Source organism: Protobothrops mucrosquamatus, unplaced genomic scaffold, assembly GCF_001527695.2.
Source record: "Protobothrops mucrosquamatus isolate PMUCROS unplaced genomic scaffold, P.Mucros_1.0 scaffold134, whole genome shotgun sequence".
NCBI classification, from domain to species: Eukaryota; Metazoa; Chordata; class Lepidosauria; order Squamata; family Viperidae; genus Protobothrops; species Protobothrops mucrosquamatus.
This window is the reverse complement of record NW_015386501.1, coordinates 262,591-334,679: the sequence shown is the minus strand read 5'-3', so window position 1 is coordinate 334,679 and position 72,089 is coordinate 262,591. Positions and strand designations below refer to the sequence as shown.

General features: G+C 36.1%; 1 protein-coding gene across 1 annotated transcript; it reads left to right on the top strand.

Annotated features, from left to right (window-relative positions):
- Positions 1-16,639: 16,639 nt before the first annotated feature.
- Positions 16,640-49,236, top strand: LOC107284951 (calmodulin-lysine N-methyltransferase). Its single transcript, XM_015813082.1, has 5 exons — positions 16,640-16,719; positions 27,426-27,500; positions 33,292-33,355; positions 37,802-37,933; positions 49,120-49,236. The coding sequence occupies exons 2-5, from the start codon at positions 27,487-27,489 to the stop codon at positions 49,195-49,197; spliced, it is 288 nt and encodes a 95-aa protein (XP_015668568.1). The 5' UTR covers positions 16,640-16,719; positions 27,426-27,486; the 3' UTR covers positions 49,198-49,236.
- Positions 49,237-72,089: the final 22,853 nt, after the last annotated feature.

The following is a 72,089-nucleotide window of genomic DNA, read 5'->3' as shown; positions in this document are numbered from 1 at the left end:
CCATTCATAGTTTATTGTTCAGATGTCCCACCTGTTCCCTGTCCCTCTACAATGTCCTTCTATGAATACTGCATTGTATTCTGTGGTGACCTAATTCCAACAGTGCACATGCTTTCTTATGCAGCCTATGCTATACATGCAGTAAATCCAGCTTTAAAAAGCTCTTCTTAGGCTTTTCCTTCACCCTTTTTCTTGGTTCACTATCCTCTGCCTCTTTGCATGGTATTTTTATTAAGGAAAATAAATCCATATACTGTCAATTGGAAGGCATCTTTAACTTCAATAACTTTGTTCCATTTGGGAAAGGTAATAAAAAACAAGAGACGAACTGTTAAAATGGTCAACTCAACTTTCCTTCAGCTGAATTTAGCAGGTCTCTCTATCCAGATATGTAGCTGGCTTCAAAAACAAAGTGCACCAGAAGAATAAAACATCATACTTCTAGGAAAGCAATGCAGGATTCAAAAATAGGGACTGCCAGATGATATAATTCCTCAAAAGGGATTTTTCAAATAGTAATAAAAATTTACGAGTGGGGTCTGTCTACCTTTACATTTGCCAGAGTAGGCTTTTAATCTGCATAATTACAGAAAATCTGAAGAATATCCAATATACAACAAAGGTGCAGATTCAAAAGGAATTTATCTCTAGAACTCTGGGCAGTTTAGGAGAAGCCCAGAAAGGGCCTGAAAGTATAATATATCGTTTTAAATAAACAATAAATAAATAAGATAGCAATTTTTCACTTATTGTCCTAGTAACTACCATTGTCACCAGCCTTTACTTGGCTGATATTCTAGCTCTGATTTCATTTGCTTCAGCCAGTTCTTCTGTCACCAATCCCCTCCATGGCTTCCATGATGACCACTATTTTCTGTCTCCATCCCTCAATGGCAATAACTTCTAAGAGAGCCGTACTCACCAGTCACTACTACTTCTGTCATTGTCCAGGGACCATGCAAGTATATCCTTCATCCAACATCCAACTTCTATTTGGGGTCTTGCTTTCCCATCCTTCACTGACCAGTCTTTCCATTCCATGACACACTTTTTCCAATTCACTTCCCCAGTCCTATTCATTATTCCTTCCACACAATCTGTATTCCTTCATCATATCTGCGTCACTGCCCCCCCCCCATAAAATAAAACAGAATAAACAAACCCTCCACTGGGGTCAACAATTCTTTAGAACATGCATACACACATTACAGAAACATTTATTTGTTTATTCAGTTTAAATAATTTGCATGGCTGCCTAACTCACAAAAGTACAACTATCATATAGCAATAAAACACCATTTGTTACTGTGCTCAATAGCAAAACCAGCTAGGAATTAACAACAATAAAACATATACAGTATGTTACACCAACATACAGTATTCTACACCTCCCAGGACAAGCTCATCTAACATCCTGCCCCAATCTCAGAGAACAGCTAGCTCTTTAAAGTCTTCCTGAAGACTAACAGGATTGGAAACAGTAAAATCTAGTGGGGAGATCATTCCAGACAGTAGTTGCCATAAAAAAGAACATTAAATCAGTAAGTGTAAATTTAATTTAATTTAATATTTTTATAAAAACAGACTTCAAACATTTTTGTTAAAATAATAATAATAATTTTCTCTTTAATTGGACATAATGTACAGAATCCTTTGAAAATTCTAAGTAGCAGATGTTCTTTCCTAATCTGTTTAAGTGGCTTATGTAGTGTTTTTATGTTTTTTTCAATACCTGAAAGGAGTAAGATTCTCATTAGTAGGCACACACAGATGATGAGAGAAAGCCTAATTTTTTCAAAAATAAAACTGAATCAGAAGAACTCAATAAATCATTATTGTAAATGTTATTTCATGGGGGGAGCCATATATAGGCATTTGTAGCATTTGATTTTTTTATACTTCATAATAGCTAGAAATAATCTATTTCTGATTCTAAGAAATAAGTATATATCATTTGCATTTAGAGTTAACAAGAAATGAACAACTAGCATTATGTGAATAAGTAAGCATGATTAAACCTTGGACTCATATTGTTCTATCACACAACTTCTTCTGCCTCTTCTGTGGGACCATACAGAAATCTGCAGCTTTCATTTGCATTGTCAAGTATTCAGTGAGTAGTATTGCACAGATTACAATTCAATTAATCTTAATTATGAATTATTGGCTATGGATCTACAATCTAGATATCTATTTTGCCTCCAAACTTTTGCACCATCACAGCTCTTTTACATGTTTCATATATGGCATAGGGCTTGATGTCAGGCTCCAAACCCAAGAAAAACATGTAGTGATTCTTCCAAACAGTTTTATTGTTCCACACCTATTGACAAATATTGCCAAATTGAAGCAGACTACTACCTTCATGAAGCATAAACTCTCAGAACTATCAAGGAGGGACTTTCTTCATCCTCTGAGTCTCACACAAAATATCTGAACTGAGTTGTCTCTTATTTCTCTGGAATGCATCCCCTCCCTCCTGGGAATCTGACCCACTACATTCCATCACATCTGGTTGCTTGAGGGACTGCCTGTCTCCCATAATATCCGCCCAACCAATTTGATCTGGCAGGATTGGTGTATTCCTGGTCCCTTCAGTTAATTAATTTGATTAATTGATCTTGGGAAATGGTTAGTATGAGAAGGGCTTTTTTCTTTAAAAAACTGAGGAAGCTTAATGGGAAATGGCAGTAATTATACAGAACTCTGATTATTGTGGGGGGTTTCTTTGTGTTTTTTGTTTTGCCAGAATAAGAAACAACTGAGTTTTTAAAATATTATTCCAAATTACTAATTGTGGGGGAAATGGTGTCATGTCAATCTGGAACAAGGATACAGTTTATAAAGAATTCTGCAATGGCAAATGACACCTTGCCAAACTCAGCCCCTACAAAAAAATTGTGCTCTCAGTAAAGTCCCTTATTCTCTTTACTCCATCCAGTTTTTGAAGTTTCCATTGCATTTCTGAATATATTGGTACCAAACACTCTCATGTACCTTCCTAACCTTTTGAATTCTATGAATATATTATCTTCTGCAGATGTCAGAGCTAACAGGCATGAGAATCGCTTTTTCTGTTCATAATGAAGAGTCCTACATAATACACAATTAGGATATCAGTCCATACAAAGACTGTATCCATGTACTATAAACATGATAGAGAGGGATACTGAGAAATTCTGTGGCAATTGCAGATGTTAGCAGTGGGCCTTTTCCCTTTTTTCCTTTTCTATTGAATAGTCAAAAAAGAAACTGTTTTCTTTTAGCTTCCTTTGTGAGCTTAAATTTCCTTGTATGTTAGTCTTCCTCACTTTCTTTTAGCAGATATCATTTACTAGCTAATATATCTTGTTAGTGATTAAATCCATCTTCCATTTTCCATACAAATCCATATTAACTCTTTGCTCAGTCAAGAACTCCCTATACATTCCCAACAATATGACCCCATGTTTTTCTCATCAAAATGGTGGGTTATTTCACTTCCAGTACTTTGTTTTTTAGAAGTCCTCATTCTTTCTGTGTTTCATTTAATCTGAGAATTTCCTTCCATGGAATCTGCCTAATACTTGTTGAAATTAGCACTTCTAAAATCAGTGTTTGTACAATCATGTTCTGGTTTCTTTTTTCTGAAGTAACTTGAATCCCAAAGTTAAATGACCACTTCTTCCAAAGTCCCCACTGCTTCTACCTCTTCAATAAGTCCCCCATTGCTTCTACCTCTTCCCCACTGCTTCTACCTCTTCCTACTAGTTAGAATCAAATATAGTTTTCAGTTCTCATTGTTATGGGAAATGTAACAGTCAGCAAGATCACAAAGAAATTTGGGGACCTTGCAGGCTTGCATGAGTTAGTTTTTCAGCGGATGACCAGATGGTTGAAGGTTCTATTACTGTTATCTCTCTTTTTTCTGAAAATTCTGTAACATGATCTAGCAGGGCATTATCCAAATTATATGCCTGATTAATAGTCTATAGAACATTCCTACAACAGTACCTTTTTGTTCCCTTTCATAGCAATCAATGTAAAAATCAAAGTGATAACATCATAGAATGTAAAAGATGAAGTAGTACAATAGAAATAGACAGGATATGACTGGAGAAGAAAAGGGCATAAACCTATGTAGCAAGGCAATGACAACTTGGGAAAGATCATGATACAAGGTCAAAATATTTTTATGACGTAAAGGTCAGAATAGTGAAAGCATTGTTCTTTGCAGGGGTAATACCCATGAAAAGTAAATACCAAGAAAGAGTAAAACAAATAGTCAGATTCCTTTGAATTATGTATTTGTTGATTGTTACCATTGTTACTAAGAGTACCATGCATTGTTAATAAGTCCTGGAGCAAATAAAAGCAGAGTACTCTTTGAGTCATTATGCAAAAACTCACATACTTGGAACATGTGATGCATAGACTAAAAAAGATTATTAGATTTGAGTAAAATAGGAGAAGGATATTCAGGTGTATGGAGATATCCTTTGGGAAGGAATGTGAAAACTATTAAATTAATGTCAATTTAGCCTTGGGAAAGAAGAGGGAGTGAGAAAGAAACTCAAGATAATTCCACCATAATACTGTTTGGTATAAGAAGGGGCAGAAGAAAACTCTTTCATGCTTTCTGTTATTGTATTCTCCAACAGTAAAGCAGAACTCAAAAGTTTTTGTGAATTCTGTTTTCTGACCTCATCTGTCTTGAAGGGCTGACAAAGGGGAAGACAATGGATGTAGATGTACGGGATCACAAAGATTATGGCTATATCCTTGGAAAAACACCAAGTAACTACTAGGGACAGATTAAAAATTGAAACTGCTGGCATCAGGACTTTAACCAATTCAGCATGTGACAGTTCCTTTCCAGTTTTCTTTTCCATATGTACTGTTTTTCCTGTGACTCAACATTTGAGCTATTATTTTATTTTTTCACATTGCAACCTTCCAATCTATTCCCAGTTTACTGACTTGACCCTATTGAGATCTGATGCTGCTAACTCATATCAGTTTTTTATAATCTATATTATTTTTAAAGTGTCAAGAACACAAATTGACCATTTCCTATGTTTTATTTTTTTCTATTGCTCTTATACACATATAATGTTATTGTGTGATTATATGAAACTGGTTTACTGAAGATGTTAAGAAACTGATATAAAATCTCAGGACCAATAGATGGAAGTTGTCCCTTACAATGAAGGGAGATACCTATTTAACTTCCCCAAGCCATTTATTAAGTGATGGAATTTCCCCAAATTCATAGGTAAGTGAACCCACTCTCAAAATTCTTACTGAAAGCTAGTACAGTCAACATTTCACTTTGCCTAATACAAAAATACAAGAAACATTTTTTTCTTGATGCCATTTATGCCTGTTCCAAAGGAAATGGAGAGTGCAGATTTCATCTCCAACTACTGTAGATTCACACAGGAAACAGTCCATCAGAGGATTTCACAGATTGTACCCTTAAGTTCTAACATCACCAGAACAAATTCAGAGCCATTACTAAGTCCAATACCCCAATCAAACACTGAATGTTCCATTGGGCTATAGACTGAGTATCATTCCTTTGTAATTGTCATATGTAAAGAGGACCTTATGCACTCATACATCACTCATAGACATAGCTCCATAAGTCCAGTTAAGTTCAGTTGTAGAAAATAACTATTTACTGTTTTTGACAAAGTCCTTCATTTTTATATCAGTTTTTAAACCGTTCATCAAAATACTGACACTAGCAATAATTGAACCACGGCAGAAACCTGCAGATGAATGTTTGCACAATATCCTTATCTGAGAGCTTGTTGGATATCCAGACCACATAAAAGTTTCCTTTCTGCTGTCCTGGGACACATTTGAACTGAAGAACCTTAGTGTGAAAACTGATTTGGGTGGCATAGATGTCAAAAGCAGGATATCCATCAATTCAAACTTCAATGTGCATTTTTAATGATGATGAGATGTTACTAAGATGCATTGTTCATATCAAGGCCAGTCTGGCTTTTCTAAGCTCACACAAAGGTGGATGCTGCCATCTTTCTACTGTAAGTCTACCTACTAGAAGAAAAAAGGGGAAAAAAAGAATTGGCATAGATTGAACATATGACAGGTCCTCAACTTCCGCTGAGTACATCAGCATTGTTTTGAATGATTAAAGAGTCCTAGGTGTGAAGGGTGAAAAGAGGAATAGCAGCATTAGCATTTCTTTGTAGAAAATTTTCCCAGGAACAGATTAGATCTATGGGCTTTTGCACATGCAATTTATCAGACACTACAATTTTGAGGAAAAAACTTTTCTGCAGATGCTACATTTACAAGAAAGATATGATGAGAACTTGAAAACGCTGTTTCATCCAAACATGCATGTCACTCTGATACATCTCAAACTCCAAAGAAAGCCAGGAGAAGAAACAGATGCTTTGTGTTACTTTCAAAATACATTCCACTAAGGTCATTTAATTTTTTCTGGCTGAATGCTTGACAAAGTTCTGACTGTTAATATGTATGTGTAGAGCTGTGTCCTGTTTCCCCCCCTGCTTTTCCAGTATTGATCACAAAAACATAGGAAGCTTCCTTATACTGAACTAAATTATTAATCCATCTAACCCATATTATCTCTAGAGACTGGCAGCGGCTGTTCAGGTTTTTAGGCAGGATTTTTTTTTCAGTCTTACCTGGAGATGATAGGGATTAATAGAGGGGCTTTCTAAACACAAATTTGTGTTCTACCACTGAGCTATGAACCCTCTGGGTATGTTTGTATATGGACAGTCTACTTCTTGGAAACCCTTTCGGCTTTGTCTAATCCAAAGAGAAGATGTACAATAAAAAACTAGAAGGCAGTTAAGACTTGGAAAACAGAAAAATCATTGTAAGAATACCCTATTTTATGATATATCACTAGAAATATATTTAATTATCATGACTACTAGCACCAGACTGCATAGAAATGGTATTTTACCATAATTATGGATAGTAAATTGTTTTATATTAAGAGGTTAAAAAAATAAAAAAAACACTTTCGAATCGGTATTCCGTGTGTCCATATTCAAGTCCATCATGAGCAAATGACTGATATTGCACTATGTTTTCAGCTGTGCCACAGACATGCTTACTTTTGAAAAATCTTACGTTTGAGCAACATGATTTTTGCCAAGCGATTTTACTGGCAAAGTGGTTGTTCTAACAGACTTCTTAAAACAATCTTTTGTAATCTATTTCCAATTAAAAAGGCATGAGCTACCTTTTCACCTGTTTGCTGTTGTTATTTTTTAACTTAAGGTATACAGTTCATTCTAAATGTCTGTTACAATCGCTAACTATTTCATTCTACCGTTCTCCAGAGGCAGAGAGGGAGGTAGAAAAGAAGAGGGGGGGGGAGAAAGAGAGAGAAAGAGAAAGAGAAATAATATTAATTCCTCCATTTACTTGTCTAACTGTTTTTGAAGGAATGAATGTGAATTAACAATGTTATCCTTTCCTAACAATTATCTTTCGCTACTCTAGCTAGTTTAGTTCTAAAAGACAGAGCCATTGACAAGGGAGAAAAAAAGAACCCTCTCGGATTTTTTCAGCTCAGCGGTGGTAATGTTGCACTGAACACTAATGAGGGAACCCCCACTGGTTTGCCTGCTTTGTGACTTTTCTATTTCATAATTATTTTTAAAACGCAAAACGACATGAGGTAGCCCAGTCATGCCTCTGCTACTTCCTGCTACCTCGGTGTTCACTACAGATGGCAATTTGTTCTTGTAACATATATGTCTCTCTGACCATTTTCATCTAATTTGTATGGGTTCTACCATTTCCTTTCTCTCTTTCAGGGGCCTTGCTGTGTGTGAGCTGGGGGGTGGCATGACATGCTTGGCTGGGCTTATGGTAGGTCTTTTCTCAATCCCATTTCTATTCAGAGGGGGGAACAAAAGAGAAAAATGTTCCAGTGCCTCCAACGACTGGGTCAGAGAACTGTCAACAGAATCAGCTGCAGTCAAGCTGCAGAATCTTCAGAGACCTTCTAGACTGACTGGCTTTCGTATTATATCGATTTTATGGTTGCCTCGATGAGGAGAAACATTTTACCTCAGTGTAGTCAATATCTCTTGTTGTGACATTCCAGGCCACATACACACCGTCTTTCAGAGCCATAGCTAGCGCTCCACCACCCCCCCTTTCAGATTATACTTCACCATTTGCTAAGATACAGGAATAGCCTGGCGAATCACAGTTGGAGCACCATGATATAGCTGCTAATGTTTTGCCTGCATTATTACACCAACAAACATGATCCAGAGCTCTCGGTAATTAGATTCTTTTGAATTAGATTGGCCATTCAGAAGCGTCATTCACCATTCTCTAGGTTCTGAGTCATGTATTCAGGAGATATTATGTAGCAGTGCAGTGCATTAGACAAGTTTTTATGTCTCTACAAATAAAAGCATATTGTTACACTGATTGGCATTTGACAAACCTGTCGTTCTTACACAATGTGTCGAGGTTACAGCCCAATGTGCGAGCATGTCAAAGCTCACAAAAAAATTACCCTTACAAAGCCATCTGCCTGCAATGCAAAGTTATATGAAGGGCATCAGGCAGTCAGACAGAAGCAAGCTGAAAGGCAGAGTGACAGCCTCGGATGATGGCTCTACTAGATAAACAGAAGCCCGCAAATGAAAGCCTCTCAGAATACCATCATCCGCTGTCACAATGCAATTACGGAACTGAATGATAGCAAGATAGAGGCTCCCGCAAATGGAATGATAAAAGTATTGACTGATTTGATTGAATGATTAAAATAATGCAGACATAAAATGAAAAAAGATTGAAGACTGTTACAGGGAAATAGGTGAGGAAGCATGATACTGAAGGCTTGTCACTCCTGTCTTCACTTCCACACAGACAAGCATATTTGCTCATTGTTTGCTGTGCTCTTTCTCTCTCTCCCTCTCCCCTCCCCCCTCCCCTTTCCAGGTTGCTATTTCTGCAGATGTCAAAGAAGTTCTGTTAACTGATGGAAATGAAAAGGCTATCAAAAGTATCCTTATTCAGTTAGAAAACTGGTGTGTTAGATTCGTTCCATTTTCTTGGGTTCATGCTCAGTATAAAAATAGAACAAGGAGTTATATAACAATATGCATTATTTATATTGTGTGTGTGCATTTGTGTGTATGTGTGGATATACATTGTATAAATTCATATTATATAAAATACACACCCACATCCTGAATAATTATTTATTTGAAATAATTATATGTGATTTTTGAGTGGTGGAGAAGTTAATTATATAATTATATAGTGTTTCTAAACAATATGTTCACTTATTCCATTTTATTTTGATTTCAATTTAGAGCGAAATGACAAATGTTAATAAATATTAAGATCAGTATTTATCAATTTTCAGTGATTTCATTCCAACAACATTGAAAATAGAATATTAATTACAGCGGATATTGCAGTTTTTAAAATTCAACCTGCTATAAAAAAAATCTATTTCTTTTATTTGGCTATTTCACTCTGAGTTTGCTTTCAGATATTATAGTATGTAAATATGTCTCTTTTGCATATTTATCTTATTTCTACAGTTGGGTTGTATTTAATCATGTATACATAGTATCACTCCTTGCAACCTGTCCCTAACTTCATGCAAGATGGATCTGCATTCAGTTAATGACCATTGTCCAATATTTCTCTTGGACCAAGATTTTCAAATATTCCTATCCATTCCATACATTTATATTATTTTCAAATATAAATTCATTTTATATTTAATCCTATTAGTATATATGCAGGTAAACAATTTACACTTTAATGTGACTGCAAATTATTCCCCCTGAGTTAACTAAGTGTCTACAATAGCGCAAGAGCTGAATCCCATAGTGAATATTAATGGCTGTCAGAAATTGAGAAGGAACTGCAGAAGGTATCTGTTTGCTTTGGTTCTTGATGATAATGACATTTGCATGTTAAGGGCCTTCCTTTGGCAGGTGATATTCTAATGTCAAAGTTACAGAGAAATCTTTGTTAGTGCTATCAAATATCTTCTTTCTCAAGTCTATTCAAGCTTTAGAGGGGCATTTTTAAGAAGGAAAAATGTTGTTGAAATGCTCATTTAATGCTAATACAGGACATCGGCTAGCAGAGTAAAAGGACACATTTGTTCTTTTTGTGGACTCTCAAGGTAGCTATAACTGTTTCAATTAGTTGGAGAATTCAGAGATACAAGCAGACCTAACTAGAAACACAGCCCATCTTTTTTTAAAAATATGCTATACAAGAGCTTTAAAATAAAGGGAATGCAGAGTCTTGTAATATTTACCCGGAATATTCTTGTTTAAAAATTGTTTACTTTTGTTCTTTAAACTTTTTTGTAACTCCAAATTATGTGTCAGTCTTTCTTTTTATGACCCTGTAATCTCTGACACTATCATATAAAAAAATACCATTCTAAAAGTTAAAATGGTGTAATCCTTGAAGAGGGAGAATCACAGTAAGAAGCCAGAAAATCACTGAGCAAGCCTGCTAATTATTCTTAATAGGCAAGATGAACACATTCAGCAACAAATGACTGCATCAGAGAAATGTCATTGAAAATTGACTTGGAATAGTGCTTTGGGTCTGAGCATCCATTTTTATATTATTGTCATTATCCTACTTATTATTTTTGCTCTTATTAGTGTTATTCACAGGGGATGCCAAAGGCTTCTATTTTTGTGAAATTTTACATGTGGGAGAGGGAGGATTTGATATTTGTTTTCCTTCCAAGTCACAAAGTTGCATATTCACATCCCATCAGTCATTGATGGTTTTGCTGTCAATTCATTTGTGTGAGCAGTAATTTCATTTGCTATTGGGTTGTCAAACCATGTGCTCTCTAAATACAAAATCAATATCGATTGATATATGAACAAAAAAACCCCACCATTTGGCATTTGTATTAACTATTTCAGGTTTTAAGCCCTTTTGGTTCATATCATATTTTACTCCAAATATTCCTGCTGTCTGACATACTGTAAATATATTTCACTTATTCTACCTCTGTTCATAGATGATACCTAAGTCATCTGAATCTTTTAAACTATAATGAAAACAAATGAAACTGCACTTCAGAAAAACATTATTTGCAATCTTTAATAAGAAAAATAAGGAATTTGTATGGATATATTTTAGAGAGCTTTATTGTTTGAGATAAAATATTCGAAGAAAGAAACTATGTCAAAATGAAACTTAGGAATCAACCTAAACATAAGATTTATATATTTTAAATGTGAATAAATGTTCTGATTGCGAAGATTCTATGCTACACAGTGCGCTTAAAAAAAAAGTTGGGCGAACTTTCACATTCATAGAACATATGAATATTTGTTTTAAAAATATTTAACACATTCCTTAAGGTCATCTGCTGTCTATGTTATTTACTCTCCTGTGCTTATATACATTTTTGCCCATGAAATTGAGAAAGAAAGGATAAGTTTAGGGTGCAATTAAATTATTCCATAATACAAATGTAGCTATTAAATATAGCTATGGGATTTTGTATGGAATTTTGACTAATCTAAAAAAAAGTCTAGGTTGAAACTGTGTGTGCTGAGAATATGGTTTTTTGCAGTAATGTAAGTTAATTATAGTTCAGTAACAGTGAGGTTTGTGTTCGGTAACAGTGGGTTGTTTATATGTGTGTAACCTGGTACAGGGCTGAATTCCTAAGCAACTTATACCTAAATCAATATTATTGAAATTAAAATTATTGAAAGGTGTTACGAGAACTAAATTTGAGAGCTTTATTAGCCTGTATTCAATTAACAGATGTGCGTGTGTGTGTGCGTGTGTTCAGTTACAATATTTAACTGATGCTTTAAAGATTTATACATACATACATACATACATACATACATACATACATACATACATACATACATACATACATACAAAGGTGCTATCAAGGCAAGGAGAGAGAACTGAGTGCTGGTCTTATATTTTGTGATACAACACCCATAATCTCTCACCATGGAGCACCTAGGAACAGTAATCCAAAATATCTCAGGGCACCAGGTTAGCCACTGTCACGCTAGATTATCAAGAAAGATTTTTATGCATATCTATTTAGAATAGGAATGGTGCAGCATATTTGAACTTCATTTAAAACCTGTTGCTCCACAATAATCCTGATTCCTATGTCTGATTCTAGCTTTTTAATTTTTGTTAAGGTAATTATATTAGTGACAGGATAAATAAGCATTTGAGCAACCTCAGTAAAAGGAAGATGATTAAGGAATTTCTGAATGGCACTCATTCATGTTGGAGGTTTATCAATCTATTCAGTGGAATACACATTATTGTGCATTTATTTAATTATTTATCAAATTTATATAGCCATCCATCTTACTAATGTTACTCTGGGAAGTGTACAATAAAACAAATAAAACAGATCTTAACCATTAAAACAATTAATAAAATATAAATAAATATAAATAAAATATAAATAAATATAAATAAAATATAAATAAATAAGTGCCGCAGTGGTTAGAATGCAGTATTGCAGGCTAACTCTGCCCACAGCCAGGAGTTCGATCCTGACCGGCTCAAGGTTGATTCAGCCTTCCATCCTTCCAAGGTCAGTAAAATGAGGACCCAGATTGTTGGGGAGGGCAATATGCTGAGATTGTAAACTGCTTAAAGTACTGTGTATATATAAGTATATAAGTTGAAGTGTTATTGCTATTGCTACCATATTGCAGGCTTCTCATTACCATGGGGATCCATAAGACCATTGAAAATGTTTAAAGTGAATTCTGCAAATACAAAAGGTCAGAGCTAATCTTACTTTGGGAGAATGACGTTCCAAATGGTAAATACTATAACAGAAAAGTCTTATTTCCTGGATCCTATCAGATGGAACTCTTTAGTATACAGGATCTTTAATATATTCCTACTGCTGGACCTGATGTACTATAGGTGTAACTAGCAACAGACAGGTCCTAGACAAGGAAGCACCATGCTATGTAGATCTTTAAAGGTCAGAAACAAGCAAACTAGCAACCAATGCAGGTTGTGGAGCAGAAGTGCAACATGTGCCATTCTGGGGGCATATATTACTTTCCACACTGGCACATTTTGCACAAGTTGAAACTTCTAAATAAGTTGAAGCCCCATGTACAACATATTAGAATAGTCCATTTGGGAGGTGATCAGGGCATGAGTAATTGTGTATAGAGCTTCTTGATCCAGGAATGGGTGCAACTGATGCACAAATACTTATTCCTTGATTCTTTATTTAATGCACTTATGCTGTCCTATTCAGACCCAAGAATTCCCAAAATAGGTTGTAGGGATCAGTAAAGAGCTAGTTATACAAATTGCTAAAGCCCTAACATTGCACTAATTTCTCATAAAGAATTGATTCAGACATGGGGCAAAGATGCTAGGTATAGGTGTATTTTATAGAACAGTGGTCCCCAACCTTTCCAGCTTGGCAGACCAGCAGGGGGGTGGGGACTGGCAGTGGCAGACTGGCAGTGGTGGACCGGTTTTGAGGGAGTGGTGGTGCATGCGAGCACGTATAGCAGGCCCACACCCCCATTACTTGTGCAAGTGGAGCTGCACTCATGCACACACTCACTTGCCACTTGCATGGCCCTGTTCCAAAGGGGCAGTGGCCCAGTAGTGGGCCATGGCCTGGGGATTGGGAGCCCTTGTTATTATCTTGAGATTACTTGTTTGCTCGCTGAAAAGATTTTTCTCTAATATTCAGGAACATACAATGTTGTCACTGACCTCTTCAGTCAGGTTTTCCTCAGGCAAATACCAAATGGGAATGTTCATATTTTAGTGAATACTATATTTCAATATTTCAATATTTCAATAAAATAATAATAATAATAATAATAATAATAATAATAATAATAATAATAATAATAATAATAATAATAATAATAATAATAATAATAATAGTAAAGTTAGAAGGGACCTTGGAGGTCATCTAGTCCAACCCCCTGCTCAGGCAGGAAACCCTATACCATTTCAGACAAACGGCTGTCCAGTCTCTTCTTAAAAACTTCCAGTGTTGGAGCATTCACCACTTCTGGAGGCAGGTTGTTCCACTGGTTAATTCTTCTAACTGTCAGGAAGTTTCTCCTTAGTCCTAGGTTGCTTCTCTCTTTGGTTAGTTTCCATCCATTGCTTCTTGTCCTGCCTTCAGGTGCTTTGCAGAATAGCTTGACTCCCTCTTCTTTGTGGCAGCCCCTGAGATATTGGAACACTGCTATCATGTCCCTCCTCATTCTTCTCTTCGTTAAACTAGACATACCCAATTTCAGCAACCGGTCCTTGTAAGTTTTCTCCAGGCTCTGTAGCCCATAATAATATTTAAAATATGTTAAATAAACAAATTAGTTTGAAAGGAGAGAAATCAAAATTTACACTAATCATAAAGAAACTCTTCTTTCTCATTGACTCCATTAAAATATTTTACATTCAAGTTTGATTTAAAATCTGGCTTCCATTAATTTTTTCCAGTGTAGGTGTTCATGAAATTGGGAAATTAGATCAATTGCAAATGATTTGAAATCAGAAATTTATTTACAAGTTTAAAACAATTTTTTCCCACTGAAGCACACACCATTTTAGAAAAACCATATGGAAAGGATGTCTCAAAGGTTCTTTTTCAAAAGGCAACTGGAGTATGTTTTTCCCCCCTTTTCTCTTGAGGAAGAAGTCATTTCACTTCTCATCCAAAAAGCTTCATCAGTTCTGGCTGGATGGGGGAACAGGGAGAAAGAATTAGTTCTGACTATGACAGGATATCAGCTTAAAGGAAACATTTCTTCCTCCTTAAATGAAAAGTGAGATAAAATCTAACACAATGCTTTCATATCCAAATTATCAAGGTTCGTTGCAAAGCCAGCCAGACATTTAGACTGGGTTTGATATTTTTAACTATCTATCAACTCCTTTCCAAGAACTTTGGATATGGAAATGTTGTTAAAGTTATAATCACAGGCCCTGAGCAATTCCAAGGAAAGCTACCTTTTGCAATTGACTAATGGTGATTTTGTCAGTGTCACTGGTGTTCACACTGGTGCTCCAGATCTTATGGGATTGAATCCAAAGCACCTATCACTATTGGTACTATCTTTGCTTTCTTTTGCCACTGTTGTTCTACTTCTATTTGCAGGTGTTTGTATATTGCAATTTTCTCCAATTCTTTCTCTTCTATTCTGCTGTCTACAGGTACTGCCACGTCCACTATTCAGACTTTTTTGTCTTTCTTATTAACAATTGTTAAGTCTAGGGTATTATGTGGCAGGTGCTTGTTTGAATGCCAATAGTATTTATTAGGCAAATGATATTTATTGCAAATATTCCAGTGTATCATTATTGCTACTTTGTCATGCGATTGTTTGTAGTCAGCTACTGTAAGTAGGTAGTTCTCTGTTTCTTCAGCTTTTTTGCAGAGGTGGCAATTGCTGTTTTCTCAATTCGGGTTTTGTATGTTGGGTCATTGTTCTTATTGCTATTATGTTTGAATAAATAATGCTATCATCCTGCTTTTATTCCATCTAGGAACTACACAGATCTAGTCCTTCAACCAAGTTGCTGTTTTTTGTGCATTCAATCCAGAACAGGGGTTCCCAACTGGGGGTGCTCGGACCCCCTGGGGGTGCTCGACGATATTCCAGGGGGTGCAAAAATTTAGGCTTTCAAAATTATAATGTATATGCATAATTCATTGCCGTTATTTTGAACTTTTGTAAGGGGCATGAGAATATATCAGAAGCATTATAGGGGTGTGGGGTATAGAAATGTTTGGGAGCTGCTGGTCTAGAACTTACCTATAGACAAATTGGAATACATGTGTACACTGTAATCATTATTCCCCTATTCCAAATTGTTCAGCATACTTTACAACTAAAGAGAAGCAAAAGGCCCTAAACCTAAGGACAAGTGCTCACATAATTGTAAATGTTAGGACAAAGAATGCTTAGATGCATGTTAATGGGACACGTATTTACAAAAACTACATTTCTAGAAAAGGTATATCAGAAAATTAAAATTAAGAAATGACTGGACAACCATCAGAAATGGTATAGGGTTTCCTGCCTGAGCAGGGCATTGGACTAGAAGACCTCCAAGGTCCCTCCCAACTCTATTATTATTATTATTATTATTCATTAGACGTGAACCTCAGTCAACTGAACATTCAAATTGACTGGCGCTGATGGTTGACACGGGTTGCTGCCAGCATCCTAGGTTTCAACCAGGTACCTCCTTAAAATGTAAGATGTTCCGAGTAGCGCAGTTTTTTGTATTATTATTATTGTTGTTGTTGTTGTTGTTATGCTTTGTGTGAATTTAAAAAACCTGCAGAAATTTATCTGAAATTATTTTAAATCAGCAGATTCATCTATTTTACTTTAAACAACATCTCTGATATAGCTAGTTAATCAATTAATCAAAAAATAGTACTGAAGTAAATAAATTAAGTAAAGTTAAGCAAGACTTCCTTAAGAATTCTTTATTCATATACATGAGTGAAGGGTAGCACAGTGGACATATACGTACAATGAATTAACAATTTTCAAGAGCCCTATTGTGTTGAAAATGGTTACTATGAAAAAAGGATACTTGATTGGAACATATTTACAGATAATTCTTAACCTATGTTATAGATGTATGTGATATCATCAAAAGAAATAAAAAAGCTGGAGTGCTCAGAGCTAAAGCTATCTCAAGCAGGTAAGATATTTCATATTCTTCATGCCTATTATTTTATATTACTACTCTTAAAGTGAAATGAAGTGCTAGCTTGCTTGAAAACTTGCTTGATTCTCATTCAAAATCAGATTTATCAAACAAAAATTATAAATCAATTGTGCGATATATATAATGACTACCCATGCATATCTGTGTGCATCTGTATGATTTTTTTTTAAGTTCTGAAAAGTGAACTTACAAAAATATTTGCTTTACTTCATGTATGTTTTGCAAGGTGTGAATTATGTCAGCTGCAGGTAAAAACATTTTTATACATATAGTATGAGGAACTATTATCATTTAGGACAGAATTATGAACTTTGTTTATATATTAATATTTTAAGCTACCTTTTTATGTATCTATTCACAAACAGGATACAAATTATGTTTGAACTTGAGAAAGAATTTTTCTCTATTTAACTGTACCCCATGAAGAAACAAGCAAAGCTCAGGGATTGCTTAACCCATGCATTGCATCCCAAACTCAATCTCAAACATTTCAAGATAAACCTGAAAAAATCTGTCCATAATCTGGAAAGCTATTGCCAATTCCTATAGACATTATTTTTTAGTCAAATCAATGATATAAAGCAATTTCCTTGGTTTTTATTTTCCTACCTCTAAGTGATTCCACAAGGATACTGGCTAACATGATCTTGGCCTCTAGGCCATTGTTCTGATCCAGATGTCCCTATGCTCTTAATGCTATTTATTACATATGCCTTGATGAAATTAAACAATGGATAATAGCTTCCTAAATCTAACCATGTAGTTATCAAGAAACATTAGCTCAGTTCATTTCAGACAGATTTGTATCTGTTTCTAGATAATGTTGAACAAAGTGGAAAGTGGTTAACAAGCAAACAATTTTCAGATAATGATTGACTACGTACTCCATTTCTGTAGTGTCACTCCATGTTCTCATTTCTCAAGGTTCTCTTGCTAATCTGTTTTTTCCCTGCATATGTTTTTTTTCAATACAATTACTTGGTAATAAGGATATTGAACTCAAAGCTTCAAAGATTATTTTTGAATAGATATGTGTGCTTATGTTGAACATAGAATAATCAAAAGATGATGGGTTGGCTTAAGATTGATTCATAGTTATGAATCACTAAAAAGAGTAGGATTTAAGTTAGTGGATTTCAGTAATTCTGTTCTAAATTTGATGATCCACTGCAGCTGAATCCTTTTTTATAGATATCTGCCTAATATTTCACTTTCAAACCAGAGGTTGTAAAGATTGAAGAAAAATTGGGAAAAAACATATCTGCATTCACATTGCAGTATCATTGCCACCTGCAACCGATATTTATTAAAATTTTGGTGCTATATCAATAATTTGATATTTTGAGATTTGTATGATCACTTACTTATTCATTTATTCTTGCCATTCTTGCCAAATATAAAATGTGTATATGTTTCTGTGTTTAGAATATACAGTGTGAGATTATATATACTATAAATACACACATACAAACACATTCAAATTTCATTTCCAAGAAGATCTGAGGTTTCAGTTCATTGTGAATAAGCCTCTTTTTAGATATTTTTATGCACCCATATATTCTGTAGGTTTCAAATTGCCATGCAGTATATGTAGGACCATCTCTTGACAAGATTTCCAACCTGGTCTTTTAGATATCAATCAAAACACATTTTGAACAATGTCCTCATTTACATTTATCTAATGTTTAAGGTCATTTGTGATCATTTGAGTGTATTTTAGCATATAGAATCAGTGAATAATAGATTTCAACTCCATGCTGTGAAGAAAGATTGTGTTTTTACAAGACATAATGTTGTTTACTGGGTGTTAATAATCACTAATTAATAAACATATCTAGATTTCTGAAATGTTGCATTTTCTGCTTTAGAAAATGTCAAGTGTTTAACACACTGAGTACAATAGCATTTTCTGCTTTTATGCATGAAATAATTTCGTTACAGAAAAATACATGATGTTGCATTTCAATATAGGTCATACTAGTTATTTTTATAAACTATACATTCACAGTTAAAACTTTTCATATAAATAGAATTTTTGTAGTCTATTGTATTCTTTAAGATTTCCTGATGTTCCTTATTTCTTTTCCCCTGATTTCTTTTTATATTGCTTCAATCTATAAGTTGCTGTGAATTTTGCTAAAATTAATAGATTTCATCTGCAACCAAGAGTTTAAACATGATTTTTGGAGTACTGAATAATCCTAGTCTACAAACTCCATAATCCAAGTTATATTATTTGATAAAAGTTGCTATAAGACCTAGGCTTTAATTATATTTCGAATTATTGCTGTACACAATAGTATATCAAAGAGGCATGTTACATCTCTGTTCAAGAGGCATGAATGGAGGGGTTTTTTGGGGGAGGGGATAGGTTTACCTTCTAAGAGTAGAAGCTCTGGCAGGTTTCTAGTAAATTACTGTTTTCATTGGTAACCCTTATTTCCCTTTCCTTCAATGAGGAACAGAGTATGAGAAGTGTGAGGCCAGTCTCATTGATTTTAGATGCAGAGCAAATTAAAAAAACAGATTGACCACCAATTTTTTGATACATTAAAAACAAATTGGAATATGATGAGAAAAACAGCATAGTGATCAGAAGATACCACAAACTGCCACAAGTTCCATATTTGTAGGAAGACAGGGTTAATGAAAGACTTTTGTCAGTAGTTTGATACTTAATTGAATTTTATCTGTTGAGTTTTATTTCAGTTTTCTTGAAATGTTAGTGTCAACACTGCAACAAACTGAACTGAAGCTATTTTCACTTTGTTTTTGGTTGCCACATATTTAGAAAGAAAGGAGGGGGGAAGTGTAGTTTTAAGTTAGCCATAACAATTCTCATATATGGGAACCAAGGTCATTACTGATAACATTTTGTCGGGCTGGAGATCTGGGAGAAGTGCCCATATTTACTAACAATTGGTGAATGTGATTTATGACTTCTAATTGGGGTGGGAATTGCAACTTCCAACTTTGTAATCAAAGGGGAGGGGAATTTAGTCTTGGGTTCACCTTTGTATGTACCGTTATTTTGTAGCCAAATAAAAATGTTCTTTGAGGAAGAATTCCTTGCCTTGAAGTTCTTTTAATTGGTCTCATCTACTGGAACCATGACAGTTAGTTCTTCTTCCTAATTTCATGTCATCACTTTACTCCCTTTCCTAAATTATAGGTTTCCTAAGCTATTTCCCAACCAGGATAGTACATTATCATAGGTAGCAGTGGTTAGTCCTTTTCTAAAACTCAACTATAAAAATTAAGAATACTCATTAACTTAGTGTACATTTTGATTATGGCTCTCTTATTTATTTAGAAATAAATGATTTCCTATTCTAAATCTAAAATAAATAAATAAATCTGTAACAGTTTTAATACTTAATAGCCATACATTGGCCTTCATTGATCAAAATATGGAGGCTATATTTACAATTTCATAGCTAGTCTTGTGTCACCTTTACCCAAAAGATTTACTGTAGGTTTTCAAGGAATTAGCTAAATTTCACAACTAAGTTAAAAATTTATCATCCATGTGGGATTTCCAGAAGTAAAGGTAAACCATTATGCCTAATATATTGGAGTCCTAGTGGACAATCACTTAAATATGAGCTAGCAGTGTGCTGCAGCTGCCAAAAAAGCCAACATAGTTCTAGGTTGCATTAACAGAGAAATAGAATCAAGATCACATGAAGTGTTAATACCACTTTATAATGCCTTGGTAAGGCCACACTTGGAATACTGCATCCAGTTTTGGTCACCACAATGTAAAAAGACTCTAGAAAGAGTGCAGAGAAGAGCAACAAAAATCAGGGGATTGGAGGCTAAAACATATAAAGAACAGTTGCTGGAATTGGGTATGTCTAGTTTAATGAAAAGAAGGACTAGGGGTGTTCCAATATCTCAGGAGTTGCCACAAAGAAGATGGAGTCAAGCTATTCTCCAAAGAATCTGAGGGCAGCACAAGAAGCAATGGATGGAAACTAATCAAGGAGAGAAGCAACCTAGAACTAAGGAGAAATTTATTGACAGTTAGAACAATTAATCAGTGGAACAACCTGCCTCCAGGAGTTGTGAATGCTCCAAAACTGGAAGTTTTTAAGAAGAGATTGGACAACCATTTGTTTGAAATGGTACAGAGTTTCCTGCCTAAGCAGGGGGTTGGACTAGAAGACCTCCAAAGTCCCCTCCAACTCTGTTATTCTATTCTGTTCTGTTCTATTAATAGCTAGCCAAAGCACAATAATCTAAGCATCTGAAGATTTTTCTTCTAGCCCTGGCCATGAGACAGGTGCTAATAACAGTTTCAGAAGAAATACTAAGCTATTTTTGTAAACAACGCTGCATATGATTACAACTGTACAGCTCAACTATTTATTTGGGAAAAAATATTTTAGTTTTTTATTAGTGGAATATTTAAGATTTTCAATAATGATGTGTCTGATTTCTAAACCATTTTGAAAGAACAAGCAATATCTTCATGACAAATAAGATATTATTTTCTGTCTGTAATTGTATCAAAATTAAAAATAAGGAAAGGTTCTTAAAAACAGATACAAGCTTGGTATGCAAAAGATCTGAGGATCAATTCCTATAATCCTTTTGCCTAGAACTTGGCAAATTTGTTATCTAAAATACTGATAAATCCCAGTTGGATAGTGGACAGAATTAATTCCAAAGACATACATCTGGTCTTTGTGCTTATGTTTGTTCTCAAGATTCTCAAAGATGAGAATCTTTGTCTGAGCATTGTATCCACCAATATAAAAGATTGTTTTGACAGACATTAGAATTATAATATTGATCATTATTTATCTCTAGCAATCATATTTTATTTACAATTCATATATTGCTTTGTGTAACCCAAGCAAGGTGATAGTGTATGATGTTAATATGTGCATGACTGGGAGAATAAAACTGTAATTTTATAATTATTCAATAATTCAAGGATTGAATTAAATTGAATTAAATTACTCTGATTCCATTTGAGTTTATTAAATTATAACAAACAATTACTATATAGAGATAAAATATCACATTGTTTTCTGATCTTTGCTTCTTAATTACCAAGCTAAACATCTGAATTTTCTAACCTTTAGCAGAGCCAGAGGAAGGCAAAAATTAGAAGTAGAGCAATCTGGGCAAGAAAAATGATATTAATGAAATGATATAAACATTTGAGCTTAGTGGTAGGAGGGGACTGACAACAGATGTAGCAACATTTTCCTGTGTATCTTATTCTCAATTTAGCTGCCCATTCAACTGCACAGGAAAAAAAACTCTATTTAGAGGCTGCCAACTGATAATTCTCTCTCCTCTTTTTCCTGCCCCCCCCAAATTCCTGAATTAACAGTACATGATAGTCTGGGGAAAATGGCAGCAACTTATTCTCTGAAATTCACTGGAAAGCTATGTCCTACGCTGGGAGGAGAGAGAAAAGGAGTATTTATCATATGGTAGCCACCAAGAATATTGCATACAGTATAACTAATATTAAGTTTGATCACAGATTTAAATGTAATTTCCTCTCCGAAGCATAATGTTGCATTATCTTCATCTGAAACAATAGAAAGAGGGGCAACTGCTTTGACTATTCACCACATCTTCACAGGTGACCTGAGTATTTATTGGGAGAACACTTGTCAGTTGCAGCACCTAGTCTTTCTAGAGTTCTCCTGAATGAAACTTCTGTGGTACCATTCATTCATTCATTCATTCATTCATTCATTCATTCATTCATTCATTCATTCATTCATTCATTCATTCCTGGCAACTGTCTAGATAAATCCCTGCAGTTTTCTTGGCAAGATTTTTTTAGAAGTGGTTTGCCATTGCCTCCTTCCTAGGCCTGAGAGAGAGTGACTGGCCCAAAGTCACCCATTTGGCTCAGTGCCTAAGGCAGGACTAGAGCTTACGGTCTCCCAATTTCTAGCCTGGTACCTTAATTACTACACCAATTGGTTCTCCTTACTGCTTTACCATAATTATAAATCAATAGTTGCTTTATTGTTTTAATGGTTTCATTTTTCTATCTTATCTGGGAACAGGAATGTTAATAATACTGGCATTTTAAAAATTATGCATAAATATGTTATATTTCATAGTGTAATAAATATTAATTAAACTGCAGTCATATTTTAATCCTATGACTTCTATTTGCATTATTATTTTTTAAAGTGATTGAAAAGAATACCCAGTTTTTGTGTCCTTGTAAGCAAATATTGCAAAAAAGTTCAAGAATGAAATAATTTATGTCATTCTCGCCTTGCACCTGCAACAAACAGTACCTAGGATTAGATTCTCACTGAAAATCACTTATGAAGAAATGGTTCCCCACTTAAATATTTTTCCATTTTTTCTTTAGCAAGGCTTACATTCTTTCATTGGTGTGCACTTATTTATACTTTCTGTATTCTCCATATTTGGGAATTTATCAGTTGGGGAATATAATATCATCCCTGATCAGATAGGTCAAGATCAGTCAAAATCTAAAGTTAATATGTGTTTTTCTGCCATTGTAAAGAACATTGAGTTATATATTTTTGGCCTGCCATTCCAGCCATCAAAGGAGGATGTGTGATAGCTCATCAAGGTGCAATATTCCTACACTTTATTCACAATGTAAACTGTGAGTTTATTTGCATTTGGGGATTTAGTCAATAACATGTTTATTTATTTATTCTATATCCCAGGGGTCCCCAACCCCCAGTCCGTGGACCGGCACCGGGCCATTGCATACCAGTAACCAGGCCGCACAAACAAGCGAAACCCCATCCGCGGGATGCAGGCAGCACACGAAACAACACCCCCTCCAGTCTGTGGAAAAAAACGGTCCCTGGTGCCCAAAAGGTTGGGGGCCTCTGCTATATCCCACCTTTATCATTTTATACATAGCTCAAGGTGCTGAACACATGCAATACTACTACTCCTATTTTCCTCACAACAATCCTGTGGTGAATTGGGCTGAGAGAGACTGACTGGCCCAAAATCACCTAACTGGCTTTCATGCCCGTGTCAGGAATAGAACTCACAATCTTGTAATTTCTAGCCTGGTGCCTTAACCACTACACCAAACTGGCTCTTTCTATTCTATTCCCATTTATACCTATTTCATAATTCCTCTGGATAGGTTAAGTTCTGCAGGAGTTAGTTGACTAAGGCAGAATTATAATAGTTATATATAATGCATTCAACTTTCATGCTTACTTTTAAATATCACTTTTGTTATTTATGGCATACAGTTGCTTTTATCCTACATATGCTATCACTAAACTCTGTATTATGTATTTAGGTAGACACTAAATATATGATACATTGTGTTTCCTTAGTATAGATTAAGTATTTTTGGAATGATATTGTTTTGCTTCTAGATATATACACAGATCATATCTTCCAGGGTTGATGAGGGAATAAGCCTTCTCAGACTTTTTACTGCCTTACAAATGTAGATTCACAAATGATATACCAAAGATGCTTTTTCACGAGGCAACTGGACTTTCTTGTTTTTCTTTGAAGACGTTTCGCTTCTCATCCAAGAAGCTTCTTCAGGTCTGACTGGATGGTGGGGAATGGAAGGATTTATACTCCTTGCAGGCAGCTGGTCATTTGCATTCTTTCGGAGAGTCATCGAGCCACCTGGACGTTTATCTGTGTCTTCAGGGTCATTTGAGTAGTGCAAATGGGTGTGGAACCTTCTTGAAACTATTGAAAGGACTGTGTTGTAGCCTGGTGACAGATGATGTTGTATCCTTCCCCCTTTGTTGAAAGAGGGCTGTTCAATTTTGATACAAATCGCCTCTTTGACCCCTCTTCAAACCAGTGGTCCTCTCTGTCCAAAATGTGGACTTCAAAGAAAAACTAAAAAGTCCAGTTGCTTTGTGAAAAAGCAACTTTGGAACAACTATGACCGGGATGACTGAGAATCTCCATAGATATTCACAAATGATAATTACCATGCATTGTGGTTTGAATTATACTACTGGGAGAAAATAAGATTTCAAGATAATAAGCCATTCCTTTCTGCCCTTTAACCTGTCATAGTTATAGTAATGCGTCGTTGTCTGGTTTATTTAAATCCATGATGGGATTCCATTAAAATATTGGAAAAGGTGCATTATTTATCCATCTACCTTAATATGGAAGAATTTATAGAGCTGGCCAAAACATATGTCTGAAATTATGGAGAGTTGCTTCCATTCAATATAGATTGCACTGAATCAAATATACCAGAGGGATCAATTATCTGACTTTGTATAAAGAAGTTTCCTAAGTTGCACTGTTGTCTGCTTTGAAGGCAACGATTTTCTTATCTTCAGCGGAGATCACCTGCTTCTTTTATCCCTTTAATTTCCATATCCTTAACTCAAATTGAAACTGAGAACCTTTTGCATGTTCTGTACTAAAAAGCTATGATTTACTGCCCTTACATAAGGAAAATTAACATGGGATTATTAAAAGGGTATTTGGAAAGTTTTCAAAGACATAGTCTTGTATCTGCAACTAGAACTTCTAGAATAGAAGTAGTAACATGTGCTACTTCTCACTTTCTCACATTCGAATGTATCTTAACGATCTTGAATTGACTAAAACTAAATAACTATCCTGAGCTTGCTCCAGGAAACCTATTCTTATATGTATCCTCTGAAAAAGATTTTTTGATACCTTCCCAATTAAAATGCTAAGGGAAAATATCAGAAGGTGGCAGACGTAAGCATGTGTTACTTCTTCCTACCCACTTAAAAAGCTGCTTCCATTATTCAAACCTAAAAATTAAATATCTCTTCTGGTTTAAAAATTACATAATTGAAAATGAATCAGAGATATTTCTTCAAAATTTGGGGAAGAGCATATAATGTATTTTGAGCCAGTTACCTAGCTTTTATGAATAGTGTGTGTGTGTGTGTGTGTGTGTGTGTGTGTGTGTGTGTGTGTGTGTGTGTGTACTGGAATAGCCAAAAAAGTAAAATAACTTGTTTGGTTATTTTAGAGTAAGGTTCTTTTGAAATTTAAAAAAAAATCTAGTGAAATGTATAATGCGAGAATAAGGTTAAGAATCCAGAAGCCTTCAAAGTGCAGTGGTTAATGCTGGACAATTACTGAGTCATCTTCATTATATGTAGGACAGATAGGCACAAATAAAAAGGATTTAGGAAAAAAATAATCATAAACTTTACAGTTCTTATTTGTCTTCATGGATTGCCTTTCAGTGGAATGACAGACTAGTGATGGCCTTTAAAGTTAGCAACTCAACCACTAGCTGTTATTGCAGCTTCAGAGGGGTTTTTTTTGTGTGTTTTTTTAAAAAATCAAATGAAAACTAACAACCCCACCAACTTACCTTTACCTAATTTTCACTGTTGTAACCTAAGTTTCCACGGAAACAGGGTTGAAAAAGCCGCCAGTAGCCAGCAGGCAGTCAGCAGCTGAGAGTGAGAACTCTCCTTTGTCACTTTCCACTAGTGGATGCCTGCTGAGCCCTGAAAGTGCCAGTTTGCAAAGCCACCTAGGTTTCGAAAATGTGTGCCCGCTTTATAGTTTAAATGGGTGTGAATATATGGGTCTATATATGCATGCTTGTATGTACTTGGGGTTGTGCGGTGATTAAATTAACCTACTGTTTTCCCCCTTTGGAATGGCACAAATACATTCCAGGAGGGTAAATTAGTGAGTGAGTTCTGCATTATTATTTTGTTAGTCTGATATTCTACACATGATATTCTTCCCCCATGATGTTGTACATCAACAATGATTTTTCTCAAGGATTTTAATTCAGTAATATTCTATGTACATAAGATATATTGTGGAACAATAAAACAATCTTTCACAAAGAAAATATTATGTATAAACCATAAATATGAATCATATAAACCACTGCTTCAGATGATCTTAATCAGAAACGGTTCTCATTAGTGAATAAAATGTCCTAAATGGAAATAAATATGTATCAGACTGAATATACCATTCCCCTTTCTTTCTAGCTTTTCTTAGCTTTTGTACCAATGATTGCAAATGAAACATGTATTTTTTATAACAAATCACAAAAAAGCCATAACATAATAAATTTTGTAATAAAAGCACTTTTAAACAATATGCATATACTGTAAATTTTATTTTTAAAGAAATAACCTCTCGTTCCAATTATTCATAATTTTGTTTTGGAAATGAAATTTAAAACTCTTTTTATATTCTAGATGTTAGAATTAAACATGAGCTAGTCAAGAGCAAACCTTAATAGTATAATGTTGGCATATTTTCAAGAATGCTTATTCTCTGTCCTTCCTAAAAAGCTAAAGGAAACTGGCTTTATCAATAAGAAAGTCAGTGAACACTTATCACAACCAGCAGAGAGACAAGAAAGCAATATTTTGGTTTGTAAATGTATACTGCAATTCAATAAGCAATACTGCAATTTACTGTATACCAATTTAATTAGTAAGGGGCAAAACTGTAGACTTCCTGTATATATCGCTTTACTTACAGGAATTCTTTAACCAGCTGTTCATATAAAGCTATATTTATTGTGGATGTCACTAATTTATACGTCTATATGCACTCTTTATGATCATGTTATGTACTTTTAATAATCAATTATTTTGATTCTGGGTCAACATATTAAATGCACCTTTTTTAGAAATGTAAAAGAGAAAACACATGTCCAGTTTTAAAAATCTTTTCTTTCTTTCTAGCATTTTACGATGGGATAATGAGACGGATGTCTCTCAACTGGAAGGACATTTTGACATTGTTATGTGTGCTGACTGGTAAGTACATAAAAATCATAAAATTCATGTGAGGAAAAAAAAGCTTTGCTGAAGTAATTGTACTGTTCTGCTTGCTGATGGCTAAGCAAAGTCAACAAATGAAGCACAAAGCCATCTTAACCTCAACAAATTAATATTCATCTCCATGTGACAGTTCTAAGGTAGTCTTCTATCACACAGTAACTTCTACCACATTATTTCCCAAAGATTGATTTTGAGAAGCATTTCCATTTTCTGGAATTGCCTCTGTTTCATGCTTGATGTATCAGTAAATGGACGACTTAGGCAAATTGCAAATAATTATGGCTCAGTGAGGAACAGTCTGGAGAAAAGGGAGTTTATCAACACAAACAGCTCAATTAGCTTACTTCTTTGGAAAGATCTGACTATTGATATAAGAGGATATACATTCTGTGTTCCCATTAAATCTTTGGGAATTTTCTCTCCATTTTTTAAAGCTGCCCAAGAAAATAACAACAGCCATTTCCTTAGTTATATTCAGGTGTTAAAATTAGTAAATCAATTGCAATAAAAAGAAATCAGAGAAAAAAACATATTAAGCATTGTTTGATTAACAAGTTACAAATGTTTTGTTATGTATGTAAGTAAATTTGGCTGTTGATATAAAAAATGTTTATTTCTGGTGGCTTATCTAATTATATAAAGCCCACAATGATTTAATTTGAAGTATGTTTTGAAAATACATTTTAACAGGAATATTATTTCACATAAATACATAATTCAATTCTGTGTGGCTTCTTGGATGCTGGTCTGAGACAGTCCATGAGATTTTGGCTACTGACTTCTGTGAAGCAATTGACATGCATGATAAGAAGAATAAATACACATTTTTAATGCAAATGTGCTTTATAAATATATTCTAAGTGACTGTAGAAACTGAATAGTTTAAAGAAGAAACTAACTATTGTGTCCTTTAAAACAGTGAATTAAATTCATGAGCTATAGACATGATTTTGAAAATGCTTTTTTAATAAAATATTTCTAGTTCTGTATAATGCTTTTTCTTTTCTAACGAATGAATGAAACAAGCTTTCTTTTCCCAATGCGTAGCCTTTCAGCAAAACTTCTTTGTTCCCAAAAAGGACAGACATGGGTTTCTAACTAATCGCTGATAATGTGCCTCAGAGATGCATCATCTGATTAAAATAAGGAGCTAAACAACACCATATGATTTCAGCAAGTAATTTAGTAAATGCCTTCCTCACCAAATATTAGAATGGATACTCTGGGTTTCATTGCACAGATGAAGTTAATGCTGGACAGGATTAGATCAGATTAAGTATGAAAGTCAGATCAGATTCTGGCGGACGTGAACAGGAGGGCAGCAGTCTTCTCAGAGGCTTAGACAAGGCTTGCATAGGGATGTTCTCCAGATTATGTGGGTGAAGCAAGGTTTGCCAAGAGATTTTGAGTTAAATTTGTTCTTCACACAAATATCAAAACAATCTGACTATTGTATCTCATTTATGCCTAATACCTATGCTGTCATCCAATTTACTTGGTAGAGAATATCAGAAAGAACAAGATTTAACTTAATTTTTTAAAAACTATATATTATGTTGTCTATTTTTCTATTGTCTAATGAATAAATTGCTAGAATTCCCAGAGGAATTGTTGTCTTACTAGAAAACAAAGAATTGTGGTTAATAGATATACATTCACTAGTAGATATAAAATGCACCTAGTTCTGTGGATTTACCACAGTATTAAAGCAAACATGCTTTAATTAATGCCTACCAAAAGAATAGCATAATAGAAGCTTTTAACATTTAAAAAGCTGAACTACATTTTGATCTGAGACAAAGTACTGTACTGCATAAGCATAGCCACATATTAGTTTGAGGAACCAAATATTGCATTTTTCTTTTTCAAACAGAAATAATTTACAGAGCTGTATGTAATATATAATCTGAATTACTAGGTTGACATAAAATATATTTTCAATTTTTTATTGGGAATTTCATTTAAAAAATTGGGTAATATGTATGGACTGTGTGTGCATATGCTAATATTTAAGATATTTCAAAACTGTGTAGAAATGAAAACAAAAAACAGGTATAATAATTTTGTAATATCCATTTAACAACATTATCCAGATCATTGTCAGCCGTTAAGCTCTGGAATTAGAATACAGCAGAAACCTTGGTTCAAATATTAAGGAAAATGACAGGTTTCTATTATATTGTTTTGGCATAGTACGATGCTCTGATTAGCTAGCCATTGGTACTACTTGATTCCATTTATTAAAACAAGAATAAAGTAGGCTCCGTTCATAAATGAATTGCAAAGTTAGACTGAGATTCATATAAAATATGCATGATTACAAATACTAGTGTCCTGCTAAAATTCTTCAATTATATCTATGCTTGCATTCTGATATTGAAATAGTTGGTGCACAGAAATTGAAAGGAAATTAATAAAAGTTTACCATATTTAGTAATTGCAACAATAATCTATGACTTAAATCAGGCCAGGCCAGATATAAAATAAATTAAAAAACAAGATTAAATAACTTGCAACTAGCTAATCCGTAGTTAGGAAATTTTGGGAGTACCGAATAAAGAATATTCAGAAAAAAATAAAACATATTAGAGAAAACTATTTCATAGTGCTGTATACTTACAACACAGAATAAGATAAAAGGAATTCAGTACTAATTTTTAGGCAGGTTTCTGTATACAGTTTAAAGCACGTAAGAGGGGAAATAGTTTCTTCAACCATTATATAAAGAATGGTAACTGGAAGTAAAAGATCCATGTTAATTATTTTATACCATTCATTTATCAAGTTGTAGCCACAACAATCCCGTACCAAATCTCAAACTATCCTGTGCATTTATCTGATACTTTCAGTCATGGCTTGACTTACCTGAAGCTGCCAGAGCAACTAATCTTTCCCACTGCAGATAAAATGCCCAGGAATTGGGAAAGCATTGACTGGAAATACATAGATTCCTCATCTTTTTTCTCTCTAAGTCATTAAATCAGCTGTATTTTTGCATTTCTTAACGGGCTATTGAAATTTGATGTATCTATGGGCAAAGCTAGATGATCACTAGATCATCCAGCTAGAAAAAAGAAGAATTGGGGAGAGATGATAGCACAATTCCAATATTTGAGAGGCTGCCACAAGAAGGAGGGGATCAATTTATTTTCCAAAGCATCAGAAGGCAAGACAAGAAATAACGGATGGAAACTAATCAAAGAGAGAAGCAACCTGGAATTAAGGAGACACTTCCTAACAGTTAGGTCAATTAACCAGTGGAATAGCTTGCCTTCAGACGTTGTGGGCGCTTCATCACTAGATGTTGTTAAGAAAAGACTGGACAACCACTTATCTGAAATGGTATAGGGTCTCATCTTGACCTCCAAGGTATCTTCCAGTTCTATTCTGATGAATTAATCATGGTGGAATTTTTCTGCATCAAAACTATTTAAAAAGTGACTACAGTAGTTATGAATTTAACATGTATAGCCAAATGTTGAGGCATTTGGTGCAGGGTTTTTTTTTTAAAGAAAAATGTTATTTCAATATATTATGCCATATAAACAATGGAGTAATTGTTGGCATCTGAGAATGAAATGGAAACTGTTTTTGTGGCTTTGATTAATGTAAAGGAGAAGGGGTTTTTTTAATGGAGTTTCTGCTAGAAAACAAAATAAATAAAAATAGTGATATTCTTCTTCAGAAAGTACAGAGCTAATGGGATGGCAAGAGATAAGTACAGATGACATGGGTTTGGGGAGGCAGAGATTATCACCTGAATTTTAATAGACGAAGTATCTCTACTTCTTCCATTTTTATATGAATGGCAAGTATGCATTTATTTCAGGCATCAGTCCATCCATTTACAGATAGTTCTAGTTTCAAGACTGATTCATGTGAATTCCATTTCTGATTTCCTCTGATAGCTCTCACAGCAGTTAGCACTAACTGCATATTGTTATAAAATGCATGATAGCTACCGAGAATATGCATGGGGTTGCAGAATTTTATAATAATAATTTATTGTTCATTTTGATCAAGTTTTCCCATTTGTTTTCATTTTACATAATGATCTGATGGTGTGGAAATAAGGGCTCCATTTCTCCCCATAATGAATATGCCTGACAGCTTTGTTGTTTACTGAAGTTACTGTATGCAGAACTGCTAATGATGATGAAGAGCGAACTACTCAGATTTGTATCAGAAGCATCATGAATAGTAGCACTTGGCTATCATATTACATGCACAATAAAAATATGTGATACTGAAACTTATTAAATGTAAACAGATATCAGTGCTTCACAAATGCTAGTAATAATTCACAATCAAAATATAAAATATGTAGGCTTCAACATAGGCTATCATATTGCCTCCATATAATTTGTTTTTCTGGAATCTCTTTAACCTAAATGAGCTTCTGCGTATGCTTAAACCAAGACACTTCAGCCATTCTAACTACACTTCTTACTGAAATAGCATAGAGGACCATAGAAGTTGCAATTTTGATATTCAGCTAAATTTCAGTTGGTGAGTCTCCTGGGCCAGTGAAAATCACACCACCTTAGGGATATACAAGTTGATGCAAAATCAATTGGTTTTCCTCCCAGTTGAAAGAATAGAGAACTACTCTTTCAGTTGGGAGTAAAACCAATTGATATGTCGCTCTCCTTTTTTTCACATTTTGCAGAAAAATTTAACATACCTGTTAGGTTTACCAGATCTGAGGGGCCTTGGAGTGGCATGCCAGAGGTCATATTCCTACAAGTTGTATCAGAATAAAAAAAAATGGGGAACACAGCTAAACTAATTTATAATTAAGTGTAATTAAATTAAAGCAATGTATCCCATTAATGTAAGCAATAGCAACATGCACTGCATCATTGCAACATTATAAAGTTACAGAGCTGAATTCTTTTCAGCTCTTGCTGGAATTACCATGGAATCAAATTAGTGCCTCTAACAAATTGATGAGGGAAGAAAATGAATTTTCTAGCAATTTTTGTTACACTGCTTGGGTAAAAGGTAGTAGGAACCTTGTTTTAAATAAGGTTAAAATAGATGTACAAAAAGTTTTAATTATAAGAAGAATGAGAGTCATTTCCATGATGATGCTCTATATACAAAAAAAAGAATGCTTAAACATACATAAATATATAAATAAGCATATATGATATAGTGGGCATATATGAGTTATCCTATCAATGAGGTATCCTTGTTCTCTTTTGAATTATTCTTCAAGCCCCCTGTGGTATTTGGCTAAATAAATTTCACAGTGCCATGTTTATTTTTATTTCTCTCTTCGCGCATCTTGTTTAGTTTTAGACAGGTTTTTAATTTTATTTACTATTTCAGCTAAAAAGACTTGTTTGATAGTTAAAAATGAGTGTACAGAATATATACATATTTTTAGAAATAAGCAAAATCAATCGAATCTTTCTATAAAATGCAGAGGACAGCCTGTTTTAATATTAATTTCTCCTCCAGAAATAGAATGGGATTTATTCATTGTACATTGTATTAATTCTGATTATATAACCCAACTATTTATCTTAAAAGTAGTTCAGTTAAAAGCATGTCTTGATAATCCTTTGGTTTTTAGTTTCAGACAAAAATGGTTACAAGTTTCAGAATTTGTTTAGAAACCATGAACTGAGAAGAATTTAGATTCAGTTTTTCTTCATAGCAGTGTATAAATATATGTAATTAGCCTTATACTTATCTGCATTAGAATCATTAGAAATGAAACCCCTTTTTAATCTGAATACTGTTCCCTTTTCAATGTCAGCCTGTTTCTGGACCAGTACAGAGCTAGCCTAGTGGATGCAATAAAGAGATTACTTCATCACAGTGTAAGTATGTTTCTATTTTCTCCTGAACATGGGCTTCAGAATAATTAGTCTGTGCACAGTGATTGAGAGAGTAATGGAATGGCAGGATTAACGTCATGTAATACTTTAATACTTATTATGTCCAACTTCAATTGAGTCTTCTAATCTATCAGATTCCTTCCTAATCATAAACTAGAAAACTTCTTATACTTGGCCTTCTGATAAGGAACACAGTGGGAAGTAAAATAAATGAAACCGCTTCAAAGATACTGGGAGATTATTTTTATCAAAGCATTTCTTGAGTATTTCCCTTTGATAACAATGTCTTCATATTAAAGTAACATTCTGATATTGAAAAATTTTTATGTTAGCTTCTGTCATGTGTAATCCCTTCAATAGTAACCTTTGTAATTATGTACAGTATTTATTTGTTACAAAGTGCTATTTTTACTGCAACTTATGCTAAATGAATTGTATAGTACAGTAATTTTGTAGAAAGTGAATAAATAATTCTGATATGTTAAAATGTTCTTTTATATCAAAACAAACCCTTTAATATCTTCATATCCCTATAGATGCAGAAGTTAAAATCTTAACCTGACCTAAAGATGGTTGGAAACCGATTCTGAATGTATGAAACACTTAGCAAATAAATGAATATGAAATACTGTATACTTTCAGTCTATGCTTAAAAGAAATTCTTCTGCTATTGCCAGAATAAAAACAGCTTAACCTTGTCAAAGCCATATTTGTGAAGTGAGATGAATAACAATAAATTAAAAACATCTTTTTATGAAGCGAGGCATTGCCAATCTCAACCACCAGGTCTAGTATATTATTGTTGTAGTTGTTTGTTGTACCTCAACAACTAAATAATAATAGTAGTATTTTTTTAAAAAAATGACTCTCCCAGCTTCTTTTCTTGACCTTCAACAGCTAGGTTGAACAGGAATCCAGAATATATGGAAATGTTAAAAGTCCAAATGCTAAAGGACTGCTTGTTTCAGGGAAAGTAAATTCTGAGGACCTACTAAAGGCACATACTCTGTAGTTCAATAGACAAGAAAATACTCATTCGAGTATTTTCTTGTCTATTGTTCTAATTTAACTTTATTTATATCCTTATCTGGAGATGATGATGTTCTCTGAACTACCAGAAGAATATACAGTAGTTCTTTGTTAATGACTACCTCTCTCAGTGACTGTTCAAATTTATGATAATGCTGAAAAAATAGATTTATGAACCTAAGGCTATAATAGCATACCTACAGTTATAGGTTCGTGATTTGGGTACTTAGCAATCAGTGGACATTTACAGTGGTTGCAGCATCCCACAGTGATGTGATTGCCATTTACAACCTTCACAGCTAGCTTCCAACAAACAAAATCATTGGGGAAGCCTGCAGTAAGTCACAAGTTCTAGTTACATGACATTGGGCTCAATGACTGCATTTAATGACCTCAATAGAAGTGACAGAAGTTGGGCATGGTCACATGTTTCACTTAATGACCATGCTACTTAGTGACAGGGTTGGTGGTCTGAATTGAAGACTTAAACTTCAATCTTCCACTGAACTTAGAAATAATTATTTCTGACTGGAAAAATAGTATTGTTTTCTGAACAGCTCATCATAGTGCAAGTCTTTGGTGGATGCATATAGAGCTGATAGAGTAATTTTGACATACTTGTATTGCAGAGTTTTACATTTGACAGGTCACTGAGAACTCCCTTCAAGTGGAAATTCTTGATCTCCTGAGTAGTATATCCTAAACCCTTTTGCTACCATCCATCCTTATAGAAAATCCAGGTCCTATAATCTGTGCACTGAGAATTCCTCTGTGACATCTGAGGCTAGCCAAACAATTCTCCCTATTGTTTGACAAAAGGCTATTCATTTCACAGAGGGCATAAAAACAGCGATTTTATTCATATTTAGTTCTGAGCATTAGTGAGATATTTGCCTCTATGGTCCTCAACTTGTGTTTTTCTACTATATCCGAGAATGAGCCAAAAATGTATTATCTATACTACAGTGTAATATTATGTTTAATTCATACTTGCGGTTTTCTCTAGAACACCTAAATATTTTCATTTTCCAGCATTATTCTTTATAGAACTATATCTTCCTCAGTAATCACTCCTGAAGAATTAATACTGCATTTGTGTTTTCCCAAAATGAATTTCATTTTGCCATTGTAACCTTTTGTTCATTTTTATATGCTTTTTTATGGCACTTTCCCTAAGTGAACAATTCAGTGCTTGCTATGCCCTTGCTTCAGGGACAATATACTGATAACATAGGATTTGTATTAGATCCTCCATTCTAGAGCAATCTCCAGGAAGATAGGAATGCCACCATCTCTTTGCATATGTCTCTAAATGTCCAGTTTTATAGGATTCTCCTAGAATTTTAGCAATAAGTAAGACCCAAATAATTTTGTAATAGAAGCAATAGTGGTGATCAAAATTCAAAAACTGCAATTTATGCAGCCATACCAGACTGATAAATCACATTAAACTTGGAAATCCAGTGCAAATAGAATAGTCAAAGTTTGATTAGCTGGAAGAGTAGGTTTATATTGAACTGAGCAAAAATCTTGTTAGAGGGTAGCTACCTTCAGATAAAACTTTTCAGGTTGATTTTATCTCTCACAAAAACAAATGGGCTCTGCAAAAGGCCTGGATGAATGGCACAGCGTGTATTTAGCTAAATCAAAGCACTTCCCAAGTCTTTCAGAATTCAATATTCCTTTAAATTATTTGAAAGTATGTTTTAGAATGCAGCAACAATCTTTGGTGGCTTTTGTGCAATACTAACCTAGCAAGATTTATTTATTTAGAGATGATATAATTTTAAGGAGCTACGATTTTGCCATGTAAGTGAGGTATAGTATTTAAAATTATACTTTAAAAATATTTCTTTGGTTTCTTAGCAGAAATCAGTTGGAAATCCCAAACTTGATGTTGGGCAATTTGTTGCCAAGTTTCAGTTATACAATCCTGGGGGTCCTGGGACTGGTAAAACTGATTTGGGAGCTGCTTGGAGCACAAGAATTGCCACCTATGGTCTATATGATCCAAGTGAAAACAATGTGTATCCTTCTGTTGACTTATAATTCCTGCCTTTGAATTCAGTGACGATTTTAAAAAAAGCTTTTTGCAGGGATTTTCTTACTGCATTATGAATCTATTATTTCTCCATAATGGAGCACTTCATACCAAAATGCACCAATAGGGAGACTTGCATTTTCTTGGTGCATTAAAGAGCACTGCTAAATACAAATTGAACCCATTATCAATATTGTTTCATTGTGAAAATCTGTATTGAAGCTTTTTTTCCCCCACGAGGCAACTGGACTTCCTTGTTTTCCTTTGAAGACATTTTGCTTCTCATCCAAGAAGCTTCTTCAGCTCTGACTGGATAAGAAGCAAAATGTCTTCAAAGAAAAACAAGGAAGTCCAGTTGCTTCATGAAAAAAAAAGCACCTTTGGGACAACCAAAGCACCTTTGGATGACTGAGAATCTCCATAGACATATTGAAGCAGTAGAAACATAGATATAGAGTGGTTAAATTTATTGGATTACATCCCAAATTTATGCCAAGAGAAGGATGCTCTGATCATGAGTTTTTCTACATTCTCTATTCCTTTCCAGTTCTGATCAAACTTTCAGGAATATTCGGGGTCCACAGCAAAGTCCTGATATGTAGCACATGGGACAATGATAGCAGACATTCATTGGAAAAAATCTGATGTAAATCCCTAAAGCAGAGGTAGGCAACCTTGGCTCTTTTATGACTGGTGGACTTCAACTCCCAGAATTCCTGAGCCAGCCACACTGAGGGGATAGGGAGAGGTTTCCAAGCTGAGCCAGGCTGGCTCAGAAATTCTGGGAGTTGAAGTCCACCAGTCATAAAAGAGCCGAGGTTGCCTACCCCTGCCCTAAAGCAAGCAAAGCACACATTATGCAAGACCCAGTTGTTTCTGTTACCCTTTCCTCTACTACTGCTCCTCTGTTCCTCATCCAAGATATTTTTTGTAATTCCCACAAACACTAGAAGAATATTTTCTGGTAGCTGTAATGGAAGGAGAAGTGTAGAAAATTCAATGTGAAAGCACATCCCATTTATACAGTTTTACATGCGACACCATTTATACAGTTACCTCAATTCTAACAAAAAATAAATATGACTATGGATCAATTTTCTTTACAGCTTATAGCGATTTCTTTAGCAACTTGATTTAATAGAATAATTGGACAAAATTCTGTGGAAAAGATAAAATAAATTTGGTAACAGTCAAGTGCAATTATTTATGTTTGGTAAAATTTACTTTCTAGCATATTTTTCAAGATTTTCCTGTTCCTATTTTTTTATACCTTTGTCCATTTTACTAATGTGTTAACAATTTTATCAATGTTATGTTACAATTTAAATAAAAACAAATAAATGTTCTTAATGTTTTAGGGGAAAGCTCTGATATTTGCTCCACTTAGAGGAAATACTCTAAACCAGTTCTGCAGTCTAGCTGAAAAGGCTGGTTTTTCTATCCAAAGACATGAAAATTATGATGAACACATCTCAAACTTCCACTCCAAGGTTAGTTTTCTGTTCATGGTAGATAACACTTTAATCCACATTGCATTTTGAAGAGATCATGGTTCTTTTGGCAGGTAACCTAAATGTTTGATTAAAGTAGTCATAGGTATGCTGCTTCTAAATAGCTATTTTTTGTATCTGATTATTTTGTGTGGAAGAGCCATCCTTTATCTTTGCATATCTAGAAGACTGAGACTTTGCTTCACCATTTCTTCAGAATTAATCTGTTCATTCATAGGGATCTAATTTAAAACATTCAGGTGTTTAATTTTGTTCATCTCATACGTATCTATTAAAAACAACTGTATATATTTGAGCCTGAAGCTTATGGCAATTAATTTTACTGAATATCAAAAAATGTGAAATTAGGAGGTGAATGTCTAATTGTGTCATATCATATTTTAAATTCACATTTGATTTATGGGTGGGTCAAATGGTAGCTTCAGATGGAATGATCTGACACAGAATGTTCAGGTTATAAGGCTATCTGTGTCTGATCTCTATATTACAATAGTTAGCCAAAAGCACCTGTCTAAATATGATTTTAAGCTTGTTTTCTTAAAGTGACTGTTCTCATTGTCCTTTTTTAAATCACATTTAGTGTAATAAAAGTATAGTGTTATGTTGCGTTGAAGACTTCATACTTCTGCTATCATGTCTCTCCTGGTCCTTCTCTTCACTAGACTAGCCATGCCCAGTTCCAGTAACCGTTCTTCATATGTTTTAGTCTACACTCTGCTAATCATCCTTGTTGCTCTTCTCTGCACTCTCTCCAGAGTCTCAATGTCTTTTTTTATAGTGTGGAGACCAAAATTGATTGCAGTATTCTAGGTGTGATCTTACTAAGGCTTTATAGAGTGGTATTAGTACCACACGTGATCTTGATTGAATCCCTCTGTTAATGCAATTTAGGATTGCAGTGCCTTTTTTGGCTGCCGCCGCACACTACTGGCTCATATTTAATTGATTGTTCACTAAGACTCCAAGATTCTATTAAGCCTGATTTCACCCAATCTATATGTGTACTTTTGGTTTTTCTTGCCTAAGTGTAAGATTTTACTTTTCTCTACATTGAATTTCATTTTGTTAGATAGGGCCCAGTGTTCAAGTCTGTCAGGATCCCTCTGGATCTTGAGCCTATCATCTAGAGTGTTGGCCATTCCTGCCAGCTTAGTGTCATCAGCAAATCTGATAAGTTCCCCTTCTATTCCCTCGTCTAGGTCATTTATGAAGATGTTGAAGAGTACTGGGCCTAGGAGAGAACCTTGTGGTACTCCACTGCTTACTTCCCTCCGTGTAGAATTAGTACCATTAAGGACTACTCTTTGAGTGCAGTTTGTCAGCCAGTTAAAAATCCATCGGATGGTGATACTGTCTATCCCACTATTTTTAAGCTTTCAAAGAAGTAGGTTGTGATCTACTTTGTCAAATGCCTTGCTGAAGTCCAAGTATACCATGTCCACAGAATTCTGCTGGTCCACCAATTTAGTCACTTGATCAAAGAATGAAATAAGGTTGGTTTGGCATGATCTGTTTTTAACAAACCCGTGCTGGCTTATAGTTATAACTTTGTTTGTTTCTAGATGATCGCAGATCTGTTTTTTGATTATCTTTTCCAGTATCTTCCCAGGTATTGATGTTAGGCTGATTGGTCTGTAGTTTCCTAGGTTTGTTTGTTTTTTTTCCTTTTTTGAAGATGGGAACCACATCAGCTCTTTTCCAATCCTCTGGTAGTTCCCCGGTGCTCCAGGAGTTTTGAAAGATATGGTACAGTGGTTCTGAGATGACCTCTTCCAGCTCCTTCAGAACTCTGGTGTATAGTCCGTCAGGTCCCGGTGATTTATGTTCATCAAGATCAGACAGGCGTTCTCTTACCATTTTTTTTTTGTTTATTGTGGCTTTTATTTCTAGTTTGTCTTTTTCAGTTATGTTTTTGGTGGGTTTGGCTATAATTTCTTTTTGCATGAAGAGCGATGCAAAGAATGAATTAAATAGCTCTGCTTTCTCTCTGCTGCCTGTTACTTCCTTGCCATCTTCTCTCTTTAGTGCAGCGGTTCTCAACCTATGGGTCGCGACCCCATTTGGGGTCGATCGAACATTTCACGGGGGTCGCCAAGCAAGGCTGTCCGCCATTTTTTTCCCTTTTCCGGCGGGTGCCTTACCTCTCTTGAGCTGGGCCAGCTGGTGGTCGGCCTGCTCCGTCTCTGCCGCTTGCCAGCTACGCCTCGGCCGGTGCAGGGGGCGGAACCACGCATGCGCGGCGCTCCCGGGCATGGAAAGTACTCGACTTACGACCGGTTGGGTCCTCGACGTACGACCGGTTTAGTCCTCGATTTACAACCAATTGGGGGTCGCGGCATTAAAAAGGTTGAGAACCACTGCTTTAGTGGACCAACTGTTTCCTTGATTTTTTTTCTTGTTATTTATATGTTGAAAGAAACTTTTTTGTTATCTTTGATTTTTGTTACAAGTCTTTGTTCATTCTGAGCCTTTGCTTTCCTGACTTCATCTATGCAGATTCTGGCTATCTGCTGATTTATAATTCATATTTTCTACTTAGTTATTTCTCATTAATTGAAATTTAGCACTTCTATATATTATTTGTATTGTAAATAATTTCTGATCTTTGATGACAATTAAAAATTGATTTAATTTGAATAAATATAAATAAGAAATCTGAGAGGATAAATATTAAGAATAAAAAATAAAAACATAAAAGGAGAAATAAGTGTAAAGTAGGCTTACAGATTTGGGCCACAAAAATCCAATTAAACATTTCTGTGTCTCTTTGCTGCCATTTGTTGTCCATCCAGATTTTTATATTCCAGATCTGAAAACCCTAATGAATGAACAGAATAATTTTAAATATCTGTGCGTGAATTAAAAACATTGGAAGTGTCTAATTTAAATACCACATCAGAGTAACGAACTGAAATAATATAGGAATAAATCTCTTTTTCCCTCTCTTTTACTCATATACAAGACAATGCCCTTTCTCTCTAGTGTCTTTAGTATACTGTCTCCCTTCAGCTTAGTGCTGTATTGTGCTGTGCAAATATTCCAGCCTTGACCAAAAGCATTAGTTAATGCACTGTATAGATACTAACCCACAGAATTAGTGTTAATAAGCAATCATTCTTTACTAAGCTTGAAAGATATGACCTTTTTGGTCTTCTTTTAGGGAGAGAAATTCCCTGGAAAATTCAGATAATTCCTAGATACAGGGTGAACAGATTCTTTAAAAATGTTTGGGGCATCATCCCCCCCAAGTCATACTGAAAAACTATTGAGCTGCAGAGAATAGATCCGTCTTTCTCAAGCTTGGCAACTTTAAGATGTGTGGATTTCAACTCCAGAATTTCCCAGCCAGTCTTGGGAGTTGATGTTCAGGCATCTTAAAGTTACTAAACTTAAAAACATTGATATAGACACATAAATAACATGTATATAAAGCTGGAAATATTACATATTTGAGAGAATAACTGAACCGTGGCCAGCCGGGTACCTCCCCTTCAATAAATCTGCAATTATCCAGAGGATTGCAAAGAAATACATAGCTTTCTTGTCCATATATACTACTTTTTACTCATATAGTAAGTAAGCACACTAGTCACATTTATATTCCCTTTATGGATGCTTGGACTTTCTCTAGCACACTTAATTAGTATAATAATTAGTGGGTCAGCAAAATATTGTGGACATAGTATACTTAAATTTCAGTAAGGGATTTGACAAGGTAGACCACAACAATATCATCACCACGGATGGATGCTGACAAACCATACTCAGTGTGTAATCCTCAACAGAACTGCATCCACATGGAGGGAAGTAAGTGTTGAGGTACCTCAAGGTTTTGTCTTAGGCCCAGTACACTTTAATATCTTCAGAAATGATCTAGATGAGAAAATAGAAGGGGAACTCATCAAATTTGTAGATGACACTAAGCTGGCAGGAATAGTCAACATCCCAGAAAGATCTTGACAGACTTGAACATTGGGCCCTATCTAACAAAATGAAATTCAATATAGAAAAGAGTAAGGTTTTACACTTAGGCAAGAAAAACCAACTATATAGGTACAGACTAAGTGAAACTTGGCTCAATGCCAGTAACAGTGATTGGGATCTTGGAGTCCAAGTGGACAAACGTTTAAAAATGAGCCAATGGTGTGAGGCAGCTGCCAAAAAGGGCAATGCAATCCTAGGCTGTATTAATAGAGGGATAGAATCAAGATAATATGAAATATTAGTACCACTTTACAAAATTTTAGTGCGGCCACACTTGGAATGCTGCATCCAGTTTTGATCACCACAATATAAAAAAGATGGCGAGACTCTGGAAAAAGTACAGAGAAGAGCAACAAAGATGATTAGGGGGCTGGAGGTTAAAACATGAAGAACAGTTGCGGGAATTGGGTATTTCTAATCTAGTGAAAAGAAGGACTAGGGGAGACATGATAACAGTGTTTCAATATTTGAGGGGCTGCTACAAAGATGAGGTGGGCAAACTATTTTCCAAAGCACCAGAAGGCAAGACAAGAAACAATGGATGGAAACTAATCAAGGAGAGAAGCAATCTAGAACTAAGAAGAAATTTCCTGACAGTGAGAACAATCAAACAGTGTAATTGCTTGCCGTTAGAAGTTGTGGGTGCCCCATCACTGGGGCTTTGAAAACAGACTGGAGAGCCATTTGTCTGAAATGGTATAAGGTTTCCTGCTCATGCAGATGGTTGGACTAGATCAGAGGTCCCCAACCTTTTGGGCACCAGGGACCAGTTCCCTGGAGAGAGGTTTTTCTGTGGACCAGAGGGTGCGTGGTTTTGTGTGCTGCCTGCATTTCACAAATGGGGCTTTGCTTGTTTGTGTGGACCAGTTGCTAGCATACTAGGTGCGGTACTGGTCCATGGACCGGGGGTTGGAGACCCCTGGACAAGATGACCTCCAAGGTCCCTTCTAACTCTATTATTCTGTTATCTAATAAGCACTTCTGAGCCTTCCCCTATCTAAAAGGAAGTAGATCAACATGATTTTCCCTCTTTAACCATTCCATTTTTCTCCTTTGCTACCACCATTGATCTTAAAACAGCAATGTGACTAGTAAGTAGCACTGTCCATCCATATCTTCCCGAGAGCCTTTTAAAAAAGGAAGGTAGACTGCATATACCAATATGTAAAATAATAAAAAAGTAGTCTCAAGACCTGAGAATCTTTCTTCAGGTAATATATCACAGAACCTTTCCAGAGTATCTGCTAACTCTTATGGACCAGAATGGCAATGTCTACAGCATCTTTAAGAGAAAGTAATGACAAACAAGAGGGGCCTCCTGGAGTTGTTGTTAGAGTGGCTACAAGATCTGAGTGACTTTTTTAACTGTATTTTAATGCTGGGAGTGCTGTGTCATTGTAACAGAGCAGGAGTGGTGGCTTAAAAGAATAATAAAATAGGCTCATGGGGGATTGAAAGAATTATACAAATTCCCTATTTTCCAAGTGATTCACCTGGATGCGTAATTGCTATGGAGCTGATGATGGGAGATGCCTTGGGTCACTCTTGAGCAAAATCTTTCTGATAATTTGCAAGAATAAACTCTGGGTTTGGGACATTCATTAACATTTCAGGCACGAATCCGGATCTATTCATTTTTTTGTTTTGTTTTCTGCTGCCTCATACATGGTGGTGCAATGTTGATTGAAAGGTGGGTTGTAATAGTTTCCTTAGTTCTCTCTTCCTCATTGTATGGCCCAACATCCCAGAGGCACAGAAGTTCACATTCCCCTTTCTTTCTTCTTCCGGGTCTAAGGAATATGGAAGAACAGAGAACCATTTTGAGAATATGGAAGTACAGGAATATGGAAGTACAGTTTCCTATTTAAGAGGCGAATTCTTCACTGCTGCTTTACTTAGACTTGGGAGATCAAGAAAATTAGTAGAGGATATCACCATAGCTCTATCATGTTAAGCTTCACATGAGTTTCTTTTCTTTTTTCAATCTTAAACAGCCCCTAAGGCACAGGGAAGACAGGGAGCTGGCACACAGCCTGTCCTCGCAATGGGCAATTATTTCTTTCTGCTTTACCATGTGTTCAGGTGCTAGCTAAGTGCTGCCCTGTGTTAAAGGCTCAAGAGGTGTTTTTTTAAAAAATTGAATTAAGTCTGTCAGAAGAATTTTGCAAGCTCTTCTCCCCGTTTTAAATCATAGTCTAAACCAGACAATCAGTAATCAAAAGCAGCTGTACAATATTTCACATTGGGGACACTATGTGGGATGCATAGTTAGAAAACAATTTCCTCAGGCAGTTTCGGGCCTTGATGCTATTCTTCATTTGCCTCTGATCAACTCCATGTTTAAAGAACATGACAAAATAATTGTGTTCCAACTATGTTAAATTTTCCTGTGGATAGTGCATAGAATGGTGGATGGAATCGTATTGTAAAAATACTTTTGAGGAATTACACGAGAAACTAGAACAGGAGTACATTGTGAATTAGGAAGAAAATAGCTACTTGGGCACCAACCATCCTCTTTGGTGCAGAACAAAATAGAAGGCAGTAGGGTGGTGTTTGGTATCAAATTGTTGATAGAAATATTGTTGCATTTCTAGGACAGCAAAAATAGAAGACAGGTGTTCGTTTGGTACCATGTGTTATGTGACTAATAATGGGCTGCATTTAATTTGGTGGATCACACATTGAGCTACACCAATTCCCAGTTCCTCCTACAGTAGGAGAGGCTCTGAAGAACTGTATCAATCTCAGATATATTCATTCTTCAGAGCAAGCAAATTCAGTGTCAGCAAAGGTATTCTGAAATAATGGCACCAGAGAAGTAATTGTATGACACTGGCTTCCATGGACATTCCTGCTAGCTTCCACTCTTCTCCCTAGTGCCCCATGCAACATATCTCTCAAACTCCCAGCATTGTTCCTTGCTGATAATTAAGCAGGTGATACAAAGGGGGACACCTGCTATTTATGGTAGAGAAAACCATTGAAAGTACCTAGTCAGGAGACGCATCCTCTCCAGAGCTCAGATGACACGATTAAACCTTAATCACAAATAGCTGGATCAGCCACCAGCCCCACCCCACTCCACTCCAGGGTAGGAAAGTGGGCTTAAGCCATCCAATGCCATTCACATGCATGGTCCTTTTGTTGTTTTTGAGAATCATGAAATGCTACCCTTTGAGGAAAAAGTACAGGAAAATTCATGGGCATATATAAATCATAAACTTTATGTTCAGAGATTAATGAATTATGTGTTAATTTATTTACTTTATTAATCAAATTTATATTATCTCACAAAAACGAAAGTTTCTTGTATGAGTCTTGTTTTTTTATTCTTCCAGAGTGGCTGAAAGGGATAACTTAAAAAGAATTAAAATCAGAACATGGGGCCTGGACAATTTTCTCTACCCCTCCAAAACAAACAAAAAAAAAACAAAAAAACCTCTGAGTATGTTTAAACGTCATTCAGAAAAGTTGCTAGGAGTATATTCTTCAGTAACTAGATCCTTCATAACAGAATAATTAAACAAGAAAAATGTCTCTTAAGTGTCCTCCATTACTGATAAATGCTAATAAAGTGATTTTTCACCAATTTATTTCAAACAGTCTCAGTGAATTTCATGCATTTTCCTTCCACATAAAGGATATAGAGTTGCCTTATGAGTCACTATGCAGTATACAGTGATTGATTGTTGTATTGATGTATATTTTAGTCAGTACATTGCGTATAGTTTGAAAGAGCTTGAAACAAAAAAGCCACTCCTTTTGGATTAAGATAGAGCAACACAAACAATTACACAGTAAATAACAATAGCATTCAGCAGTTGAGGCCGTACAGCAATGTGCAAGAATGGAAGAGGGTTCAGGCAAAGATGTATTGGCTGAAAATAGAGATACTGCAAACTTTATATGGTTGGCTATCAAACTGTTTTTCCCAAGCTCAGTTGCAAATATTCCCCATCCTTCTGGGTCAGTAGTTAGTTTTCTCGTAAACTGATGATGGCTGATATACCTACTTTTTGGGATTTTCTTCTTTCTTCTTCCAAGAGGGAAAAAAAGGTGGTGGGGGGCGGTCTTTCCAATTGCGAGGCTGCTGAGTTGACTGTAACCTTCGCTTTTATTTGCTGGATTTATGTGAAAAGTTTGGTGGTTAAGTAGGATCATGCTTTCTGGTTGCATATCCAAGCCTCATCTTTTCCTCGGACCTGTTTTCTCCCAAATGAAGGAGAGGCATTTTCCTTTTGGCTCCGTGTTATCCTCTTATCCCTACTGTTTTGGAATAGAGCGTAACCAGCTGGAGAACTGTAAGAAGCCTGATAATGCAGCTATTTTCTGCTGTCCCATCTTAATCTTGTTACACAAATGGTTGTGAAGAGATTCATGAATTTTAATTTTTCCCTCTGCATTAGTGCTTCATGTCACTCATCCACAGCTGCCTTCTATGGCGAGTTATTCACCCCTCCTCTTAGAAGAGGGGGAAAAATTAGTTACAATCTTGACAGTAGTGCAAGTAACAACAATATAAAAAAAAAATCCACAGATTTAGGCAACCACCCATGAAGCTGATTAACAGGCAGTGATCAGGAGGAACAGCTTTGCCTCTTAAACTTTTCACCTCTCATTGTTAGCTGTGAAATTTTATTTCCGTTTCAAAAAACAAGCCTGTAATCAAAACTGGCCCTATACTTTCTGCTTGTGCTTTTGTTAAAAACTATACACACACCCTTTCCCCGAGTTGGGTTTCGCAGTGCATCATTCTCACACTAACTTCTGTAATATTTTCTTAATAATTAATACATAAAAAAAATAAGGAGATGCAGGTTATGCTCCTTTGCCAAATATACATTGTAAACTGGGTATGAAAGATCCAATATTTCCCTTCTCCTGAAATAATTAACAAAAATATAGGGCTGAGGGTAGCATAGATTCATGTTATAACAGGGACAAAGCAACGTCGGGATGGTTTTCTAAACAAAAGCAAAGGCTGAGGGTGAGGCTGTGGTAGGAGAGCAGAATGTGATGTCAAAAGAATAGTTATATTGCCTTTCTCCTTATCTATTTGAAATACCACATTACGAGTGGCTAGTGCTTATAATGTGTCTGGTGTGCGGTTAATAATTGTGGCTACTGTAAAGGGTAAACAGTATGAATTCCGCTCCCGTTGCTGCTGTTCACCCTGTGGGTCTGAGTGTGTTACATCCAATTAGGAGGGAAAGCATAATGCTACCAAGAGTGGCCATATAATTTATTTCAGTTCTCCTAGGCCTCTCTTGCTCTCCTCCCTCTTCTTGCCTCCAAAATTGAAAAATTGTTTTATTCACAATTTGCTTTTAGTTGCTCGTGCAATTCAAAGGGTGGGCTTATGAGGTTTTTTTTTCCCCGTTTCATAAAATTACAATAATTAATTGGGCTCAGAAGTGCAACCATGATGTGCGCAATAACACTCTACATAATATTCTGGACTGAAGCATATGCACTGTTTACAAATGCTTCTGTGTATGCATATATGAGTTCAATAATGTTATGTTTCCAATGCACTTACGATTGGATAACAGGTTGCAGTAATACATGCCTTTGTGGCATTTATTTGTTTAACATCCCCCTGCTAATCTGGAATAGTGAAGCCGGGTCTGGGTTGTGTTTAAACTCTGCAATGGAGCCTTTGGGCTGGCCACCAGAGGTCACTAGAGAATTCAGGTTAAAAGAGACGGGGAGGGGGGCAGACCAGATCTGCTGCATTCCTAAAGAAGAACAATTTTTTTTCCTTATGGGCTTACAAGATATTATTTCTGGATGTAGGTTAGTGAAGCTGCTGACCCAAGACACATCAGGGTAGAGAAGATTATGAGCAATAGGAATGGCCATTTGAAGTTTACTCCTCAAGGAAATGAAGTTTCCTTTCTAAAAAACAGACCTTAAGATGCAACTGGGGAAAACTTTGAACTGGATATTATTTTGTACGCTTTTTTTAAAAAAAAAATTTCTTCATTATTATTATTATCATCAACAACACTTATAACAATGGAGTATTTTTGGTCCTTCAAGAGATCATTTGGAATGTGTCCCATGAAAATTCATGCCACACACCCACACACCAAAAAAAAAATCAGTTAATTTCTGGTATACCAACATTTTGGTGTTTGCAATGCCATTTTAATCATCAGCCACTAAGAATAACATTACCTGAACAATAAGTTGGATATTTAAATAATATTTAAATTAATGAACCATTTTATTCACATAGAACTCCTTGTGCTAATATTAGAGAACCAAATTTGTCATTGTTCACATGACTGAGAATTTGGAGAGATTAATAATTGTTGTTGGGAAAATTGCACTACTCATAAATGGAAAATTATTCCTCAGAATTAAACAATAGGACATTGGTAAATTCCTGTTTATATAATGGCTGAAAAGAAATGCCAGAAGCTATTTCGAATATATAATATTCTAGTATACATATGTACACTAGAGTATTACATATTAAATATTATATATTAAAGAAAAAAGGAGCACTACTTCATATTCTTTGCCTCCTATCTTTCAGTTTAGTGTTGCCTTCCTCCCTCTGTAAACACACACAAGGAAATTGTTTCAGTGAAGTCATTTTAAATGTTAAGATGACTTGATTTTCATCTGGATAGCTTCTTGAATTCAGTAGTTTGTGTCTATAGAAAATATATGCCAAATTCAACTACTTGGTAATTAAGTTTTCACTGGAGAGCTGCCTAAATGAATACCGTACTTGTTTTAAGAATACATGTTACATTGCGCTGAGTTATAGAGTTCACATAATCTTTGTTCTTGTTGCTAAGAATACACTGAACTATTCTGTGTTCAAAGAGAGACAAGTTTGAATTACTATGCAAAACTACTTAAGTTTGTTAGCTGTTGATGATCTCAGTGTTTTATCAATCATAAATATAAAGCTTTATTCTTTAGGAGACAGTTTAGCTTTCATTTATCTGTATATTTCAGACGAACCACATTTACCCCACTGCATGATATTTTCTCACTAGCAATTTTAATTACAGTTATAAAAAATGAAAATGAAAATTATGTCTAATGTTTATTTTCTCATTTGATACCCACTCATCCAACAACAAAAACAAACGTACCAACAAAGATTATGTTTTTATGATTAAAACAAATTGACTGTTGCTTTGTTTCTTTATTTGCAGCTGAAAAAAGAAGAAAAAGATATTTATGATCCAAATCTCCACTACCCATTTTTTCTTGTTTTAACCAAAGAAGGATAGAATATGGGAAGACAATATTTTTATTACAAAATAGAATGTATTTATGTAATGATTTCATGGGAAAGGTAAACTCTGAGCAATGTAGAGTTGATCACTCTAAAACTATGGGTCCATTGCATTAAAAAGAGAGCTGAAAGTTTCAAGAGCTCTATTTCCCTTCCTTTGTGACTGTCATTTCGCACATGATTTCTTCATTGTGACAAAAATGGGGTTTTTTTTTCTGTTGTATCTGGAAAAATGTGTTTGACCAACTGCAAAATGCTAAAGGATGTATTGTTCAAGTAAGTGAAAAAAACAGATACTGGTATCTATCCAACATTTGAGACCATATCATATGGTATTCTAGGAAGATTTCATCTTATTTTTACCATTACCCCTTAGGCTATTTTTTTAAATTTACTTTTTGGGTTTTCTTTTCAGAGTGAAATTTTTCAAACTCAGTTTATGATTTTTTTTTACAACAGGATTTGGGATTTTGGAGTTTTATTGTTGAGTTTTTATTTGGGGGGGTGTTTGTCCTCTCAGTAGATGTCTCAGAAATTATTGCTTCAAACTAAAGCTTCATAAACTGACCATTTGTCCTCTGGACACAATGGGTTGGCCAGCCCTCTGCTCCTCCTCTCCAATTATGTGTGATTAGTCTCAGTGTGTTGTGTCAAGAAGGGGGAGTGTGCTGAGTACTTATTATCTGTTTAGGTACAAGAAGAGTGCTCTGACTATGAATGAAAAGTGAGTCTTTATCAGTCCTGAAATCTAACTGCAACTGTTTCCTATACTTGCTATTAAAAAATAGGTCCTTGTTGGAGAAATGTTGGGTGCTGTAGCAATTGTGGTCTTTCCTTTGCTCCCTCACTCCTCCAAAATATCACCTAACATTGGCCATAGCCCACATTATTTCATTAACATTTTTGTCCCAGAAGCAATACATAACTTTCAAAGCCTAAGACAAAAACTATTTGGATTTGTTTTCTTGCTGGTTTAAAAAACACTTTTTTGGCATTCTAAGAAGTTTATCATCTCATTTTTAAAAAACCGTTTTTAGAAGTATCTGGGGAAAAAAAATCAAATGGTATTATACTTCATGCTGTGCTTGATTGCAAGGTATATGAAAATAAAATAATTACCCCTGAATTGTTGCTTCTCTTCTCTGGTTTAATAAGTTGCACACAAACTCCCATGCCCTTCCATCTTTCCCTCAAATGCATTTCTTTACCACCAGTTTACATGTCCTTGTATTCCACACTTTTTTAATGCTCCATTAGAGCACCTATATGGATCACAGAAGGCATAGGTCAAATTGCAGTTAGATCATACATTTCTTTCTCACAAAAACCTGAATTGCAATGCCAAGTGATGGGCTAACATCACAATAACAGCAATTTATTCCTCTTTTGATAAAACAGCAGTCTATTCTCAGTGTTGGATAAAGACCAGGGCAATGCAAACCAGCCATTTATCCTAGTATTTCAGTAGTAGATCTCCTTTTATGGATTGTATGGATTTCACATTGAGACGCTTACTGCATGGAATTTCTGCTCAGAAATGGCAAGAATTTAGAGATTAATGGGTTTATCTTCATGGTGTGTCTCATAGGTACGCATGCTATATATATGTAGTAAAAAATTAGTATAGAAAAGGCACAAACAGCACCCATATGTATGAACCTTCACATATCATTACAAAAGTATTCAAGAACATGACAAATAGATATATTTGCTAACTTTTATATAACGACCCTGGAAATTATTGTTTCACTCTTTTTCCCTCTCTGAGTAGATAACAAGTATATCAAAATGAACAACTAATTATTATTGTTTGTTTCTTTCCCCCATCTGTCATGTCAGTACAAGCTAGTGTCTCAAATGCAGGCTATTATCCCGTAAGGGTTTAATTGAAGGGGTCTTAAGAACACGATCCTGCAAACATTTATGCATTGAGGCTGAATGGTGAAACTAAATTACTCATGCATATAATTGATGAAAGGACCAGAGGCCCTAGATTGTAGCATTGGCTGCTAAATATCATTGTATAAAATTCTCTGGGTTTTCCCCCCTTATTTTCTGGAAAAAAATAAAGTTGCTTTGTGGTGGGATAGTACTTCTTAAATTATCATCATCTCTATATTGCTTTAATGAAGCACGCATCCAGTTCTTTGAATGTTGCTTCTGCTTCTCCAAATATTGTTATAAAATTAAAGGCCTGTTTCACATTTTAAAAAAATTAAAGATTATTAACAGTGATTGTAAACATAAATTGACTTGAACAAAATTTAAGAAACCTTCAGTTAAACATATTCAATGTGATGGGTATGTATGCTGGGTTTTGTATGAATGGAAGTTAAACTTAATAAGTCCCTTAAAGCAGTGGTGAGATTCAAATATGTGAACAGCCGGTTCTCTCTGTGGATGCTGCTTCTGGAAGTCCATTCTGGGCCTGGGCAACAAAAAATTAGCTACCGGTTCTGCCGAAGTGGTGCGAACTGGCTGAATCCCCACCACTGCCTTAAAGTTACAAACACTGCAGATATCAGTCATCAACAATCAGTGGAAACAATACATTGGTGAAACTTTTCTTATGGGCTTGTAAGCTGCTCCTGAAGGGGCTTTTTTCTACTGAACGATAGTTTCTGAGCCTCCTCTTGATAGAAGCTGCAGGAGGCAAATTCTGATTTCAGTAACAACATAATGGGCATATGATAGACATATTTAAGTTGTGTTTTTTTTTAAAAAAACAATTTTCTAAAACATGGTTTCTAAAAGTTTGCAAAGTGATCTTTCCAAGATTAAAGATGAGGAGAACGCGATTTTTTTCAAAGAAGGAGAGAGATTAGTAAAAGAGGCATTAAAGATTATGTTGGGCAGTGTTATAAATATTAGATGCAGTAATAAGGTTTATTTTGTTTTCTATTGCCACGCACATACTGTGATAAAATAAGAATGATTGTTTTCCTTTAATTTCAGAATATTTGACTTGTACCCTGCACATTTAGTATTCCTTTGATTTTTTTTTCCTTGCAGGGTTACATAAATTAAATGGGTATTCTGCCCCAATTGGTGCACTAAGGACAATATGTCACATCTTCAGCCAAAGAATCCGCATAATCTAAAGCAATACTTGTGCAGAGACTAATGGAGGGCAAGGTCAAGTTCCAGTGAAATCAATTCAGACCAAGGCAGGAGAGAAGGAAGCAGACAAAAGGCAAAGGCAAGATGAGGTTGGTTGGAGAAAAAGAAGAGCCAGTAGAGCAAGATAGGATCAAAAGCACAAAGATGGCAGAAAGTCTCTGGTTATTCATCCCTAAGGACTGAATGCAACATGCTCTTACAAGTGTGAGTGCTTGTAACATTCTCACCCTTGTCAATCAAGAGTTTAGGAAAGAAATATGAACATTCTCCAGCAGTGTTGTTCCATTCCTCAGCTGAGGAAAATATTTCCCATTCCAAAAAAGAAATCACATATGCAAATGAGCCATGCCTTACGCTCTTGTACAAATGCCATTTTCACCAAAAACAACAACAGCAAAAACCCCTAGATGTATCTGTGTGTAACTCCATTATCTCCCAACCTCTGGAGTTGATCCAGAAATATTTATTTTTACCCAGCTTTATTATTTTTATAAATGATACAAAGGTAGTGAACATACAGTATCGAATAGTTCCGCCTCCTATTTTCCACACAACAACCCTATGAGGTGAGTTGATCTGTGTGAATGTGATTCATCCAAGGTCACCTAGCCAGCTTTCCTACCTTAGGCAGGATTAGAACTCACAGACCTCCTAGTGTCTGGATTGGTGCCTTAAGCACTAGGCCCAACTGGCTCTGACGGATCCTATGGTTGGTTTCCCATTGCTTCTACAAAGTCACTGAGCAAGAATGAAGAATGCTTCACTGCAAGAATGCACTACCCCCATCGTGCTCACAACAAAGGTCATCCAAAAGTAAACAAATGCCATTTCAATTCCATGCCCAGATGAAATTGTATTTAAAATTGTATTTAAATACAATTTTTAAATTGTATTTTAAAAAATAGGCTTGCTAAAAGCATACAGCTATTTGGATATGCAGAGTCATTGCATAAAGCATTATCTTTGATGGACTGGGGGGGGAAGGGATATGGGGAAAATCCAGGTTATTACAGAAACGTGAATTACCGGAGAGCCATAAATTAGTGTTTACAGAAAAGCATATTCTGTTCTATTCCAAAATCCATACAATACGCAGATAGTATTTTCCTTAGTGCAACAGAAGGTGCACAAATTTGTGGGTAAGATGTAATAAAAACCAAGAATATCTCCCATATAGATTTAATGACTTTAATATCAATGTTTTTTTTTACTTTTGGCCCCTCTTATTTTCTCTGCCATATGCAACATTTTCACTCCTCAAAAGTAATTGACAAATTGTTTTTATTTATTTCATTCATTTCATTTCTATAGTTGCCTATCTCAGTCAAGTGACTGGGCAGATTGTTGCTCTGCCATTATATTCCAAATCATTTTGTCCAATGGTAGAGCCAGTCTTGTGGAAAACAAGGTATTGCACAATCACACAAAGTAAACCCAAGGATATTTTTTCCTTGCACGCACGTCCAGATGCATAAGATCTGCTACGCAACACAATCCCACTGTGACATTTGTGAACTCTTTGCACACACAGTTTTTTGGGAAACAATTCAGCGTGTGTTATTTCTGCCAAAAATCCAAATACCTCATTAGTCTGTTGAAGCAACAATGACAAAGATATCTTTGGCACCTTAATACCTATATGATTTATTGGAGCTGTGCTTTCATAAGCTGCAGCCCATATTAACAAAAGCATGAAGTAACCTGGAAATTGTGCCGATAAGAGTTTGCTGAGGGAGACACAGCTTATCTACAAAAGCTCATGCCTCATAAGGAACCAACAAGTTGGTATCAAGATTGGTTTATATTATTTTAATGTGTATCCCATCTCTCTGTCCAGATAGAAGGCAGGATTGTTGATGGTCATCAAGTCCACTGCTCTACTCAGTACTGTTATTTTGCAAATACTTTCAACATATTTCATCCAACCTTCACTTCAACATTCCCAGGAATAAACAGCCCTCTGCCTTCCCACATCTATTCTGTCGGTGACAAATTTTTTACTGTTTCTCCTGTTGGTTTCCCATTGCTTCTAGACTTGCATTTTGTCATCAGCAAGCAAGCCTGCATCATTTTCTATGCAACAAATCTATAATGTCTCCATGTGTTCTTCTCTTCACCAGATTGAATATACCTCAAATTCCCATACTTATGTAGTTTTTGTTCTTTCTACTGATATCTCAAATAAGCATGGCTGTCAGGCAGGCCAGTGATGAAGTAGGTCAGTGGTGGCGAACCTATGGCACGGGTGCCAGAGGCGGCACTCGAGCCCTCTCTGTGGGCACACGTGCCGTTGCCCCAGCCTTGCCTCCCCCCATGACACCCTCCTCACCAGCAGCCCTCCTGGAGAAGAGTCGCCACCGAGCGTCACCCACACAGAGCAGTGCAGTCAAGGACATGGCAGCCAGGCAGCGTAGACAAGACTCTGCCCTCACGCCCCATCACGCAGAGTTGATGCTGCAATGCACAGGCAGAGGACGTGATGCCATGGCGCTGCTGGGCGATTTGCGGCGGGCCCTGGAGGCGATGAGTGGCCCTGCGGGCAGGTGGGTTGGGGATGGGGCAGGGGCGGGGCCAGTTTTTGGGCACTTGGTCTCTAAAAGGTTCGCCATCACTGAAGTAGGTGCATCTGATAGTCCAACCTTTTTTTAAAAAACAAACAAACCCCAAAACCTGTTCTCTGTGTTAACTGAACATGATCTCTTTTTAAAGATGCTTCTCATTAACACTCCTGGCTTGTCATATATTATTTTATCTCCAAATTCAACAACCGCCAAGTTTTCAAAAAATCTCTAATGTTTGAGCTATTTTCCCCAGGAATGAAACCCTCCATATTTTTAAAGAAGGAGGGTAAAAAAAACTTCTGGTGCTAAAATTTAATTCAACAGAATTGTTTTAACAGAAACAAACTACAGAGTGTGAGACAGCAATTGTGTTGGAATTTTTTTTAAAAAAATCCCCAAAGATGCTAACCAAACTAAGTGTTCTGCCCGTGGTCTTTGTGTTCTCTGACTTGGTAAATGGCTCTTAGCCTTCTCTCCCTCCCAGACCATCTGCATTTCATGTAGTTTTTAAATGATTAAACAGATCATGCTGTGACTTCCAAAATGTCAACAAGTCCATAAATCTAGAAAACAGGATTGTAATAAAATAAGTAATAGGAGATTCAGGAGTTAATAGAGGCTCTAATATGGGAGTGTATACAGTAGCTACATATTGGAAACAGTGCAAGTGAAGATGGCTTAGTATTGCAAACTGAGGAAGAAAATTGTTTTTAATTAGCACCTTCCTNCTGGCCTAGGGGTATTTTAAAGGGGTTTTAAATTAAATTTTTAGTAGAAGCGGCCAAATTTAAATAGTTATTTTTAATCTTTTTAAATTTTGTATTGTATTATATCATTGTTTTAAACTGGCTGTAAGCCGCCCTGAGTCCTCCGGGAGAAGGGCGGGGTATAAATTTAATAAAATCAAATCAAAATCAAATCAAATCATAAGCTGCAGCCCATATTAACAAAAGCATGAAGTAACCTGGAAATTGTGCAGATAAGAGTTTGCTGAGGGAGACACAGCTTATCTACAAAAGCTCATGCCTCATAAGGAACCAACAAGTTGGTATCAAGATTGGTTTATATTATTTTAATGTGTATCCCATCTCTCTGTCCAGATAGAAGGCAGGATTGTTGATGGTCATCAAGTCCACTGCTCTACTCAGTACTTTTATTTTGCAAATACTTTCAACATATTTCATCCAACCTTCACTTCAACATTCCCAGGAATAAACAGCCCTCTGCCTTCCCACATCTATTCTGTCGGTGACAAATTTTTTACTGTTTCTCCTGTTGGTTTCCCATTGCTTCTAGACTTGCATTTTGTCATCAGCAAGCCTGCATCATTTTCTATGCAACAAATCTATAATGTCTCCATGTGTTCTTCTCTTCACCAGATTGAATATACCTCAAATTCCCATACTTATGTAGTTTTTGTTCTTTCTACTGATATCTCACAATAAGCATGGCTGTCAGGCAGGCCAGTGATGAAGTAGGTCAGTGGTGGCGAACCTATGGCACGGGTGCCAGAGGCGGCACTCGAGCCCTCTCTGTGGGCACACGTGCCGTTGCCCCAGCCTTGCCTCCCCCCATGACACCCTCCTCACCAGCAGCCCTCCTGGAGAAGAGTCGCCACCGAGCGTCACCCACACAGAGCAGTGCAGTCAAGGACATGGCAGCCAGGCAGCGTAGACAAGACTCTGCCCTCACGCCCCATCACGCAGAGTTGATGCTGCAATGCACAGGCAGAGGACGTGGCTGCCATGGCGCTGCTGGGCGATTTGCGGCGGGCCCTGGAGGCGATGAGTGGCCCTGCGGGCAGGTGGGTTGGGGATGGGGCAGGGGCGGGGCCAGTTTTTGGGCACTTGGTCTCTAAAAGGTTCGCCATCACTGAAGTAGGTGCATCTGATAGTCCAACCTTTTTTTAAAAAACAAACAAACCCCAAAACCTGTTCTCTGTGTTAACTGAACATGATCTCTTTTTAAAGATGCTTCTCATTAACACTCCTGGCTTGTCATATATTATTTTATCTCCAAATTCAACAACCGCCAAGTTTTCAAAAAATCTCTAATGTTTGAGCTATTTTCCCCAGGAATGAAACCCTCCATATTTTTAAAGAAGGAGGGTAAAAAAACTTCTGGTGCTAAAATTTAATTCAACAGAATTGTTTTTATCAGAAACAAACTACAGAGTGTGAGACAGCAATTGTGTTGGAATTTTTTTAAAAAAAATCCCCAAAGATGCTAACCAAACTAAGTGTTCTGCCCATGGTCTTTGTGTTCTCTGACTTGGTAAATGGCTCTTAGCCTTCTCTCCCTCCCAGACCATCTGCATTTCATGTAGTTTTTAAATGATTAAACAGATCAAGCTGTGACTTCCAAAATGTCAACAAGTCCATAAATCTAGAAAACAGGATTGTAATAAAATAAGTAATAGGAGATTCAGGAGTTAATAGAGGCTCTAATATGGGAGTGTATACAGTAGCTACATATTGGAAACAGTGCAAGTGAAGATGGCTTAGTATTGCAAACTGAGGAAGAAAATTGTTTTTAATTAGCACCTTCCTAAGAACTGCTGATTAATACTGTTTGGTTTGGTGAAAAGCTTTCAGCTGAGTAATTTGTACAGTCATTACAACAGTTTTGTTAGAGAAGGGACTCCTGTTGTTAAACACAAACAGCAGATGATAATGGTGGAAGATGAGTTTGTCATGTAACAATTCACCTTATTGGTGAAAAAGAAAAGCTTTACATAAAATCTAATACAGTAGTAGGTATCAGCAGAAATCGCATATAGTATACATTGGAAAGAAATGTTATATGGTTTATAAAATTATACACACCTTTTAAAGGCATTGGGCATTTAAGCTGGTTGGTAAGTAGGCTTGTTGTTAATATTGTTCTCCTTGGAAATCTGTGCTGGTTATTTAGCCTGTAAAATTATGTTCCATGTGTGAATAAAGTGCTGCATTTAAATCCAAGATAATCTTCCAGGATGTGCATTTTTTTCTGAGAGGCATTATTACTTATTTTTGGCTACCCTGGTGGATAGATGCTTTTTTTATCCATTGGAGAATTACTAGTCAAAATCTTTACTCCCAACTTGTCTAATAAGGTAACGTGCAGATTTCATTTCCATCCAATTAGATGTTAGGTACGATATACAGTAAACAGGAGAACTTAAAAAAGAAAGAAATGTGATTAACAATGGAGGAATATGTATATTATATTGTTATGCTATCCAAGGAATTGCTTGACTGGGGGTGCCATAATAGAGCATGAGAGGGTTTCTCCCTCCCTCCCTTCCTCCCTCCCCCCGCCCTTTTCAACAGGCCTTTGGGGTAATAACAAGGGTTGAGGCTCACGACAGTGCCAAATAAGCTTTAGACAGCATAATAGTCTGCAAAGAAAAGCCATAGAGCACTAATGCGAAAGAAGAGCTGTCCACCACATGCAGCAAAAATCACCAAAGGTCATTTTATGGTAGCAATTGTGACACAAAATTGGTGGTCATGCTACATGTCTAATACTCAGCGCAGCTTTATAAATGATGGGCCCCTAGCGATGGCTGTCATTAAGTGCTTTCATCATAATAAACTTTAAACTGTTGGCTTTATGAATCACCAGCCAGTTTCAGCTGTTCGGTGGATGGCGCTTGCAGGGCCTTAAGTGTGACAAGACCTATTAGGAACTGCAACCATGCTTCAAGCACACTTGGCTTTCCCACTCCTGGGGTGATTGCAGCCTATTAAAAGGCATCTGGGAAGATTTTCCTGTAGCAATCTCTGATCAAGAGCTTTTTTGGGCTTTGACCTGCATTTCCTTCAAGACTTTCTCCAAGGAGTTTCATAAGAGCAAAAACTCCAGAGGATTTATAGCCACTTCTGATTAATACCTTTTCAGGGTGTTTTTCTCCCCTCCTTTTGCAACGCTCCCACTGCTACATGGAGAAAAGCTTTCATTGTTCCTAAGGTGCTTATTTGTGACCTTTTCTCGGCTTTTCTTATTCCTTCTAACATGTTCTCAGCAAATCTTTGGTTTGTAACCAAGACAGTTGTTGAATTGTTACAGCTTTAGACAGAAAATGTCTTTCAGATCTGCATATATGAAGGAACATGTGTGCACAAACACACATATACACAGAGCTAATATTAGCAATCTTAAATCTATAGTGGAAGCTTTTAATTCAGGATACTTTCCTATTATTCTTAGTGGCAATTCAAGATTAAATTTTACCTACGGCTTATTCACATGACTTTTTTTCCCATGCGAATCTGCCATATATTGATAGAATATTCACCAATCCAATTCTAGCATGGTGTTTCGTTTGTTTTTAACTACCATCAGCAAGACCTCTTCAAATTCTGTCTTCTGAGGTTTGCTTTTTTTTTTTTAATTCAAGATGCCTGGCATTTCACCTGGAAATATAATTCTCTAAAGTAATACTTCTCAACCTTAGCAAATTTAAGATGTTTGGACTTTAACTCAGCCAGAGACACATTTTAAAATTGCCAAGATTGAGAAATACTGCTATAAAGCCTAGAGTAGGCAAGAATCATGCCTCTTTGAGAAATGTCTCTTCCCTGTTTGAAGACTTGATCCTTCTCAGCAGAACAGAGAAGGTAGAGATGATAAAGAAACAACAATTGGTGCCCAATTGCCACCATGAACTAATCTAACAAATTCTTTACATGAATGGTAATCCTTTGAATTCAATTTTAAACAGAAGTCAAACTTTATCAAAACACACAATTGCCCAATTGCCACCATGGAGTAATCTAACAAATCATCCAAAACACCCACTTCGATGAAAAGTCTACCCAGAAGTCCAGAAACACTTGCTATGTTAAATGGCAACTGATAGCTGAATTTGTACATTGTATTATAAAATCCAGAGTTTAAAGACCAACCCAATTTTCTGCCAGACTACCCTGGCTTTCTTCCCTTTATGTCATGGGTGTCCAAACTTTTGGCTTGCTTGGACAGCATTGAGTGAAGAGGAATTGTCTTGGAGCACATGTAAAATACATACAGTAGTCCTTGACTTACAACTTCAATTGAGCCCAACGTTTCTGTTGCTAAGTGAGACTTTTGTTAAGTCAGTTTTGCCCATTTTACAACCTTTCTTGCCACAGTTGTTAAGTGAATCACTGCAGGTGGTAAGTTAGTATGGTTGTTAAGTGAATCTGGCTTCCACATTGACTTTGCTTGTCAGAAGGTTGCAAAGGGGGAATCACATGAGCCTGGGACATGGCAACCATCATAAATATGAGTCAGTTGCCAAGCGTCTGAATTTTGATCACGTGATCATGGGGATGCTGAAATGGTTGTAAGTGTGAAAAATGATCATAGGTTACTCTTTTTAATGCTGTTGTAACATCAAACAGTTACTAAATGAACTGTTGTAAGTCAAGGACTACCTGTAGTTAATGTATATGTTAATGTCAAAACCTTGCAATCTTTTGGGGCTGCATTACTAGCTGTCCCTGGGCTGTGAGTTGGACACTCCTGCTTTTTTTATTGTTTCATACTTTTACATTTTAATAATATATGGTTTGTAGACCACTTTGGGAAGAACTTCATTGTCAAAGGACACAGAAATCCTTATGCATGTTCCTAGTGTATGCCAAACTCACGAGAATGAAACAAAAGATACGGCCAAGAGGAGTTGAATGCTATGGTGCATTTCACAATGGCAAGGCACCATTTTCTAAAAATAAAGGTTCTAATTCACTACTATGAACTGCAAAAACTGATAATGTTGTTTTCCGTTACATTTTTAAATTCCTGTTTAAAGCCATTTAGCCAGTCTTGTGGCAACCCAGACAATTCGTTAATTATATATCTCAAGAAGATGACCTTGATCTCTCCTGATGTTATTGCCCATGAATTTCACAATTAACAACCCCAAGTATTGATATTACAAGATAATGATCTCATTCTATCTACCGCCAGCATTCATCGGTTTCAAAAACAGCCACATGTATTTTCATCAAACTCTTTGGCATCTTTTTGCCTTAGCTAAAACAGAATAACAGAGTTGGAAAGGATCTTGGAGGTCTTCTAGTCCAGCCCCCTACTCAAGCAGAAAGCCCTATATACCATTTCAGACAAATGGCTGTCCATTCTCTTCTTAAAAACCTCCAGTGTTGGAGCACCCTCAACTTCATAAGGCAAGTAGCTCCACTGATTAATTGTTCTAACTGTCAGGAAATTTCTCCTTAGTTCTTGGTTGGTTCTCTCTTTGATTTGTTCTCCAGTGCTTCATTCTTTTTCTCCCCAAAAATGACACATCGTTCAACTATCCAACACTCTGACACCAACACAAGATGGAGAAATCAGAGCCATATGATACTTTTTCTCTTTCTCCTGCAATTTAAAAGCTCCCATAAAACTTATATAGTTTCAACCAGAATCACATAGTTTATAAAAAAGACATGCATACAGATCAGTTGACTATGAATATGCAGCTTTTCAAAGTTGACATATTTTCAGGTCTTTTAAGCTAGCAATATTAGTTCCTTTCTATTCATTGCTGTGTAGCAGTTCTAGCCTTTTTTAAGCCCCTCCCCCCAGCCAATGGATGGGGAGTACTCACTTCTTCCCCAGCACAAGTTCCTTTTTCCCTTTCCAGCTGGTTCAGGTGCTAGTGTTGTAATGTTAAAAGCTTTAAGTGTGTAAAAACCTGCCTAATACTCCTATTAGTGACTCTTCTAATCCATTCAGTGTAATAGCAGAAGTTTTAGATGAATGTCTCAGAGGTAGACCATTAAAATAAATTGCCCAACCTTTGGGAGATTAGAATTAGTCTCCAACCTGAAGCACCTTGGGGAAGCTGGGTGTGGAGCCAACTTTTGAAAGCCAAAATTCCTATCAAAAGCAGCATTGGTCTTCCCAGTTGTACTAAGGAAGATACAATAGCGGTAATCATTCATTTGACTTCTAACTGTAGATTTGTTTTCTCTAGGAAGCAAACATGCAAAGGGGAAGGAGAGAATTAATCATGGCAGTAGGATTCCTGATTTGAAATTCATTTGATTTTGAAGCACAACAAGGCAGGAGGAGTGAGCCCAAGTAAATAGTAAACAAAGTACATCAAAGTCAGAGAAAGCAATGAGGAGCATTTTAATTAACCATAATAATGCTTAGGATGTTCACAACATAGCACCTTTTCATGTTCAAAGAACTCTGTAAACTAACTAATTAATGCCTGCAATGGTCTTATGAGATAAGTAATTATGGCCTTCATTCCCTTTTTTTCTTCTTCCTTTTTGTGAAACAATGAGGTACAAGGATAAATGGCATGGCCAAGGCCACTGGAGTAGATGACAATACTGAAAATACTGTACAAATCTTTCCCAAACCTTGTTAAATATTAGAAAGACTTATCAGCCTACATATAAGATAAGTGCTCTAGCTTGATGACAAGGATGGAGATAAAGGCAGTCAAGGACTAGATCAATAGATTTGCCCTATGTTTAGCAAGGGACATTTGACATATATCTTTGTACATATTCAGCTGCTTTCAAGAAAGCTAGATCATTTGTCTGTTTAACTTGGTGTCAAAACTAAATCATTTGTCTGTTCAGCCTCTTTTTACAATCACTGCCTGTAGTATTTCCTATCACCTGCTAACTGAATGTTAGACGGGAAACAAGGACATGAATGTACAGTATGTCCCTCTACATGCAGAACCTTGGTTTTGTTCCTGACTTATGGATAGCTTCCTATTTTCCACATGGTCTCCCATATGTGGTGCCTGACTGCCCTCAAACTTACTTAACATTGTCATCAACAAGCAAAGCTGCACTAGATGTCATTGCTGCACAGACAGAGACCACAGGTTGCTAATATTTCAGGTACTTGAGATTGGGATTCCTCACCTGAAGGGAGGACAAGAAGCAATGGGTGGAAACTAATCAAGGAAAGAAGCAACCTAGAACTAAGGAGAAGTTTCCTGACAGAACAGTTAATCAGTGGAACAACTTGCCTCCAGAAGGTGTGGGTACTCCAACACTGAAGCTTTTTCAGAAGAGACTGGATAGCCATTTATCTGAAATAATATAGAGTTTCTGGCTTGAGCAGGGGGTTGGACCAGAAGACCTCCAAGGTCCCTTCCAACTCTGTTATTCTATTAATTATTTGGATTGGGATATGTTTTTTGAGGCTACCAGTTTCTCATTGTTTATCTATGGTTTGATCGATACAAAAGGAGTGAGGTTTTTCATAAGCATGTGGATAAATCTTATCAGATTAGAATTGCTTCAATTAAATTTCCTGTGAAAGACACACATGTAGAAGCAACTGAAAAGCTGGCACTCTCAAAAACCCAGTCCTCAGGTCTTGTGTGTACACCCCAGGGAGGGCACATACAGGTATATCAGCTTCTCTAGATGTCTATCAGTTCTTATCCAATACACTGCTAATTGCACGCGCACTCTGGTACTTGAAGTCCACTGCAGTTGGGGCCAACACTGGATGAATTGCCAATTCTTTGAGCTAGACAAGAATCAAAAAAATGTCTCATCTGCTTTCTCTTAATAATTTCAATGGCCTATAAACATTCCAGTTGTGATCAGTAAAGCTGTGTTTTTCTTTATCTATTCCTAATTTTACAGGAATTGAGACTTACTGTTTTCTCCATTCCAGTTTTGACTCCTCCAATCTTCTGTTTCCCCCTCCCACTCAGGGCAAGTTTTCCTCTCACCACAGAACCTGGCAGGCAATGTACCAACATGGATAACAGCTCAGGTTTCCCCAGGGGAAGATTTAGCCCTCCTGCAGGCAGCCTTTTTTCCATCTCATCAACCTTTAATAGTGTTCTTTGTTTTTACCCCATGGGAGGAAAATAATCCCCACATCCTTTCCACACCTGGGCTGAGAACAGCAAACTTCCACCTCCAATCTGACACCTTGAAAAAGGACCAATTTGCTGACATATTTTCCCCCTGCAAGGGCTAAAGCCTATGTGAATGGGCCTAAAGCCAGTAGCCTTAATTAGTTTGCAAGTTATCAGGCACAAAGCCCACCTGTTGAAGAATGCAAAACAAATGTGCTCCTTGGTGAACTGAACAACACAAGCTTTACTGACAGTTGTCAGTCACATACAGAAGACACATTTGATAGACATCCAGAGTTGACAGGATGCTACTGAAGTGGTAGAATACTGGACTTAGTCCAACAATGTTGGAACCAGTTCAGAGGAGGGAATCTATAAAGTAAAAGCTATTATGGTCTATGAACCATAGTATCTGTTGAGCAGAATGAAAGATACCCTATAAGATCTTGTTTATTTATAATTCAACTGAAGCCCATCCCCTTGCAAAATGATAATTATGTCCACTTATAGAAATTTTAGAGGACTTCATAATAATTGTTGAGAATACTATATAAGAAGAGCTGGCTTATCAGGTAAATAAGTTTCCAGTCCATATTTTTTCCACCATTAAAAGAAGGTAATCAGTTCATCATTGCCTATACTATGCTGCCTCTTTTCTTCTCCTCACCCCAAAATCTTGCCCAGGATATCACAAAGCTGTTTATCTCCTAGTATAAACTCAGTCTCAAACTAAACAAAATGACCTTTCTGGTGATGCTTTAGGACACAGTGTCAAACTCGCCATGTCACGTGATGTGTCGTGATGCATCACAACTTTTTTTTTGCATTGCCAGAGCTGGGGTGGGCGCGGCCTCCCTATGATGCAATCAGCCCACAGGCCGGCAGTTTGACACCCATGCTTTAGGACATGAGGAAACAGAACAATTTTCACTCAGAAACTTGACTGAAGTGTATCTGCTAGACTGACACTACTTGAGACCATCATTATTGTGGTGAAAAAGACCATGATTGGGATCTACCCCAAAACTTTTTGAGAAGACAACTTGAAGGGCTTGAAAAAGGCCAGTGCTACTAATATTGCTCAATTGTTTCAAAAGTCATAAAAATGTAAAATACTATCCATTTGATAATGAAACTAACACACAATAATTCAGTGGCTGATCTACAGGATTAAAATGTTTGTGGGTAGTTCTTTTAGGCATAACTATCCTACTTCTTTAGCAATATATGGCTGTGAGAGCTGGACCATAAAGAAGGCTGAGCACCAAAGAATTGATGCTTTCAAATTGTGGTATTGGAGAAGATTTTTGAGATTCCCTTGGACTGCCAGGTGATCAAATAAGTCCAATCCTAAAGAAAGTCAGCCCTGACTATTCTTTGTAAGGATAGAAACTGAAGCTGAAGCTCAAATGCTTTGGCCACCTAATGAAAAGAGAGGGCTCATTGGAAAAAAAACCCTGATGCTGGGAAAGACTGAAGGCAAAAGGAGAAGGGGACAGAAGAGGATGAGATGGTTAAATACTGTCATCGCTGCAATGAATTTTGGCCAAACTCTGGGAGACAGTGGAATACAGGAGTGCTGGTATCCTATGGTCCATGGAATCATAAAGAACCAGACATGACTGAACAACAAAATCCTACCTTAAACTGCTTTATGAATAATTTAATTTTGTATCTATCAGCAAAGATCTAAATCTGGATTCAGAACCCTCAGCTTTTTTTTTCCAAATTGCAACCATAAGGATTTTTTTGTCAGAAACCATGACCTTAATGCAGTATATATGTCATCTAACAGATCAGTACCAATGAGAAGATGTCTTAACAAGTTTCCATAGTCTCTGAATACTTTAACAAGACAAAGAAGTTTAGGCTACAAATGTTTTCCTGTTACTTTCCACAATGATCTCTCTCGTGAATTAAGATAACATGAGTTTTGCAACAAGCTCTGTCTTCTGATGGATAGTGTACAGTTATCACTGGTTAACTCTGACACATTATTCTGCTTCAGTGCTAGTTCCTCAGCAACAATGTAAGACATTCTATTGACCAGCTTTACATAGTTATTAAAAAAGTAAATGTCGTGAGCCCTTTCCAACTTGGGTTCCAATTCTAAACACAAATGGGATTTACCTTTGAATAATAAACAATAAAATTGCTTCTAAATTTTCCTGACATTTTGGGCACTACATAGGATCTCTCAGTCAACAATAAGGATGATTACAAACATAACCAATATTCACATTATCATTATTAAATCCCATTTACTGCTATGGAAATTAAATCAAAATCAATACTGAGGTTTTGCAGGCATCAGAATTTGCTTTCTTTACTACAGCAGCATACTCCCTAATATAAGGAAGCTTGCTAATGTGAAATAATTTTCACATTGTTACTTTTTAAAAAAAAAGAATCCTCCTTATTTAAAGAAGAGTTTAAAGGGTTTAAATTGGCAGCAGCCAGAGACTGTTAATTTATTACAAATGCTGTACATTACATTTGAAATGGGAATTGCCTATGGTGAGCTTGGAAACTTTTTAATGCACTTGTGTACTATCTGTCTAGAAGAAACAATTGCAGTGACAGGCTATCCTTCATAATCCCCCTCTTCAAACTTGTGCTCACAAAAGACTTTAAATAGTGAAGATGTTGTGTGGGAGGAGAAACATTTTCCAAACAAGTAATTTCTCCAGTCCCAGCCCAGGTAACAAAGGGCCCTCTGGAATTTTCTGTAGGCCTTACCAGAGCTGGCCTCTGGGCCTTAAGGCCACCTGCTGCTTAAGCCATCGGTCAATAGATTAACTGCAGCTATTACCGAGTGCTTAGAAAAAGCAGGTTATGTGGCAGAGCAAACAAAATCAACCTGCATTTAACACATGTTAATTCAAAAATTTAATAAATGAGAGTGGGTTGCTGAAGGGGAAGGAATGTTGAGAAGAGCAAAGAAAAAAGAGAAAGAAACAGGAATGTTGTCCTTATGCTACACTTTTAGGAGCAAACAGCAGATTGTAGACAAATTATCTTCATGGCACTGAGGCAAAATAATTTTTTGCCTCTTTCTTCTCTTGCCTTCACAATAATTCTTTTGCACTTTCACCATTCCCTCCTTCATTTTTGGTTGTTCCTTGAATGCAGAAATGTTGAACTGCGTTCAACTGAGAGATCATGTGAATAGAAAATCACTATAAACTGCTTTCACAAATTATTGCAAGCACACATATAAACCTAAGGCTGAAAATTGTTCTTATTATTTGACCAGACAAAAGGAGTTTCGTCTAGCATTTTTTTTTAAAAAGAAAAACATCTCTTCTCACCTACTATGGTTGGAAGAATTTTTAAAAATTTTCATCGATGTCACTGAGGACATGGATTTACCACAATATCTCCCACTGATTTCTCTTAAGGAAAGATCCTGAGCGTCTTTAAGGATATTATCAGGTTGGACACAAAAAATAGGCAGATATTACACACACTGCAATTCTGTTGGGCCAGGAGTAGAAACACACACCTCTATTCCCACAAATCAAAGACACAACTGGGAGCAAATCAATTAGGAGCCCTGGCAATGATGTGCTATCTTCAACAAGCACAGGAGAAGAATTATAGGAAAAGCTATTGCCTTCATGTCTGGCTTGTAGACTTTGGAGAAGCATCTCATTGGTCATGGGTGGAGTGGGGAAAGAAACAGGTTAGATTCTATAGAGATTTTCTTAAACAATTTCAGGAAAAAAGAGCAGAAAAAAAGTATTCTTACATAAACACATTTTTAACACCAACATCCATCTCCCTCTCCCTCTCCCTCTCCCTCTCCCTCTCCCCCCCCCCTCTCTCTCTCTCTCTCTCATCCAAATATATCCAAGAATGGTGAATTTATATACCAGTTTAATTTGAAATCTTTTTCAATTTTAATACTGAATGCATAAATAGAAACCAAAGGAAAAAAGATATATGTTTATAGATTGTCAACCTAGAATGAATATGCATAACGGAAAACTCAGTCTTCACAAATTTGTAAAAAGGTAGTAAGAATGAGCGATAAGGCAAGAAATTCTAGGCTTAGCAGCCCTGGCATTTTATTCACCCACAATTACTTCAGCTTTGAGAGAATATATATCTTCTGAGCAATTGTACAATTCCTTTCCCTAATTACCTACGTGTGCAGAGAGAAAGACAGAGATTCCTATCTCAGAATAACACTTGATACATTGGGTTGGTAGATTGTGACCCACAAATATTAACATTATATTATTTTAAAAGAAAAAGACTCTATTATAATTCATATATTCCCTTAGTTATTTTTTTAAGTTTCCTTGCAAAGTAATTATTTTGAGCATATTATACTTATACATCTACACATGTTCATGGCCTATTTTCAGGCTTTTTATGATGTTTTAAACCAGAATTCTTGAATCTGTATCTGAAAGGTTATTTGTTCCTATATGAGGCTGTGTACTTATTGACATTTTCAGAAGAGGCCCACTTCTACATTCCAGGATTACTTGAGATTGTTAGATAACACACATGACAGCCTGGATTGTGGACCCTACAGCTTGGAACTGTCCTCTTCCCTTTCTTTCTTCTGATGGAATATCTTTATTTTCAAACTTTTCAAGAGGATGAAGGTCTTTATTTTTGCCTCCAAGACATTTATTGTCATTTCATTGAGGCATGTGTTTTCACACACACACACACACACACACACACACACACACACACACACACACTCATCATGTCTTTGGGCTAAATAGCAAAACATAATTTCCCAATCCAAGATCTTTTTCTGACAGAATTGAAAGAATTGCAAGCAAAGGGAATATGACTTAAAAAGTCAACCACTGGGAGCTGCTGGTTTGGTTTAAAATACACAAAAATGCTGAAATTCAAATTAAATATTTAGATGGTCATTTCTAAATTATGCGATGAATCAGATTTACAAGAGCAAGCATTGAATACCTCATTAAGATTTTGTTTCAGCTTTGTTCCATTAGCAAAATTGTCTTTCACATGAACATAACACATGTAAGAATCAAAGGAACAGCAATATTGATTTCTTTAATATTTATTATTGGGGCCAAATATGACACAGGCTTTTGTCACAACAAGCAAGTGGTTATGAGGTGATAAAAGCCATTATGTGTTACCTAGGAAATGTCCATGGGTGAAAACATTGAGAAAATTCAATATGTATAACTCAACCTCTCGTCTATTGTCAGATCCTCATCAAGTGCCAACATGAAACCAGCTTGGCACTTGCCTACCTTGGGCTGGAACAGCATTCCAGGGGTATAGCTGAGTAGGTCAGTTTCCTAATTCTACATAATATTCTACACACACACACACACACACACACACAGCCACACACACAGCCACACACACAGCAAGAGAGAGAGAATTAATATTGTTTCAATAGGGTATATAAATATAAAATAGGGTATATGTATATAAAAATATTTCATTATGTAGTTTCTTTGTTGTTGTTAGATGACAGATGTAGATTGGCACAGAAGATAGAAACTGAAATAAATGTGTGTTACAAGTAATCTACATCACTATAGTACACTTCACAAAGACATTGCCAAGCCATTTTGCTGGGCTCCCCTATGGTTTTTGACACAGTAGGGCAGCATTTAGCTTTATATAAACACAGATAAGATAAATGGCTTATTGTCGCGCAGTAGGTATTGCTACTCTATCAGCCACCCTCATGAAGCCTGAGCTGATAGCTGCAGCAAGATACTTTAATGCCACTGATACTTCCCATTTCTTCTTTTTTTTTTCCCTCCCTTTTTTAGAAAGAGCGTTTGCTCTGGACTCACAAGATGGGTCGAAGCAACCATGCTGGTACCTTTATTTCTTACCTTTTATCTAGGATCTGCACAGAGAAGATGGCGCTGGCTAAGAAGCTGTCTTGTCTATTTTTCCTGCCTGATTTATTTATTTAACATAAAAACAGAAATAGTATTTATAGTTCCAAACTTTTCATCCCTCACTTGGATTCCTGTTCTGTTGGGGAAAAAAATCATTAAAGAAGCAACAGCTGAGAAATTTACCTCTATATCTGGGAAAAGTCTAGCTATTTTTTACCCATCAGACAGTTGTTAAAATAATAGAGACCAGTTTGGTGTAGTGATTAAGGCATCAGGTTAGAAACCAGGAGACTGTGAGTTCTAGTCTCGCCTTGAGCACAAAGCCAGCTGAGTGACCTTGGGCCAGTCACTTTCTCTTAGCCTTAGGAAGGAGACAAAGACTAATCAGTTCTGAAAAACTGAAAACTGCAGGGACTTGTTCCAGTAGTCTCCAAAAATCAGACATGATTGAACAGAAGAAAAAAAAAAGCAAGTAACAGCATTGTTTCTAGGATATAACCTTGCTAAACTAGTCTTCAATTATTTCCCATTGTTTTTCACCTGTTAGCACTCCCAGTTTGGTCAGAATATTAGTTTATTTACATCTCCAGTTGGGTGTAAATATCCTTCTGTAATGTCTGGAAGTGAGAAGTGGGAGTCAGAAAATCCTTGCGAGACTGTGCTGATCTCTACTACAATGAGAATGTGGTTGTAGATCAGGGCCCCAAATCCTTCTGGTGCACCCATCAAAGCCATTTTCTAAAGACTGGCAATTGTTTGTATTGTTAAAATATAGTGGATGTAACATTGGGTCCTACTTTCACATCAACAGATTTAACATGTATTTTAATTTCTAAGATTAAAGACTGTAGGTGAAAAATACCTCTTTTTTGTATAAATAAGTCAAGTAATTGAAGCAGACTGAGATAATCTCATCTCCTCTATGTAGAAAACAGACATAGATGCATCAATCATCTGGAATTTTCAGTCGGTAGAGATGTGCTTCACCCTTTCCTTATCGTGTCTGTTTTTCAGTAGTGGACACCTATCCCTCTAATGTGCTTCCAGAATATGGAATATATTTTAAGCTGTTGATGAAGATGGATGAATTGCTCTCTGGTTTTAATATTTACTATCTACTTCTTAGAGCTGTTATTATTTTACTAATCAATATCAATATATTTGTTCCATTTTGAGAAAAAGCGGTAACTGGAGCAGGGATAAGAATGAGGTTGCAGGAAAACTGTGACTTCCAACAGTCTCCCAACTTATATTGATCGAAGTGGGAAGTGGATGGACCTTCTTCTTCTCCTAACAGTGGCTCTTTGTTGTTTTGTTGTTGTTCTACATTTCGCCCTTCTCTCATATGGAAATAATTAGAACATTCTAATATGATACACTTCAGATTCCTTATCCAAGTATAATGGGTGGATGAAGTTGAGAATGGTTAAATCTAGCCTCTCTGCTATCATTACCCAGAAAAAACTCCACTTCCCTAGAGGGAAAACTGTAAGTAATAATTCTAAACTCTGCAAGTTTGAATGGTGTATTTAAGGTGCCTGAAATTTAAGGTGCCTGAAATTTCTCTGCACTCATGGCCAGCTGTCTGAAGGTTTCTTCCATCATAACTTCCTTTAAGAGTTTTGATTGTTTTTCAAGTATTCTGGGGAATGGCTAGAAATGTAGCACATAAAATGAAGTTACATTCATCAATTTTTCTGTTGATCTGAGGCTGCAATTGCATGCATATTTACATGGGAGGAAGCTTCACTGAAGACAATGCAAATGATCCAAGTTTAAATGATCATCTGTAAAATGTTCTTTTATCCTGTCATTTTATTAAAGCTTTCGTCTAATGTGATGTGTGTTTTTTTCTCTTATTTGCATATAATTTCTTTTTTTACCCACACAGAATCATCTGAGTCTTGATGATACCTAATATAACCAAGTACCTTGGATTTAAAAGGAACTAACTTCCAAGAATGTATTATTATTGTCTGAATAGTTTTGAAAGAAAAGAAATAGTACAGACATCCTTCTCTCTTCATCAAATGAATTACTTCATCAAACCACATAATAATATTTTATAATTTGGACATATTGCTTGATTGAAGCCTAATTCAACACTTGCCATCCTTCACTTTCTCCTTTCTCTCCGATATTATATAAAACCCTTCCTATGATTGCTGTCTAGCAATGCAGACTTCTAAAATGTTTGTCTCATTGTTTGCACTGAACTATTGCTTTTTCTATTATTCATATTCCCCTAAAGAACTGTAGTTGTCTTGAAACACAAGCTACTTTGTGTCACGTGCTAAAACTCATTTTGGGGTCTGGCTACATTTATAGGAAAGCAAAGACAGCAGATGATGTAATGCTGGAGTACCCTTGTGATCCCTTTCAAGCAAACCAGAATTTTAAGTTTAAGAGTTAAGTTTCACTGCTTGAAAGAGATGGAGCAGTTGTTTCAAGGGAGCAGATAGCAGCCATCTCCAATCTGAGGTTTTGCAAATGTGTTTGAAAATGAGATGGGCAACACACA

Excerpts from the sequence above, each read along its gene's own strand:
- LOC107284951 (XM_015813082.1), top strand. Across the intron at positions 33,356-37,801 it reads AGAGATTACTTCATCACAGT|GGGAAAGCTCTGATATTTGC; the intron begins GTAAGTATGTTT and ends TTAATGTTTTAG. Across the intron at positions 37,934-49,119 it reads TCTCAAACTTCCACTCCAAG|CTGAAAAAAGAAGAAAAAGA; the intron begins GTTAGTTTTCTG and ends CTTTATTTGCAG.